The sequence below is a fragment of the Dufourea novaeangliae genome, unplaced genomic scaffold (genome assembly GCF_001272555.1).
Source record: "Dufourea novaeangliae isolate 0120121106 unplaced genomic scaffold, ASM127255v1 scaffold124, whole genome shotgun sequence".
NCBI lineage: Eukaryota > Metazoa > Arthropoda > Insecta > Hymenoptera > Halictidae > Dufourea > Dufourea novaeangliae.
Window position 1 is genome coordinate 1,741,922 of NW_015374010.1, and position 72,089 is coordinate 1,814,010.

Here is a 72,089-nt window from a genome sequence, read left to right on the forward strand (position 1 = left end):
TATACGATATATATTTATTTACTAATAAGATTTATATATAGTATGATTTGTGTAATAATTAATAAGATTTCCACCTTACCTTCAAGCATTACTTTATCGTTAATACTTTCCCAGATACAAAAGGAATTTTATCTATAGGCCAAGTGTAACATTTACTCTAAATCTTAAATATTAATACCAACGAAACAGAATTTCACTTCGACTCGAAGAAAATGAATAGTATACATATTTATTAAATCCACTTTGAAATCGTCATCACGTGTCTGACTCGATGTTATAAGGCAAGGGGTTAAAGATATTTTTATAAAATATTAAAAATTAATTTTCTCAATTAAAGCTGCGTCGCGACATTCTTTGTTTCTTCCCTGACCCTTCTCTTGGAAATTCAACGAGTCAGCCATTTATTCACGAAGTAAACCAATGACGTGTGTGGATTCGTACCACGTACGCGAATACACGCGCGGCGCCGTGTACGTGAAATTCGTCACGGCTGAAACCATCTTTACAACGAAACGCCATCGACTTTCGTTTTGCATAAGTGCTTGCGATGCACTTAACACTGCCTCGCGTATTTCTCGCCTGCGATGGTCAAGTATGAAGAGCAACCGCGTGGGTTCGATGCATCCGACCGGTCGCCCGTCGTTCTACGGACTGAATGCTCGTTTAACGAGCACATTACTGGCATAGACAACACCGTTTTCGATGATTCGTGCCGCTCCAGGCGTCTATCGTCCGCATAGCAGCGAAAATTAATATTTTCGAGCACCTGTATTGAGGTCTTTTGGAAAGTTGGTAGCATTTTCGGGGGCAGAGTTACAATCTGTATTGTATATTCTTCAATTTATATCATATTATTGTTAACTACTTTTCTTTTTTTTTTTTATAATTTCTTCCCACTTTACCAATTAATTCCATTGTACCTTCACGAGCAAACTCGGCTTCTGCTAGGGGAAAAAGCAGTGATGGAGAAGGGCCTTCTATCACTTGGGAATTATTGTAATTTATGTCAAATTAACATTCAATTTAGCATTTAGTTCGGTACTTGAAATAAGTTTACCAAGTGGTAGAAGTCCTTTCTCTTACGCCACTTTTTCCCCTAGCGGAAGCCGAGTTTGCATGTCAATATACCAATGATATGTATGAGTCGTTCAGAGGCCAAACTAACTTCAGACTTTTTGAATTTTTTCAAATTTCAGTGTCGTAGCAATTAGTTGGTGTTTGACTTTGTATGTTTAAAATTAATTTCTTTAATAATTGTTGTGGTCTTAATCACTTTGGCAAATGAACGGGTCATATGCATCGGTGATTATGAAAGTGGCGTAAGTCATGCAGACTGGCACGAAAATCCTATTGTGTATTTTGAAGTTGCTATTGTTCATAGATACACTGCTCCACACATCAGTACGAACAATATCCAACTAATGTCCTCAAATAACGATCGTGAGAAATCAACGATCAAGCATTAAGATTCGTTAGCTCACCTCGAGGATCAAAAAAGGTCATAGGTCGTCCGCCCGGAAACTCTTCCTGTCCAAGTCATAAACGTTTTTCTTTTCTGGCGAAGTTTTTCCTGGAAAAATTCAAGTACGTTACTACGTCTCGGCAGAGGCGGATATTGTCGCTTCCGTTTCGCTATCAGGCATTTTTGCACAATACGTCGATTATATTTACACGCTCGTAATAGATATAATAACTGAACGACGAAAACAACAACGTTGCTCGTCGATGAAAAAAATTAACGCAACATTTCTATTTTTTGAATTCTCTTTCTTGTGTTGCAATGATGAAAGACGATTTCAAAGATTTGCTTAACATTTTTTGAAATTTTTAAAATTCTAAGAAATTGAAGTTTTTATAGCACTATGATAAACCAATTTATTGTTAATCCTCTAACTGCATTTGTCTACCACAGTGGACACCTACTTTATCACTTTAGTGACAATAGAGAGTACATTTATTGACTATTGGCAGTACGAACCTTGTTTAACTCTTTCAGACCTGAATTTTCTTTTAAGAGTATGAAAAATATTTGATTACACATTTTAACTCGGTAGACTGTTCAGGCGATATTTTATTTAAAAAAATGTTTGTTATTCAATTCTGAATTCATCAGACTTACTAAAAACATTTAGAACATGACAAAATTCAAATTCATGAAAAAAAATATGGATTTCCAACACGCTGTACCTAAACGTTCGTTGATCCTAAACGGAAAAGCTGGTCAATCACCTTCATCTGAATTCTTCGAATGTGAAGTAACTCGACGGACGTCGGGAAGGTGGGGGGAAAAAAAAGGGAAATGATAAAAGTATTCACGATACTGTTTTCCATGGACAAAGTTTCACAGTGTGTCTGCGCGAAGTGTAATTGCAGACCGTTAGGAAGTATGTTAAGTGGTCTTTCATAACATCCTGCGGTGTTATGTGTGTTTTAATATGGCCTGAGTCAGATATTGAAGGGCGGTGGGCCGGCTAAAGTTGCACCATTGCCCCCTCCCAAGCCCTCGTGAAGAACTTACGGTTCATTATTACGTTGCAAAAAATGCAAAACTTCTGTCTTTTTGTACCGTAATCGTCAATTGAAGATAACTTTTTGTTGGAAATAAATGACAACGACAATGTTTTTTGTCACCTATTGCAGGATCGTGATCAGACATTGACAACTTAATGGTTAAATAAACGTCTATTCTTTTTATTAATGACTTTGTTAAGTAAAAACAAAAAGAGTTCTCTAACCCTTAGGGGGTTACATATATTTGTGCTGTTAAAAAATTTTCTTGTATATGCAGAATTATTGTTTATTAAAAATACAATATATACATCTTATTACGTTATTTCCTTAGTAACTTTTAAAAAATTGAGCTATATATATCTATCAACAGAAGAAAATGGTTCGTGAATATGTAACTTCTTTTCTCGTAATTTTAAATTACAGCTGTAGGGTTTTTGTTTATCTTTTAATTTAATCATCTCTTAACAATACGTTCTCTTAAATATCCGGTATTGATCGAAACTAATTTTAGCCTCGCGTACGTTTCAGTTATGTACAGGTGATTTGTACGACAAAAAAAAAATTCCACGCGAATTCTGACGCATATTTCGGGAGAGCAATAAACGAATAAATTGAGTATACAAGGGAAAAAAACTTATGGTTCGCTGTGCAGCGCGTAATAATTCATAGGAACAGAGTTATTTCAGTAGAGAATTATTCGGCGTATCCAGGTAACTGTGTATTCAAATTAAATCAATATAAATTTCTTTTGCAAAATTAATTACGACAAAACACACCGTTACGGAATAAAGCGTCGATGCTTGCCATTGAAGCGCGTTTATTTCGCTACAGGGACGTGGAAGTGACAGTGAGAAATTAATAGCTATGTAGTATAATGATACGAATAGACGATTTAAAAATAGCTACTGAATGAAATACAGTAAAAATGAAATATTCTATCGAGGACATTCTAAATTGGTTTTACTAGAAACATGTATTGTTTCATCGTAATTATCTACGATTAAAAATAGAAGATTATTAGATTAAATGATAAACAAGCTCTGCTGTCTTTTAAAATTACGAAAAAAGATGTTTATTTTAATCCTTACATGTTAACCCTTTAGATCCTTAAAACATTATTTCAAAATTATGAGACTGATGCATGTTGTATCTTGTTATTTTGAAGTCAAAAATATCGATATTGAACAGATCGACTTTTTCTCATTTCTTTTCTCTGTATTTCTGGAGGGAAAACTTGAATTTCTCAACTGAAAACGTGAGGATCTATTTCATCCGTGAAACTATGGATCCTTGTAGACAAAAGATAGCTGTGACCAATGACAAAATTTAATGCACTTTTAAAATGAGTGTTGCACCGGTGCAACATTGTGAATCAAAGGGTTAATCGTTGAATGTTTAAACATCTGTAAAATATTTACAGTTTCACCGAGCACAAAAGGATTTCCACTTGAAACAACTAGTTTAATCTCCGTATCTCAGACGTCTCGATCACATCCGCGGTCGTGCTTGGTGGTTAGAAAAATACGAAACAGTGGTTTCCGGTTTCCGTGTGTCGATAGTTGTAAAAAATCAAACTTTGAACACTGTACGACAATGCGTATGTAAATACAATGCCGCGGAGGCGAGACGAGGAAGAAAAGAAAAGAAAAAGATGTGCGCGTATCGGAATGCAAATTGGCAAATAGAATTCGTTCAGTGTTGGTGTCACGTAAAATGGACGTTACGGCGGACAAAATAACGTTTTCTAGCAAGGTCATAAAAATCAAGGGGAATTATCTGCGACGGCTGATCCCCGTGCCGCTAATGCAAATTCACGAACTGGAATCGCGATCTCGTGTAACATATACTTGGAGCATTCATAGCAAGGCGGAAAAGTTTTCAACCCCTCATAAATTTTTTTTTTTTTTACCAGAAACCGTACCTCTGTTTACTCTGTTTTGATTGATTCCAGAGCCACCCACCCCCAGTTGTGGGAATAACACCGTTGCTTGTGACTCATTCATGGAGGAAACACTGTATTTCTCAACAAGAACGGCTGCTAAAAAGCGCTCGTTAATTGCACGATTCGCAAGACCATTCTGTTTCCCGATTACTGTCATTGCTTGAAATTCTCTGCGACGATAAAACTGTCACACGTTCGACGTTAAACTACGAAATTTAATAAATGAAAGAGTTTAAAGTAGAAATCTTTTCTACTCCTCCGAATAATATCGGCGTTAAATTTTAGTGGAAAAAAAAAATATTAGAAGTGTTGCATAGATATCAGTGTTTTTAATTCTGTTGCGACCCAACGCAGACAGGCGATGGTCGATGCGATCATCACGTCTCGAGTCGTCAATACGATCTACAAACCGTCATAAACGGGGATTCTTGGACTTAAAGATAAAGATAAACAATTCGGAGTAACAGGGATATTGAAACTGATAGTACTATGTAGTGATGAAATTGCTTTCACGAGTATCGTGCCAAAAATTATTATTGGCGTTTCAACCCCCGAAAATTTATTATCCGTTGGAACAGTCGTTGAAAAACATTAATTTGTCAGATTGGACATTTTAAGTAAGGAGGACAGTATAGTGAATTACAGAATTGGTTACGTCTAATAGATACTTATAAGGAACTGTGCATTTCCAGAAGCTCAATCGCGCCTTTCATCCAATCACGAGAGGCGCATCTCGGGGATCCACTCGGCCAGAAAAACGACCGACTAATTTCTTTCGGCCAGCCGGTTTACGTAACACCGTGTATTGGGCCGAATACTTTTTGTAGTCATTGTTCGTGGCTACGATTTTTGCATAAACATGTTATTCGCCCGCAGTTAAGGCTGACAAGAGACCAGACTCTCGCCTTGACGGGCGTTACGAAATCATACAGCGAGGTGTCCTTTACCTATCCGTTCTCCTTCAATTATACCGAACGATCCACGATATCAGTCGCGTGTTCGAATAAGTAATAACTTATTAATGAAAACTCTTCCATGGGAGTATACTACCCATGGTAAAAGTCAAGAGGCCAAGAAAAAAAAATCCAATCTTTGTTGGATTTTTGGAATCGCTGCATAGTGGTCCAGAATCCGAAATTTAATTGCTGAAATCGGTCGGAAACGATATGTTTTTAATTTTTTTTTTATTATATTAAGCATGGAAAATTTGTTCTTGTGCGTTATTGTTCTCATCGGATCCTTTCGTATAATCAATCTTAGTTAAAATCGAAAAAAGAATTCATACTTTCATGTAAGACGCTGAGAACTCTGTTCGTGAACGTTCAAATATTTTATTTGTATTATTATACAATCCTGTGTGGAATAAAAATCCATTTTTCAAATTCACTTGATTTTCAATCGTTTTGTGATATATTATTAGACTCCGGCTTATCTCGACCGATTATCCGAATGGATTTCTCTCCCTTTTTGTTCGAACAATCTTCCAGCTGCATCTTTCAACAACAATGTGTCGTTTGGATTAATCGTTCTACTGCATATCATTAACAACAAATGGAAACAGTTGATTTCACTGTCCATAGCCACGTGGCCTTCGAACAAGAACCGCAAGCCTCGCATTTTAAATTATAAAAATCACCGTGCCGCAGATTTATGTACTTTAAATGACATCATCCGCCATCTTTTTCTCTCTCTCTTATCAAAATTTATGGAAATTTTCTCGATTCCGAACGGTGATACCTTTTACAGGAACGAAACGCCTTGACCGTGGACACGGTGGAGGCAGGTCCAACGATTCTGATAGATTACGAATAACAGTTTTGTGTACTATTTCCGTATCCCAATAATTCCTCCTCCACGGGTTAGTTTGTTAATTTTAGCAATTCTAACGTTTCTCGAGTTTGACATTTATAATTCTTTTTTTCCCCTCTACTCTCACCATTGCTCTTTCGATGGTGTTATACGACTATTTTTAAATGGCGAGGCTGCCCGGTAGGACAGATTCTATCTAAACCTGTTTCTCGACGGCCAAATAACGTTTAAACTGTGAAATATACGTCATGAAGGTCTCGATTCGCCTATTGGGAAATAGATTTTTATTTATTTATTTATTTACGGATTAATTCCCAATAGAATACAAGAGAAAAATGTAAACACGTTTAAATAAAATATAAATATAAATCGGACGAATATTAAAACGACATGAAACATATAACTGGTAAATACAAAAGAGTAAAGCCAAATGTTAATTACAAGACTATCGACTTAGTTTTTGAAAGTCTGGATAGAACCAATGAAAAAACTCGAGATCTTTACAGTAGGAATTTGCTATTTCACAAATGCGATAAAGAGAATCGGAGACAGAAAATTTTGAGCTATATCTTTGTAAAATATAGAGCTCCGTCATTTGCGTCGCTTTCGATCTGTATTTCGACGGACATTCGTCATTTCAGAAACCTTTTTTTCGATATTCGTTTCGTGGAATTAACTTCGATGGAAAATAATAGCCGCCCTCGGTACAGGTGCTTTGTAATGTGAAGGAAAAATATATATATAAAAATATGTACAGACGGCTCCTTTCATAGGCGGTTCATTGATCACTGAAAAGCACCACCGAGCAGGTCGACCAAGTATTGGTTTATTAGAGCGTGATCGGAAATAGGGACGGATTCTAAGAGTACAGAAGACAATCAGCGAGCTGTTCGCACACCATTTGCTTCGCCGCTCATTATTTCGTTTGAGCTTCGTTATTTATCGAGATGATTCCGTAACAATCCGTTAAAATTCCTACGATTTCTACTATTTATTTATTTGTTAACGGAATAAATAGCATTTAGTACAAAGTTATCATAATAAGAGAAGAATGCACAAGTGTATCAAAAGCAATTTGATACAATAAGACCTCAATTATAGAACACTGGTGAAAACAGAAAGAAAAAGTCACTATTTATTATATTATTTTTTCGGAGTTCGAATTTACCGGGGAAAAAATGTCGAAAAATAGATATTTAGTATGTGGAGGAGATTATTGTAAATGTTAGAACAGTTCGACGTTGGTTCGTAAAATTCGAATTCTGATGAGTTTTCGTTAGAATATTATTCGAACAAAAGTACCATCGATGATTACGTTTCATGAGATATTATCGAATGTAATTAGCGACAAACAAGAGAAATGGTGTTTAAATAGCGTCGGGGAAATGCGCGATTAAAGTTTCATTTGTGAAAACGACATTTCGTATGCGCCAACCTAATACAATATTCACGTGTGTATACAGTGTTAACGAAAATCCATTTGAATAAGCTTGCAGGACAAACATTCGTATAACTAACACAACGCTTACAGGTTTTGCACTGCAAATACAACTTTTTGCAAATCAAAGTCACCCTTTTGCAGATGAAATTCACCCCTCTGCACATCAACTTCACCTTTTTTGCAAATCAAAAAATTATTTACTTTATTTCTACTATACCGAATTCTACTTAATCGTATATGCTACAAATGCATAAAATTACGCAGTGTACTGATAATTATAGATGCAATATGTACATTTAAAATTAATTATTCTCTCCCAAACGAAACAATGGTCTATATTACCACTACGACCCCTAATCATTTCCACCAATTCATAAACGCATCTGTGCGATCCAAACTGTAGTTGTAACGAATGTTAATACGCGAGTTAACTTGCATAAATTGAATATAAAAGGCTCTGCCAAGAAGATGGACACACAGCTAGGACATCGGTTTATTACCTGCAACGTCGTAAAATAGGATTCTCGAAGAGACATGTGCGACGCACGTGCCCTGTTCACGTACGTCATTCAAACTGTTTCGGCCAGATTATTTCCAGGAATTTCGCCTGGCCACATAAGGGGAAGCCATTATTCGGAACAATCTTTTTATTGGACTGAACTCGAAGTACAGTGGATCGATAGCTAAAGGAAAAAAAAAAATATGTATCGACTGCTAATGCGTGGCCATTTTTACAGCCCCTGGCCATTAAATTAGGACCACTCACAATTTATTCAACGTATTTCATGTTTTTAGTAAAATTAAAAGACCTGAACGAAATTTAACCAGAAAGTATATTAGCTATTAAAATATTCTACACATACATACTAATAATTTATATATTATTGTACAGAATATCTTATTTATTACTATTGAGTATTTATTATGAGAGTTTACAATGACGAGTAAATTTCAATTCTTTATACCCACACGGGGAATTTCGATTTCGTTCGTAAAACCTTTATTTTGTACTAACAAAAAATTTTATTGCAACCATCGAAAAATCTCAGGTATCGTAAAGCTTCGAAACGAATGAGAATCAGTTTCACAGGAGGATAACAGGCTACCAAAAGGCTTCTCCCTCTTTTTGAAAAAAAGGACACAAGAAATCTACAATATGAAAAATACAAGAATTTCTATGACATTGCACTGCTTTCAATGTGGTAATTCTATTCCGTGTCTCTAGTTGACAATTTTTTACGAGGAATATTGATACAACTTTGTATTATCGCAATGTTTCTTGTTCCCATTCAATACAATCGATACAAAATAACTGCGTGGAAATAGTTTTTGTCCACTATTGTATGTACAACACGATATTAGAATACAGCTATTGATATACGTAGTGACCGTTTTAAAAAAAAGACTATAAAAATAATTAAAAAATAACGATTCTGGATGCGTCGAATCCGTTACAACTTTTAAATAAGTAATAATCGTGAAAACGTTTCTGTGTCAACCGATAAAATATTCGAGAATGTATCAAGTGGAAATTCGAATACCTCCAAAGTTGAGTTATACTCGATTAACACGAGCAATGTGTATTATACTAATATAGCATTCCCACCCTCCTAGTTACGTCGCTGGGGACCAACTACGCCAGGGATGTCAGACTCGGCTTTCCTGATCAATGGAGCGGACTTCGTGACACAGGTTCGAAACCAATTTATTCAAGAAAATTAAAGAAATTTATTATTTAACGTGGCACTATTATAAATTTTTCTCGTAGCTCACTGAAAATTCTCCGATATCGGAGAAAGCTATGAAACGAATGCGAAGCAGGTTCAGGGGAGGTTAACAGGGAACAGGTTATACCGAAATATTTATTTCCCCTTTTGAAAAAACACAAGAAAAACACGTTGTCACCAGCTGAAAGGAATACGTACACCACGTGGCTATTCCAGTTTTTTCGTTATACGCTTCAAGGTCGTTTCCAGTTTTTTTCGAAAGAATCTGTCGATCTTGGGGGAGAACAATGTAGGATTTAGATGTGAAGGACACCGAAACCCAAGCGAGACCAGTTACAAAAAGTAATACTGTATTTTGTTTCGTTTAGAATGCAAACGAGCTTTTTTTCCGCAATTCGAACAATCTTACACGCGGATAAGAAATGTCTTTTTTCGTCGTTCTTGTTTCGGAAAAAAACAAAAAAAAAGGAAAATATAAATTTCCTCTGTATCATGATTCTTTAGGTTCATTGGACACGTTTTATTAACGGGCTTTTTCATTTCAACGTGTTATGGTTCCTTTACAAAATTCATAAAAAAAAGTGTACCCATATTTTATAATTCTCCTAATTATCGGTTGATATTTTTTTAACAATTATACGTGCAATCGAATAAGTAGATAAATCGAATTTTTTCTCGTATTTAACGTTACCATCGATTTATATTTCAATATTGTGAGGGGGAACTTCTGCATAATAGCAGTGAAATAAACAATGACATGGAGATGTCATTGTCATAATGAACCGGGACAAGTTTTACGTTCGTTTCGATAGTGGTGTAAGTCATTTGTTCTCTGGAAGCATTGTATTGTAATGTACAATTACCTTCGTTATATGCAACTATGTACAAGGCCTGTGGCAAAGGAAAAATTGGATTTACTACAGTCACTTACCATGGTCTCGCTGCAGCTCTTTTCAGCTCGGTGCCATTTTTGCGTATGTATATTGGAAAGCAACGTTAACGACAGACCGTTCAGCCTAGAACCCCCACCACCCTTCTTAAAATCGGCCAGCTGGTATTTTAAACAGTTAATGTTTTGACGTAAGAAACGAGGCTAAAAGGATAGACGAAACGGAACGAGCTTGAAACTGTTGACTTTCCCAGCGGTCGTTTCGCAAGATCGCGGGGTAGTCCCGTTTCGACGAGGCGATTCCATTCACGGGTCCATTATAATAACGAGGCAAAAAGTTTCCGCGACGCTCGAAATGTTACGCTGATGCACTCGAAGCAATGAATTTTCTCTTTTGTGTTTCAGATGAAACCTCAAATTGTATCGTGTGCGTTTTTGTTTTATTCGTTCGTTCGGGGCCCTACAAAAAGGTATTCGAATGAATTTATTTTTCAGACAATTTTATACATCATTAGACTCCATTATCGAAATTCCTATGACGTTCCGCTATTTTCTATTTGGTAAATCTATTCTGTACCTCTAGTTGAAATATTCTGCAACGAACATTGATATACTTTTCTATTATCTTTCTGTATTTCATTTTTTATCAAATGAATCCTATTATTATCGTATGTACTTTTCAATATAATATCGATATAAAAGAACTGTGTGTGTGTGTGAACGCAGCAGACACTGATATAGGGGACTGTTGAAAATCCATCTTAAGCAGGGCAATTGAAATGTTGGATAACATACATACATCACATCAAAAGAAAAAAAAGATACCGACGAAATAGTGAAAATAACAGCCTGGATGTATCGAATATGTTAGAACTTGTCAGAAGAGCGTTTAGCTTATTCCAGGCACATTTCAACAACTGCAACGGCTCATCGAGGAACACAAATTATTACACACCTTAATTGCATCGAATGAAGCGCCATGATTCACGGAAGCTTTTTATTCCGTATGCAAAATATTTCGTCGACTGGCAGGAAGAAATATTTTTATGTGAATAACACATAAATCATTCCGTTCATCGATAAATGTCAGCGTATTTTATAAATATCATATCAACCAGTTCCCTACTGGCCAATTCGTTAAAAACGTTGAAGTTTTTACAAGTATGTATTTCGCCATCCTTCGTAATGGACTGTCGGTGATGGTAATTGTAGATAAAGATACATAGAGGACGGACAAAGAAGAAAACTTGTGAAAACGTATGAATGTCCCAGTCGAGTAGATTATCGCAACTTCAAACATTATTATTGTGTCATGTACTAACCTTATTAACTACCTCATAATGCAGTCAGTAAATTTTACAAAGAGACAGTAAAAAAGATGTAGTTGGCGAATTTGTGTTTGTACAGTGTCCCCTCCCTCCCATATGATCGCACCTCACGAAGCGAGATCTTATAGAGCTGTTGACACCATTTTACGATCTCCTTCGTTGGCTACCGACTCGCCTCCTGTCTTCGCTGTAGGTATCGCAGACACAAGGTGGTAGAGACAGCAATACGATGATATGGGGACTGACAAATCTCCATCTTATGTGAGGAATACCGTAACATGATTTGTTTTTACAGAAATAGAAATTTATATAATGAATGTAATTTCAGTTTTGATGTAGAAATTGACATCATAAAACAACAGAACAGACATCTTACGAAGGAGAGACTCGATGTATACCTTCAAAATTTTTAGGAATCAGCAGATACGTGGGCTACAGTTCGACAATAAATATTTAGGTTAATGATGGACGATACAGTATCGATATTTTAAATATCGTTACTTTTCAATTCAAATACTGATATTTAATATGAAGATATACATTTCAGTATTGATACTTATCCCAGAAATATCGAAATTTCGGTCGATTATTTTTCCATATTGCTACCTGAGAATCTGCCTTAGTAAATATTTGCGTAAATAATTATTTTCATTTTTGGATTTTATTACTTCTAGTTTAATTGTAACTATCGACACCGGTAATATCGATAGTTCATTCCCGATATATATGTGTATCGTTACTTTGGGTATCAATATGTATGAGTACAAAATATCGATACAATTCAAATGTATTGCCATCACTAATTTAGGTGTGATAACTAGGATTATTTACAATTTGGCATGAAATATGTCAATGAATGAATTTACTATCACGTGTGGATGGGATGCACTGTCATTTAACATTAATTAAACCAATCACATATTAAAACTAATTACGTGCAAATAGAGAAAACATATAAGTCTAAGCCCCTTGAATCGTTGCCTTAGATCTATGTTACCAACAGAGAAGCAACCAAATAAAACGTTCATTAACTACACGTGCAATGTACGTCGATACTGTACCCAGCAGGAACGAATATTTGCCATCGTTTCACCATCACGAGACGTACCCTAGCTCCAGCAAAGTTGGCTCGCGTCGAATGAAAAGGGAGCGTACAAGTAATACCGAAAGAAGTAAAAAGGCCTGCCATCTTTTCCTACCTTATCGCAATAGCAGACTTTTCTTATCTGGCAAGGCAAATACGCATGGAAAGGCACACAACTCCAATGATTCTTACCGTCCCGTAGCTGGGTCGCTAACAGTCTGAGCGGTAAGAATCATTGAGAAGTGGCAACAAAAGGTGAAGCCTAGCCTAGGTGATAATTTCGAACTGGTTCGAATACATACACGTGGAAAAGTTCGAAGAACATATATCGATAACTGTTGGACAAAAGACAACGACCTCCTGCGAAACTTCGAACCCCTTTGAGACTCGGAACTCATGAAACTTTGCCACAAAGTTTCTCGAAATCTTCTCCGTCCCTGCAGAATGGTAGTAATAGTAGAACGATCTGTGCACCGATAGAATTTTCGAAAAAATTATTGAAATATTTAATCGTTATAAAAATTGTCCTAGTAAGTTCGTGTTAAGGTACCAGTGTATTTTCAGCGTTTCGAACGATCTTCCCACGTTTCTGTGATTGTTTGAGCACCAGACTCACGTATTCAAACGTAGTCCCCTTCGTGTACTCGGGAGTGTCGAACGACGATCCTCTACGTCTGGGCGTACGACAGCCACGTAAATACAGGTCACGGCGCAAAAACCGAGTACTCGCTTTAATATTTGCTCGCGAGCGTCTTCTCAGAAGGATCGACGAGTCTAAATTCCTAATTAATATACGAGCGTGACTTCATTAGCCGATGACGTAGGGAGACGCAAGGACGAACGTCATTGACGAAACACGAAAAGGAGGATAGAGACCGTTACGACTAGAGAAAAGATGGAAGGAATTCAGACTTACAAATTAATGTTTTCTTTTTTTTTTTTGTCTTCACAGCGATAAAAGAATAGGACCCGAGACACCGGTGGTAAAAATTGTTTTTATTGCCATCGGGGCTCGTGTCAGGCGGCGTCAACGGGATCGAGTGTAGTCCTTGATTGAAATTCCACCAGGGACGGGAATTGTTTGTCATTGATAATTGTCGAACTTCTTGGAAACTGAATGCATCAAAATACAAGGTTGTTTCTACGAAGTGGAGCTTCTTACGGAACATTCCGTCAAATTAGCATAAATAAATAATTTTTCGGACAGCTTGAGACGTAGCCGACAACACGCGTCAGTAAAGGTCGCACCTTTTTTCGTACGGAAACCGATAACAACGGAAGATGAGTCAAATTGTAATTCATACCTAAACAATAATCCTAAAATTATGTCCGTCAATATATATTTATCTAAAGTGCATCGTAATTACTTATTCATGGTATAAGTACTGTTCACACACGTATATTTAACATAAATGAGTTGAGACGTCCGAGACACGCCAATCTAGGGACCCACAAACTTGAATAGGATTCACAAAAGACAGGAAGATTCAATTCCACAACTGAAGATTTTAACTCTAGCACTTCCATATCCAAAGACTCAAGGCTCAACAACTTTAAGATTTCGTGACCCTGAGACTCAAGTCAGAGAAGCCTGGAACCTAGAGACTCAAGCTAGAGGATTCTAGGACCTAAAAAGCTAGGTCAGACAACCCTATAGCCTCGACACCCAAATCAGAGGACTACCAAATTGATGGCCCTAGCCATGGGACCCTCAGACCCAGGTTCCACAGCCTTGGAACACAAGATCCCCCAGGTTTGGGGGATGTTCATGGACCAAGGGTCTTATGGCTTGGGTCTCTGGGTCTCGAGTCTTCTGACTTGGGTTTCTGGGTCCTAGGGTACTATGGCTTGGGTTTCTGAGTCCTTGTGTCATCTAATTTAGTTCCCTAGATCTATAAATCGCTCGTCTGAGGTATCTATTTCCGGATTTGAGTCTCCGATCTTATATGTACAGATTAAATGGTAGTCTTTTTATTCTGAATCAGTATCATTCGGGTTTTGTAGATCCTGGCTTGCTCTGATTTCCAGCTATAGGTGATCCGATTTAAGTCTCTCGTTCTTAAGCCAATCCAATTGGAAATCCTCGGTCCTGAGTTAGTCTGATTCGAATCTTACAACTGATAGTAAACGTAACTCAAGTCTATTGGTTCAGGATTGGTCTGACCGTACTGTCTTAGTGCTGAGTAGATTGAATTCGAGTCTCTCGGTCTTAAGTTGCTGCGCTTTTAATTACTTCATTGTTAAGTGGTTTCTAGTTAATCACTTTGGTCTCCGTTTAATTCCTTGACTCAATGTTGATCTCATTTTAGCCTGTGTTTGCCGTGTATTGAAACTGTCTGTTTCAAATGATTTGGAAGAATTGGAGAAAATGTATTCGCTAGATATGTATTGGTTGTTTAATGCATTAGTATTGTGCAAATGTATTACTGTGAGGTGAAGTTTATAGTCATCAATTCAATATTTTATTAGGAAAAAAAATAATATACACATTGACTATATGTCCATCGTACGCCTTTCTAACGCTTTCAGCTTGAATAGAACGAAGAAGGGAATTCAAAAGGTTTCACGTTAGTCGAACGTGCAACGGGGGATCCCTGTCGCGAAGGCAACCCTTTTACGCGGAACGGACAAACGCGGAAGTAACTCGCGTCGTATTGATCACGTTCCACGGATTTACCGACTCCGGATAAAGCTTCCGCATGAAGAATCAAATTGAATCTTGCCTACATTTCGTCGAACGTCTTCAATCTCTTTCGAAAAAAACCATCGAAATGTATTATTTATAATAATTGAAGTGTCGTCTGTACGATTCACAAACAAAGTATCTATTTGGATAAACTACTTCGTCCAATAAATAGAAGATAAAGAAACATCTATTCTAATCAATGAAAGGAAGACTTTGCTTGCAACTATACTTCTGTGGGTGTCAACTAGAAATATCGACACTTGCCATTTTATTGAAAAATGATTTTATAATATGACAAATTTTTGCTATAAATTTATTAATTAATAGTAGGAAGAAATGAAACATTGCTTTACAAACCTAGATATTAATTATTCAGAATTAAAAAAAAAAACATTTTATATGCATAACTTTTTAAAAATTATTCACTTTGGTAGTAACCATGATTTAAAGTCATTGAACATTAATTGTTATAATTACGTAACGAAGTCATCCACGAGATTACAAATTTATGAATTAGTTAACAGACACAGTCGTTACAATTGAATAGTAAATTTGCATTAATGCAATTGTAAACGTTATGGAAATAAGATATAGAATGCATATGCAAGTTGCACAAACACTACATTGTTTTTGTTACTTATCTGTGATGAACATTCAGAGATTTTTTAAGGGGAAAAAATTGACGTTTTGCACAAAGAACACAGTAGAATACAGCGTTAGTACTTTTATACACTAACTAAGCTAGATGACACTACCACTGCCAATTAATATGTTCACAAAATAATTAACATATTCATCTATTATGTCTACTGGTATCGGGGAGATCATCAACTGACGAAATTACGTAACCTCCCAAAGACCAGCTAAACGAGATTAAACTTTACCTGGCCTTTGAAAGCACGAACAATCTCGTAAAACATCTTCAACGATTTCAAAGAAACCGAAAAGAAAAAAAGAAACTTACCGGAAAAGCTTTCTTCACGTAAATCCTATTACAGCGTTCGATCTTCCGTGATTGAGAATGGCTGACGTGATACATCCACTTTTCTATTGTCATATTAACCATATTTATTCACTATTCAAACACACCAACGAATGTATGTATATCGTTACGATTTAACCGTTCCGACACCGGTTGAAACACGAAAGAATAATAGCTAGATAGAAATGCATCAACTAGTTTTCGCACCCATACACAGAGCCCTCTAACTTTCCCTTCCGCATATCAAATTAAAAATATCTACACGCTATTTATTCTCCCCCTCGGGGGAACATATTGAACTATAAACAAATAGGTTTCACCACCTGTCACCACACCAAAAACAATGAAAAACTAAACAAAAGTATGTCGACGATTTGTCGCATCCTGACTTGCAAGTGTATTAAATATTAATGTCCAAGGAATTTTTTCATTATTACAACACTGAACCAATACGTCGATAGAACATTTAAACACCGTTCCAACATGAACAACAGTACCTTAGACGCAACTTCACACTTCATAAACGCATTGTCTCAAGTAAAAGCAATCCCACTGTATTACCGACCACGTATGCCTCGGCGAAAACGTTGAATTCCTGACACGAGGAATCCGTATGCATTCGACGAAAATGAACACTGATTCAAGGTGAACGAATTCTAATCATTGAAGAATTGTCAAGTTCCATGCACAGAGGGGGACACGAAACATTGCGTACGATTATGCATGCATGTATCTATAAAGATAGGAAATACCAGGAGAAATCAAGGAGATGCGAGTCACGACTATTTTACACGATGAACCGGCATGCGGGGTCCGTATGCGCACGCCAAGAAACGCGCGCGCACACACAGCCACCCGCGGAGCTTTACGCACCCACACACGTACACACATGGTGAATGTTCCACACTGGGTCGAGACAATGCGTCAAAGGAGGCGGTAATCATCGGCTTTGATGTAGAAATCAGAGGGGTAAAAGTATTCCCAGTGATAAGGCGAAAACAGCCGACGTGTACGGTCGCCCGGGCTCAATTAGAATGGGTCGGGAATGGATCCGTCGGGAACGAAGAGGATACGACAAATTCATTTCGATATCATTCACGGACACCGCGGGAAAATCGCGTAGCTTGTACGGTGTCTAATCGTAGAATTGCGACAGCGATCGATCGACGAAGGTTTACTGTCATCAGATCGAAAAGCAGGAAATACACACAGACATAATTGGTTCTTGAATCCCCATTTAGAATTTCGGATCTCTATGATCTAGTCCCCATTACGTTTAGTAACCATAAAGCTTCACTTGAAAGAATTCAATAGAGATTCCATGGACATCCTGCATAGAAAAGTAACAGTTGAACGGCCAGAGATGGACCATAATTGCGAACCTATTACGAGTTTACTGTAAATTACTGAATGATGAAATAAGATATTTCCCTTCATTCGGTCCAAGTATTCTCTTACGTTGGTCACACTGACCCCATTTCTAGGATCTGCACCCTTGGACATAAGCATAATAGATTAAATTTCTTTGGTAGTGCTAGCTTCTCCCCCTCGGATCAGACACACGGAAGAATATTTTAATAAATGACACAACTCTCGTCTATCTGTTTTATATGTTGCTCGCTATCGATTTCGTTGGAAAAAATGTAATCTGTGTACAGAGGGTATTTCCCGTGTATAAATAAATAAATAAATAAATAATCGGGACGACAAGTCGGCCGTGCCACTCGACCGTTCGATTTTTCGATGCCAACCTCAATATCCCCACTAGGAATTTCCGTGACACGATCGCTACCCTTCTTGTGGAGAATCGTATGTTCCGATAACCATATCTTCGATCCGATAAAATACTGGATTAACTCGTAAAACAGGAGGGCATAGATGTTTCACGCGAAACCCACGACATCGTGAATGCACGGGATAGCGGTAGGCGCGGCTTTTCACCCCGTACAGAAAGAAAACGGTTTCGTGTCACTGATTTCCCACATACCTAAGTTATCCGAGCTTGTCCTCTTCGTCGACGATCCTCGGGCTGTCCACGTGTGAAATTCACGGTACCGTTTTAACACATAATCGTGAACTTCTCGCGTTCTCGGCACTTTTCAGCTCGTGCTTGTCGCACGCCAACCGAGTCCGCCATCTTGGGGCAACCGCCAAATCCCCCCAGGCAAGACAATTGTTTCCCATGAAAAGTCACTAGCCATATCTCACTCGTTTTATTCGCTTTGCCTGCGCTTTTCACCCTTCCGATGGAGCCGACCATGTTTTACTTTATTCTACTGGTTTCTGTGACAAGAAAGACGGTAGGTAGATTTGTTCTCTTACAGGAATATCGATTTTAATTTCAATATCATTTTCATTTTTTATTCACCTTCTCTTTATACAGATGTGTTTTATATTTAGCCCCCAATTCCACTGTGTGCTTATTTGTTTTTAGTGGGGATTCTTAGCAAATATAATTCCGATTAGGTTTGAGTAATAATATCGTTGATGATGAAACAAAGCATAATGCGTAAACTTAAATTCACTAGAATTTTCATATCTTGCGTCCTATCTATGCGGATAACTGCATCCCTATTCTACTTGGCTATTATCACGTTACGAATACTTCGAAGTACATAGATATATCTATACATATGTATAATGCATTGTTTCATATATAAAATATACATTTTACATATGAATCGCTGCTTACAAATATTAAATGATAAATAATTTAAATTTCAATTAATCGGTGTTTCTCTATCAAAAATTGAAAACCTATAGTCGACTGCAAGTATTATTCAATATTCACAGAATATTTGTATTTTGCTAAATTTTGGTTGTACTGTAAAATTGAATACCTTTTTCAAAATAAGGTTAATTTTACAATTTCAGTTGAAATATTCTTATATAACCGATTAAACGAATATTATTGATACATACTACTGAAAAGAGGATATAATCAATTTTAGCGGCTATATGAGTCATGTTTGTATTGAGGATCACATGATACTTCCTGTAGCTTGTGTCTCCAAAATAGATAATTAATTATTCAATCAATAATATTTAAGTCAGTATCTAATTTTTACATAAGAATTTAATTTTTGACTCAGAATACTTTAATTACTTCTTTATTATTCATTCATCCTTGTGCTGCTACGGATCACGAAAAATATATTCTCTTTGCATTTAAAACTTCAATGTCATTCTATGACGAATAGTACGCGATTCTAATTATTATATGCACATAATTATTAGACTGCACTGAGAAGTGAGACATTCCATCAACTTCTACATATTAACATCTAATATTCCTAGTATCACATCGTACGTCCATTACTTCATGATAAATTTTGAAAAAATGTTTGGAATATTAAGTAAATATGTACATAATTTTCAAGAGAAGAACATAGGAACGTATCTTGAGGAACCGGTAAGGTAGGGAGTTGTACGTGGTATCATATGTAAGATCTTAATGAAAAAAGATCTTAAACTAATTTTTAATAATGTGAAAAATATCATGTAAACAATATATGGGATGTGTATAAGGATAGATTTAACAACTCATTAAGAATAGACCTAACATGTAATGTATTGCAGGATTTCATGACCGTAGAAATCTGTAGTACCGACATCTTTAAAGTTCTAATATGTAATTTTAGCGTCCTCTACATTATATGACGGTGCATTAGGGAATTACTCTTACTTCTACAGTATTGCCGAGTCTAAAGCTGCAACGTTGTCAGATTATGTTTATTTAAAAAATGACATAATTTGACAAGTTCATACATACATCCTTTGCAATTAATTGTCAAAAAAATTGGATCATTTAATCTTCCTTAACTTAAAAAATTCTTAGTTTAAATTAACATATTAAATAATCAGTTTATCATTTAATTACTCACAATAACGAAAAGTACTGTAAAAAAGGTTATATGTATATTAAGATTTACCAGTTGCCAGAAGATAATTATATATGTATTATAATTATACATATATTATGTATGATTAAAATGTAATAAAGAAGGTACAAAAAGAAAGAAGGAAAAAACTTGTGTAATGTCTAGATAAGTCTTGTAGATAAATGCAAAGATTAATAATATCGCATGTCATGTTCCATTAATGTCATATTCATTTTTAAACCAAAGCAACGCATATATTTGTTCCATCTACATACATAATCGTATTAAACATACGTAACATAAATGAATTATATAATGTTCCATTCGTGCTAATAAAAACGAGAACTTGTGCTTAATCGGTAACGTTGATGTGACACTACCATGGTAACTGGAACTCCGGAACAGTGGTTCTCAACCGATGATACGCGTACCACTGGTAATATGCGAGAGATGACTGGTGGTACGTGGATAATTTATGCAATATACCTCGCCGATCCGTCGAATTTTTATCAAAGAATTGGAGACAAATTTAGGTTTGTTAAGTCTTCTATAAACTTTCGATTGACAACTTTCTATCAACTTCCTTGGAGCAAATTTAACACTGAAAGATGAATTAATAAAATCAAATATAAGAAGTTATTATATTTAATTCATCAATTATACGTTTAAAATTGAATAAAATCAAAGCAAGTATATATCAAAAAAATTAGTGCCTGTCAAAAATGCACGCAGTCTTGAATTCCTATTTGATTACATGACATATTGTTTTGGTGGTACACATTCATAAAATGGTTGAGAACCGCTGCTCTAGAACCCCCAGAGAAGAGTCACGAAAAACATTGGATGCTAAGTTTATCCTTATATTATGTACCTTGTCTGTGATATAAATTTTTAACAGTGGTAAAGTAGGAGTAATGTGCTATGATTCACCACTTCAGATTACAAATTTTCCATGATATCTTTCAATCGTCATAAATGTAATTATGCTTGACAGTAAAACACGTCATAAACTGTTGTTGTTTAATGTATTAGGGACACTGTAATTAGGTGCACAATCCCAACTGTGATCGTACAATGAAGTGACTACATATTCACATACATATGCAAAAGGATTATTTGCTGACGGTTTGGAATTATCGACACCATAAAATATGTCCTATTCGAGCGCACTCTATTCCTAATCAACGGTAATCCAGTGAACTACTTCTTTGCAACGGGGACACATTAGAGAGCAATGCCTAAGAAAAGTTGGCAGTGTTGTCAGGTCTAAAAAATGAAAAATTGTTGCATCTAAAAGGAGGGTAACCTCATTCTGCGTACCACCAGGGTTGATAGAATTGTAATATGTAATAAGGCAAACAGTAAAATCGCAGTAAAAATGTTTAGTTTTAAAAGTAATTCCATTAAATATTCATATATACTTATGCTTAATTTATTTAAAAACGAGTATTATTTTATATAGTACATAAATAATCGATGAGAAATAAAGAGCGTATTCTGTATTATAATAGCTGTGCCCAACAGATATGTCTCTTCAGACAATGTTTGTAAGTGTGTAGGTATATGGCATGAACTCACTTATGGATAAAAACGGTTTTTGTGGTCAAGGTGAAATGAAAAAATTAATAAATAAATAGAATTTTTACCATAAATATAAGGTAAAATTTTAGTAGTACAGAGGTTACTTTCATTACGGACACAAAACTTTCTGGAATGAAATAGTTTTCAACGAAAAACTTTAATTTATGGCAAACAAGTTTTTCTTCATTTGCGTCAGAATCTGCACAAACTGCATTCCGAATTCTGTACCGATGACAGTACTGTAAACGGACAAACTTTTCAACATAAAATATCCTCTAGTATGTAATTTGTGAGCGATCTATTACTGTTTTTGTTTTACGTTTATCACAAAAATACTGTCGATAAAATTTAGTTCTGCTGATGTTGCCATTCAAATCTAGCAGTGCTAGCGATTTTTTTCGCCGACAAAAGTGTTAAAAACCAGTATTTACTTTTTGCAAGAGATTTTCGCATAAAGTCATTTTAGCCACAGAAGGAGCTATGACGGCAAGAAGGATACGTTCTACATTTACGTAAGAATAATTTTCTGCTAAAATGAGTAATGCAAATGAGAATTGCATACTTCTTGACACTTATCAGTGTTTCTCAGTTCACGGTTTTTTATGCGTACCATATTTTCAACGTATATATATTTATATTTTCAGGATATACTAGTTATCTGGTTTAGTTTATTACAATAAAAATATAACGAAGATTGTTATTTGTATAAAGTCACTTATATAAGATGTTATAAATATATTAAGATATTTGAGAATCACAACGGAACATGTTCTTCTTCGTCTTTCGTCATTATCGTACTTATTTTGCACAGCCACGTCTTCTTTTGAAGATGAATTTACGTACGGACCATGGTACAGTCAAACATTGCGTAATTTTTCTGATGAACTGTGTGGACTCTAGTAAAATGACCTGCTCAAATAATCAGTAAATCACTTCGACGTGTATCTACATCTACGAGTCTGAATAGGACAAAGTTCACCTATCGTTAGATATAGGAACGCTCTTAGAAAATATGGTAATAATTATGAACATATGAAATACTCACATACATAACAATTATTATACACTGACATTATATTATTGTATTAAACTAGTACTTTTGACGATAATAAAAATAAGTAAAATTACTTTTGAAAATTATTTATTACATATAATGCCACGTAAAAATTTCGCTTCGTACAGCATTAGAATAATAAGAATACAGACGTTATCCAACAAAGGTTGTAAATTTTCCACGTTACGGTTATAAGAGTTCTAGCATGATGAAGTTTATATATTTGCATTGGTGGGATTTAAAATTTATCGTATGATTAGCCAATAGGTTTCTATCATATTCCGTAAACTAACCTGTACAATTATTAAATTCTAACAAATTTGTATGTATATATAAGAAATGAATGTATCATGAAACTTCTGAAATGTGTTTCTAAAAAATACGTTGTACAATATCTACATGATTATTTAAAATAAATAATGTAGCAAGATAAAAAATTATTACACGATTCAATTTGAAAGAATTCGTGAAATGCTAGCACTACGACATACTTGAATGAAACGTCCGTCAGATGTTAGGTACTGTTAGTGAAAGTTACCATGCTTTTCCATTAATTGCATTTATTCTGACGTTCTAAGTTTCTCCTCGCGTGCACGACAGCAATTAGCTGTACATACTTACAAGTGTAAGAATGTCAATACATATGACATATCTATCCTTGTCACGTGATAAAAAAAGGTACGGCAATCCTTCCTATAGACTACTATAGAGTATAGAGTATAGAATATAGAATATAGAACATCACTATATTATTTCTTAGATCTAATCACCGACTAATGACAGAGTATCATGTGAATACAGCATATTGTTGTCTTCATTACTGTTCTAAGTCTCTAAGTCAATAATTTTATATTTCCCTCTTTTTATTTACGCGCTTGTTTGTCCCACCAAGAATCTACGGTCGTTCCAGCAGTCTTTACGAACGTCCTTCTCACTGAGAAGTTCTCAGTTCACGACGAACCAGCGAAGTGCGGCATGCGAGTTGGTTGCTTTACCGTATTCCCAATAATAGTACAATATTTGTATTAATAATAAAGGTGTTTTTTTTCGTCACGAAGCTTTAAAGTGAAATCTTTGGTGAGAAGTTTCGAGTAACAAATCAGGATGGTGTCGGATGTAGCAAGTTTCTTCAATGGTAAAACTATTTTTATGACCGGCGGTTCTGGTTTCGTCGGAATATGCCTGATCGAAAAACTATTGCGGTCTTGCCCCGATTTAAAGAATATTTATGTATTATTACGACCGAAAAAGGGGAAGCAGATAGAGGAGCGGCTGGAAGAACTTAAAACTAATTCGGTACGATAGAAAAATGTCTCAAATGCTGTTCTTAGTGTAACTTTAAAAAACTTGGAAGTTGCGATATCCTTCGCATTAATTTGCATCCTTAATGTTTGTTTTGAAGAATGTATGGATTTCGGCACCAATGTTATTATTGATTTTTGACAATATTTTTGCTTTAAATACCCTTCCTAAAATATACCACGATTTTTGTTTTTGTCATTTTTTATCGAGCAAGATATTTGTTAGGTGGTCGTATTTTCAGTTTCAACGAGTACGGACAGAAATAATAATTATTTTAATGTTTTCTTGGCGTGTATTCACTTTACGCTTACTAAAGCGATTAGTAGGGTTTTGCCACGTGAAGAATCTATCATCGGTCAATGACACTTCGATACGAAATGGAATTTCATTTTCGTTAAAAAAAAAATTCATTTACAATTATAAAGTTATTATATCCATGTTATTTTAAGCTGGTTTGAATGTTTACTTGACCTTCTTAATGTTTCAAAGATGCAAATTAACTAAAACACATGTATTTTAAGAGTTGATATTTCATTGTTTGGCTTTACAATTTTAGGTATTTAATAAAATGAAAGAAGAAAACAAATCAGATCTGTTGAAGAAATTAATACCTGTTGCTGGTGATGTGGGAGAAGATAATCTGGGATTGTCGCCTGCAGACAAGTTGACCTTGATCGATACAGTTCAAGTTGTTTTTCATTCTGCAGCATCATTGGATTTTGAAGCAGATTTAAAAATTGCTGCTAATATCAATTTATTGGGTACACGTAGAGTTGCTAAGCTTTGTCAAAAAATAAAAAACCTCAAGGTGAACTACTTTATATACGTTAAAGAATTTTTCCTGGTACATTTAATGAAACCAGTTATGTTAAATAACAGAATTGAAACTGCGGAATAATTCAGTTTTGTTTACAATTTAGGCAATGGTACACGTTTCTAGTGCCTATGTCAGTGCTTACATGATAGAAGTAGAGGAACGCATATATCCTGCTCCATGTGATGTGGAGAATTTGCTCACACTAGTGAATAAATTAGATGGCGCTGCTTTAAATATAGAAGGAGAAAAACTAATGAATAACCATCCAAATTTTTATACATTTACAAAACATTTGGCTGAACATGAAATTAAACATGCATCCATTCCAGCTGCTATTGTGCGTCCTTCAATGAGTATGTACATTACATACAAAAATATATCTATATTGCTCAATGCTTTCTCTCAGACTTAAGGTAACGGTATGCAAATGTATGGTATATCTATTACTCATTATCATAATTTGTACTTACAGTAACAGGAGCATGGAAAGAACCACTCCCTGGATGGACAGTATCAAAAAATGGTCCACACGGATTTTTGATGGGTGCTAGCAAAGGTGTCATACGAAGGTTGCCAATAGAAAAAAATTTAATTTCTGATTATATTCCAGTAGATATTGTTGTAAACTGTCTTATTACTGCAGCCTATGTAGTCAACAGAGATGGGTAAAAAGAACTTTTATCATTGAAATAAAAGTTTAATTAATATTTACTGTCGCAATATATTAATAATATATATGTATATATATTTCTATTATAGTGCAACAGAGCCAAAAGTATTTCATTGTACATCCAGTACAACTAACCCTTTCAAATGGTTACAAGTGGAGTCAAAACTTAATAGTTATTTACATAGATTTCCATTACGAAATGCAGTGTGGTATCCATATTTGAAAATGATGCCTTCGATATTTATGTTCAGACTCTCAGCATTCTTCGTACATTTCATCCCTGGGTACATTTTGGATGGAATTACTAAGTTAGCAGGAGGAAGACCAATGTATGTCGTAAATTAAGATTTAATAGTGTTGCAGGGTTCTGCAATTCACGCACAGAACAAAATTGGCAAAAAATTTATGTTTTCAGATTAATAAAACTGCACACGAATGTCAACAACTCTCTGGATCGTTTGAGACCATTTATCTTTACCGAATGGAAGTTTCACAGTCCTCGTTTGACTGAGTTACATAAATCTCTGTCAGAGGATGATAAACAGATATTCGATCTAGATATTAAGCCATTAGACTGGGAAGAATATTTTGTAAACTTAACACAAGGAGTCAGAACATATCTAAGCAATGAATCTCCAAAAACGTTACAAAAAGCACGTTCCAAAGATAAAATGTGAGTTATTGTGAATATATGTTACTAACAAAATTGCAAACACGTAATTTTGTTATTTATACATTATTATACTTTTCAGGTTAAAGTATGCACATATAGGCTTACAAGCTACACTGTTGGGACTTATTGGGTGGTTGGTGAAATCTCTGTTTGCCACTACTTGGGCCACGACGGGTCTCGTTGTCCTACTTACTTACTTCATTTTCGACCAACTGTAAAAGTTATGAACAGAACATACTAATCTGAAGGCATGGAACATACTGGAAGAGATTTCCATTTCTGAACACGCGTGAAACGTCCAGCATATATTTATATTAATATGGAATGAAATGAAATGAATGCACTGCGGGTGGGATGAAATTTATACATTTTCATACATTTTCATCAAGTACCGTTATATTCTAATGGTGTTGGGACGTAAAATGATTAAAGTATTATGCTAGAACACTTACTATTCTAAATCATTTTAATACCTAACTATTCTTTGTACCAGAAACATATAAATACAACATGTATATAGCCGAAGATAAAGATTGAATAATACATATATATCGTTACTTTTACATCAGATTAACAAACTATGTAACTTTGTACATGAAAAAATGAGATTATTTTATTTTGCAACAAAATAATTATTCTTTTTGCAGATCTGACAATTTCGACATAATTTTTAAATCTTGTTATAATTTGTATACATTTATTTCTACTTCTTTTGTAAATCACATCAAAAACCATTGTAAAAACATTAGTAAACACTTTTTTAAATACATTCCATTTTATTTCTTATAAGTATCTATTGTTTAATTTAATCTTATTGACAATCCTGATAGTAATATATAGCTTGAAGTATGTAAAATTAACTATTGATATTGTAAAGGTAGTTAATTAAAACAAAAGCATCCCATTTGTAGGTTTTAAAATCAGTAAATTTCGAACAGATAAGGAAAAACTGTAGAAAATATTTGAATGTTTACACCAAGAAAAAGTAAACAATATTATTTTCTACTTAATATAGATATAAGATAAATACAATTTATTGTAAATGCATCGTTAATGGACATTTTATTAATGTTACTTTTTACATGTTCTTGTTTTATTCGTTTTTATATCTTGCCTTGCATTTGTATATTTGTAACAGATAAATTCAGAATAGATGTAGCTTCATAAATAGTCTATCAAATCTACCTTTTGGCTGGCGGCTTACAATTTCCCTTGCGGGAATGCCTTACCGTATGAGCCATCTCGTATCCTCAGGATTCTGGGAATCGGGTGACGTCACGGCGTGCGAGCGAGAGCGGTAGAGCGAGCCGTGGTATCGGTGCTCTCCGTTGGTGTTGACACGTGCCGAGGAACTTCAGGGGTCTATGGGGGGAGATGTGCGAGCGAGAGAGTATGGTAGAGTGTGCCGCGGTATCGGTGCTCTCCGTCGGTCCAACGCGCTAGTGGGAGGTCGCAAGGAGAAGGTCGTTCAAGCCGGCAAAAACAATTCAACAGGAACAAACCTGCGTACGCCCAATACATAACGGCGTTAGCTTCCTCACTTTCTCGTGAGCCGTCGCGGAGGGTGGGCGCGTGTCTCAACTCGTCCTTTCTCTTGTTACTAACCTATTGTTTGTTGCAGACATTCGACAACCATCAATTTATTTACTGTGCATATTGTTGTGTCCCCTCTCTTGTTACTAATCCCTTGTATGTTACAGATGTTCGAGAACCATTGGCTTCGATATTTATCTTCTTATGTACTGTGATTCATTTACTGTGATTTATTTACTGTGATTTCTATACTGTGATTTATTTACTGTGCATATTATTAATCTATTTACTGTGCATATTGTTGTGTCCCCTCTCTTGTTACTAATCCCTTGTATGTTACAGATGTTCGAGAACCATTGGCTTCGATATTTATCTTCTTATGTACTGTGATTTATTTACTGTGATTTATTTACTGTGCATATTATGTATTCTATGTGTATTGTATAATGAAAAATATTTTTCCAAACAGTTATTCCATCGAAAGAAGACATCGATCAACGTCTACATCTTCAAAGCGTGCGTCTACCACTGCGTTAAGTTACTGTAAGTTAAACTTAAATCATAATTCGATATTCATTGTTATATTCATATTCATCATCACATCGTTTATTATTAATTTTAGTCTATCTATTAATAGACTTAAATTGTGATCAGCCATTGTGCATACCAAGTTATTATTAATTCATTTTGCTCGTTGATTTCTCTACACAGACTTGGGGTATGGGCAGTGGGTCTGTACCTATTATGGTACGGGCAGTGGGCCTGTGCACTAAGACTGTTTGCCGATCCCTCTGGTTTCTATTGAGAAGCCAGATATCGGACGTGTTTAGTCTTTGCCTGGTAAGTAGGATTTGGAGTAAAGGCTCGTGCGCGCCTGGGTACAACGTACCCGCCTACGGAGTAGTCGGGAGTCTGCTCCGTAAAAGGACTCTGTTTTACAGGGGATCTCGCTTGCACTACCATACTTGGTCATGACCTGTGCTCGGGTCTGGTACGTAGGTGACCAGCCCAAAGGGCCTGGAAAGTGAGAGATGGATTCGGGTTTGCGAGGTTGCGCCCGTCTTTCCTATTTTCTTAAACCAGGTTCTGGCGACAACACTTTCATCGCGATACTTGTTCATACTGTAGTTTAACGTGGTTCATCGTAGAATTAATTTTTGGCTTGGTATATTAGGTGCGTAAACGAAATGATCGATGGAACTTTTTCCATTCCGTCTATCTCTTTCGTTTGAGTATTAGCGACTACATTGCGTTAAATTTGTTATTTCGTATTACTAGCATTAATTCGTATTAATTAGAATATTAAGATAATATTAGTTCTAAGCTGAAGAACGAAGACAACCGACGAGGGAACTTAGTTTTTTATAGGTTTAGGCTCAAGAAAGAAGTCATCCGCCGAGGGATTTTAGTATCGGTAGTATTATATAGTTAAGATTTAAGTAATTTATAAGGTTTATTGTGAAAGGTGGGTAGATGTAGAACTTGTGATTCCATCTACTTGCCTTGGGCCTCCACTCGCAGCAACCTCCTCGTGGTGAGGCCTGGGCAATCTGTATTATCATCGGTTAAGTACTGTAAACTGATGACAATACCGAGCTAATGGCTGCGAACTTCGAATCTATCTCATAAAACCACGTTCTATATTACATCGAACTAGGATTATTTTATCCAGAACTAGATCAGGAAGTTGCAAGTTTAGATCCACTTTCTACTACCAGGTGATTACCATAAAAATAAAACAATGTTTCAAATTATGGTAGCCACCTGGTGACGGAAATTGGAACTAATTCTTAAACTTTTCCAAACAGCACGGGAACTGCAAAATTGATAAGTGGCGCCACCGGGCTGCGGTATCCAAAACTAGATGAAAAAGTTTCAGACTTAGTTCTACTTTCCGCCTCCAGGTGACTATCATAATTTAACACATTTCACGATTTCGCAGTTTTCCCGTGCATTATCAGATTCAAACTTCGCGCGAAATTTAACGATAAATTTCTGTTTGACATGACTTTAACTAAATTCTGCAATTGTTATTATTTACTTTTCAGATTGAAAAAATTACAAGATGTAGAATTTACAATAGTATTTTTATAAATTCAATAACAGTCGGCTTAAATATTATTCAGACTTATAAAATGGTATAATTAATTCATCGCAAATAATTCCCTTCTCTGTAACTTGCAAATCTTCCGTATGATCCCCAAAGCTTCATAAACTTTTCCTAAGTTGTTTACTGAAATTTCCATTTCTGTCGTCATACGATAGATATCTGTAATAAATTGCAGTATTCCTCTGCCACGCAATAACCGCAGCTACAATGGTGATTGCTGCAGATGTATCTTTTAAACAGAAGCATTGGATATTTTTATTTCCATTTATTTGGATATTTTAATACTCCGTTTGTGCTAATAATATTCAAAATTCATGCTTTATTGATAACATCGGGTATTACACTAAAATTGAAAAGGGGCTCTAGAGCCCCCGAAGCATGTGACAGAAAATTACATACATTGGATGTCAGGTCGGTTCTATATCTGGTCTCTAGGGGAACTATTACAGAATGAGGGTAAAGAAGTCCTAAGTTTCACATTTATATAATATTTTAGACTCCACTATAAAATCAATATAGCAATCCTTACGAAAAGATGCATTTATAAAAGCTGGAGAAAAAAGTATGAATTTTTTAATTTAACAATCAAACTACACATCTTCACTTAACGCACTCTAAGGAAGCTAATACCGAAATTTGATCAGTTTCTCCAAATGACTGATACGACTGAAAGTTATAATATTTTAATTACAAAAGAAAATGTTTGAGAGTTCAATATCTATATTTTTAAACGTTCTCCGACGACATTCAGTGATAAATACGTAATACATTCTTACTTTCGAAATGTACCCCAACAGGTTGAACTTCCGAAATGCTAAAGCACGACAAGGACTTACATTCATTCAAGGCCGAACAATGAGATCCCTAGGCATTTGGTTGACCTGGATTCGTATGCATGGAATAAGAACTTTCTTTTATGCGAAACACGTGACTGCATTCATTTCAATATTGAGACAGTAACGAATAAAAATGACTGCACTCATTGAGTCTTAAATTTCTTGGAAAATAGTAGATTATCCTAGAAAATATTGTGCAGCTTTAAGTCACATTGTTTTCTGTTAATATACTTTTGTACAGCACTAAACAAACTCCCGCGTAAAATGACAAGATCATAAATTAGGATACAGTGTACTTTGATGATGGGAATTAATTATTGTTGCTCTTATAACTTAACAGTTTGGCTATCAGAACAGTTTTTGAGGGTTTATTAGTATAATCATATATTCGTTATAGTTCATTCTTGCGTCAAACTTTAACGAAATTTATTCCATTCAACATTTTAATAAAACCATTAATATATAATTTCAAGTCGAAACTTGAATAAACCGTATGAACTAACATCTCGAAACACATAACACTTTCTGAGACCTTTTAATAGCTTCGACAAAGTTCATGCTATTTGTCACGTATCATTTTCGGACGATTTTGTAATCTTGTAACGATTTCGAGGTAGTCACGAAATTAATTAATATTCGTTGCTTATTTTGCGTATTAAGTTTTTTTTTGTTCCGGGGATCGCCCATGATTACGTAGACTCCGAACGGTTTTGCATGTTCGTCTCTTTTTCGAAATATCTTTTTCATCCTTCGACTATTTTCGGTGTCGTTGCAAAACGAAGGTTATACTAATAAGGATCGGGGATCAAAAAATAGAATAAGATTCACCTTGTTCATTGTCGTGCCTTTTGCTTTATTAAGATATGAAACTACGTTAGCAGTCACAAAATGATCGATGAAAATTCTGTGAATGCAGAATAGAAGTTTTATCGTTAATTTTGCTTTTGATTACAACAATTTGAGAATTACTTTGATATAAATCGTTGAAGTTTATTACAATTGATTTTCTCCCATTTAACCCTTGTGTAGGCAACCGGGTATCCGGGTACCCAAGTACCCATTTCTAAATTTCCTTTCACAATTTTTTATGTTCTTGTCTAAAACAGCATTTGGTATATTATAGAAAGGGAAAACTAAGAGTATCGAAAAAGTATGAAAGTAAAATTATCCATGTTTATCAAATCTGTCAGAATACGAGTATTCCGATTGCTCAATATCCGTGAACATTTTGGTTGCCTACACAAGGGTTAACTTGAATTTCGGTTTAATTTAGTGTCAAGGCGCAGTAAAGTTTTCCGAACCGTATCAACGAGGACTAAGTACGAGACATTAATACATTGATCATTCCCACAATCTAACTTCTTCGCCAAAGTATGGAATTAACCCAATAATCTAACCCCAACTTATTAGTTGGGTCTGTACTAACATACAGTCGATACCTAGTTGACATTTAACATTGTAATTATCACTTTTCACAGAGAATAGTAATAAAGTTGAAGTCTGTACGGCAACACATTTACCTTTGCTATAATGTACGATTCAAAAACACGAAAAATTATTGTTTCAATATTTCGTAGAATTTATAAATTTTTTTGACCTTACAATCAGACAGATTTTATTTACGAGTGAAATAGTTGTAATAAATTTATTTGCAAATCAAGATCAAATGGGACCACGTGTTTGCGTCAACTTTTCGTTTTATTACTTTAGCATTGTCAACTCATCACTACTTAGTATTTCGAACTTTAACACTGATTAAACACGTGAAATATGGATCGCACGAATACTTTTACGAGTAACTGTATCAATCTTCGGCACCTGCAAGGTTCTTTTTTGTGTTGTCACGACACAGTGTCCACCGCTACAGGTATATATGGATCCCTGAATTTGGTAATTGTGTATACTGTACTGTAGATTTACGAACCTTCACTTTTGCTACAATTCGTCTGTCTTTTCGTAACGTTACAACACAGGAATATTCTTTTTTTTTTTGTTAATTCTTTTTCTGTTAGCCACAACCCTGACTGCGAATGTACTGATTGGCGCAGGGAAAGTGTCCTCATCGTTTTATAGCTCTATTTTCCTCGGTTATGATTGACTGACATATCATTGAGACGTTCGTGTAATTATTAGAAATTGTTTTTAAAATGCGGATTTCAAGAATATACGACAACGAAGAAATATATTACCCAAAATCTTCCTACAATCAAGATGGACAATTTTTTTTTGACATTATCTACGAATTTTAAAAATTATTAGGTGAAATGGAAAGTTCTTGGGTTTTCTACAAAATGCACTATAACGTCCTATTAAATAATTCAGTTATAATTATATCTTTGTATATTTCATCCGTTCACTATTTTATTTTAAGCTTCCGGGTTTTTTTTATGTATGTAAACATCAGTTGAAAACAGCAGGTAATAAAACGCATATTCGTCAGACTTTCCTTAATGAGTTTGGGAAATCACTGTTGATCGACACTTCTGACACACAAAAAAGTATGGAGATGGTGTCAACAACGTTGGAATTTACATATCCAATGTGATTAAGGACTATCATCTGGAGATTCTAGTTATAGACGCTGCGTCACGTTTTTGGCAATACAAACAATCCGAACATTGTTCGAAATAAATTCTTTCAAATAATCATTTCTTATTTTCATTTGAAATAAAGTTTGCCCAGGTCTTCTTTACAGAACGTCAAGACAATGACCCGCCCTTCGAACGCATCTTGCGTCTTATTGCAGTGTCCCCCCCCCCATCTATTTATACGGTGAAAAATATCCACCTGCTTGTCGATGAACGATAACGAAATGATTCAGAAGAAATTTTATTTTATTTATCAGTCTTTTGATTTCATAAATGTTACCCTTACAATAACATCAGCTCCTTTTAGATCTACCGCATAATTAACACAATGAAAAACCTCAGGTGCAATTACATAACAAGAAAAATTACTGAAAGAAGCCATGTTTTTTAATATAATATCTAACCCAAATACGCTCCTCAGAAATAGTAACATAAAAGACCCTCGGGTGATATTTCATTTTTTTCTTTACACTGCACTTAATTTTATTATTAACTTATTATACTGTATTTCATAAAAAGTTAGTTACATTTCTTAACTTATTCCTTACATTTTTCAATTATTACATATATAAATAGCATTTTTATCTCAAATTACAAGAACCACTTATACCCACAGTATAGGTCAGTGACAGTATTGCCCATAAAATTATAGAAACGAAAATTCTATACTCAATGATATCTTTACATATCGAATAATCATGACAAAATTTTACAATATAAATGTAATTCTTACAAAATAAAAACATGTGCATAAAAAGCACTATGTTATAACTTATTATCACCAGAGTATTTAATGTATTTTATAAGTGAACAGTATTCGGGTGAAATATCACCCAAGGAACTTTTTTGTTACTTTCTTTTTTACAACATTCTTGTTATAATAAAAACGTTAACTACTTGTGTTTTACATACATCAATATCTTAGACAAATTCATCAAGTTATAATATACTTAGAAAGAAATCAAGCATATTACAGTTGGAAATAGAAAATGGGTGAATTTCACCCTAGGAGCGTATAAGGGTTGAACAAACGATCTAAAAAAAAAAAAAAATGATATAGATGGTTCGATTTCTCATTCAAAAACATACAATTTAAAAAAAAAAGAAAAATTGACACAGATCCGATTAGTCCTTTAGAAGAAAATTGAATGTCCAGATGTACCAGTTTGGTCCCACTTTGCGTCGGTATGGTGACAGTAACCGAACACGCAAGAGTGAGTAAGATAGCGACCCAAGCAAGGACAATGACTCCCGGCAGCAGCACATCTTGGTGCCTCGCCGCGAGCGGCGTCGTCGGCCTAGCCGCCATGGACAAGTATAAAAATGACCGGCCACGACGGGGATAAAGTGTTCGCCGTACGCGCATAGACGGTCAGTTCGTGTCTGGGTTACCATCGTTATGGTTCGCTGAAGGGACACGCAACAACAACGCAACACTTTTCAATCGCGGTGCCTGTTGTCCCCACGCTAGCCAGTTCTACGTCCAGTCCGTCCTGAAACCGTGTTGATCACCTTGGCCGGGACGAGAAGAAACGGTGGCGTTGCCCGGTCTCGAAGTCGCTGCAACACCACGTGAAATCCGGTATAATCCCCGTTTTCGCGATCATACACGGATCATCCTTTCAGACGTTTATTTTGCTCGCGGATCGGTGGCCAGAGGGTGTCTAGTACGTTTCTAGCGAAGTGAGATTAGAAGGACGATACTACGTTGGTGGTGTCTTTGGTGGTTGCGCGGGAACGTTTTGTCGAATCGGTTGGGTTGATAGGTATGTATAATTGGAACACGAATTGCTTATTGGTGTTGTAGTTCTATCGTTATCTTGGTTTGTGATCACTAGACTGAGGTGTGTGTGCATTTATAGGAAATTTATGTAGCCAGTAAAATACAGATTTTAATGGGATTTAGTGGTGCAGTAAATCTTTGATGAGTGGTCGAAGGATCTTCGGCATTGAATATTAAATATTTTATAAACTAGTGGCTATATGCGGCTGAAACAAATGTTATTGGCTTGTGAATTATGAGCTCTGTCACTGGGCTAGAGCATAGTAAACGTCGGCGTTATATCTGGGGAGGTCTTCTTGTCAGTGCTTGAGGAGCCTGAGGACAATGATCGAGGAGTTACTGTATTTATATATTACTATCAACGTAAGAAGACACTTAGTGTAGAATAAACTTCTATATGATTTTCATGTTTATCCATTAATGTCTAGAGTTTTGAATTTGTATAAATATCTGTAGTTGAGTGACCGTGATTGAGGTATCAGTGAATGGTGATACGGAAGGGAAAGGGAATGGACTGTTTGAAATGATGGTAATGTTTGTTTATGGTGGACTGTCGGTAAAATGAATGATTTCGGTGCTAGTAATGGACAGTGAACGAAAGTAGAGCGTAATGAAGGGGTGGTGAATTGAACAGGAATATAACAATCGGTGAAAAGAAAAGCATTTTAAAAGAAAAATGATTGTTATATTAATACCAGAGTGTCCGCAACAGTGTACAATAATGTGACAGGTTAACGATATTAGTAACGGGAGATTTTTAATGATTTTTATTAAAGGCACCAGTCGTTTTGACTGCTTTAATAGTTCTAGTGTTAAGTCTATATGTATAATATTTTATACATATACGGTTAATGGTGTTGTTGAGTAACGTTATTCGCGGTACAATCATCGTACAAAGTACAATCGACTAGGAGGTTTGCCTTTACGTGAGAACAAATTGAAAATGTTGAATGAAACTTTTTCATACTTTGCTTCGTTTTCGAGAAGATAAAACCTTGGTTGCCGTGTAGTTTCGTTTATGGTTATTTTTAATTCTGTTGAAGTTTATAGGGGTCACGATGACATAGCAATATTTATTTTTCACAATAACGTTGCATGGATTGTTACTTGAAAAATGGGACCACCAGGAAAAAGAGTGTATTACCTACTGCAAGTGGATACTGTCAGTAATAGTCAGACATAGTCAGACATATTTAAAAGCTGTATCAATGAATTTTTCACATTTGTTTCGTGTGCGACAGGAAGCTCTATAGGAAATAATTGTATTCTATAATTAGGAATTTTTTTTTATCTAGAGATAGTATATCTATTCAGCTGCATAATATCAATAACAATGTATTATGTGTTTAATTAGAGTTTTGTAATGTTTCAAATAAATCTTTGAAGGAAAGATTCTTGTTTCTATTTACGAAATTTGAGTTAAATATAATGTTCTATTTAACATTGATCTCTATGGATAACACGAAAAAGACTTATTTTGAAATTGACGTTGTGACACTTTTCGTGAATGTTTTCGGTACATTGATCTGATTTTTAACCAGTTAACTCGAGGGAAAACGAGTGACTCGTTAATGGTAGTCGATTTCACCTTTTAGTGACTTCACCATTTGCTTATCTTGTTTACCTAATGGACTCTTACATTGGACTGCATTGCAAAATCCGATTTGTTAGAAGCTACTCAGATGCACTATTAAGCTTGAGTGACAAAGGATATAGAAACAAGAACCTAGTTGCCATTTCTATTTTCAACTAACAGTAAGGTGTATAACAGAACGAAATATGTGATACCTGTTGAACGTACATATAAAATCATTCCACCGTGAAAAATGTTTAGTTAGCATATAGCGAATCTGGCGCGTGAGAACGTTAAATATTTTACTTTAAAATACTTCGTCGAGCAACCATTCTTGTACTTTTATGACTTTATTACTGTTGTATGCAGAAACGTGAAAACAATCGATGCACGTAAAAAGGAAGTAGAACTTGACGATGAATATTACATTAACATTTAATATCTTCCATTTGTCATTTCCTTTATATTGTACGTTATTTATATTCGGCCAACATACTTGCAATTAGAATTATTTTATTGAACATTTTTGGCCATTAATGAAACCCAGTAACCGCTACTCAATTTAAAGTATATTATTGAGAATTCAGTATTAATGTAAATATTATTAACTACTTACGAAGATTTTTTTCATACTCATGGTTTAATCGATTTTTATTCTTCATACTTTGATTCAATCGATTGGTTTTCGTAAAAAAAAATAAAACCTTGATCTGGGTTCGGTTGGTTCGCAACGGAGAAGCTAAAATTACTAAATACTGTTATATTTAGTTGTTACTATTAATAGCAGTTCGACAAGATATATTTGTAGATGAAACTTTCGTTTCTAAAATTATCTAAACAACATTTTTTTTTCACCTTGTTTAAAATTCGTCAACGTGATCGCATCGTCTACACTTGATTTAATAGCTTTTTATAATTCGCAATGTTGCACAAGAAAAACATGCAAATTCATGGTAAATCTTGAACTTAACAAGACATCGACTGTTGTGTCCACGGCCATGCATATTTAACTAATCATTTTAGGCGACACTTTACATATATTACGTTATTAAATTTTGACACCTTGTTAACCGAAGACACATTGCAAACAAAACAGACCTGGGCACTTCTCAAATAATATGACTTGAAATATTATTTTAAATAACATGTTATTAAAAAATTGTAATTCTTACAAATAATTGTGAAATTGTTCTTTGCAATTCCATCAGGTGACTAGGTCTGAGTTTCATTTATTGACATTTTTCTGAAGGGTGCAGTGCAAATTGCTGTGAAGATTTTTTAAAGTAAAATCGTATCTTTGCATATTATTTTGAGTATCATTTCTTTTGCCAAATTTGAAATACAAAAATAACAAAATAATTCATTATTTGCAATTGCTATTGTTTCAAATGAATCGTTAATATTTTTATATCCATATAATAGAATTGAAAAGTAAGATCATCTGATAAAGTTCCGGAATAAATTATTTCAAATAATTATTTCTTATTTTCATTACAAATCAAACTTGCCCAGGTCTGCAGTGATGGATGCAAAGGATCTACAAAAAATCGTACCTTTTTTCTCTTGTTCCAATAAGATTGAATAATTCATTGGCTGAACCGTGAATATTTGAACACGAATTTCGATGACGTACGGTTTCGTTGAAAATGTCATTATTCACTGTCATTCTGAAGCTTCCGATTGTCTCTTGGTTGAAAGTTCGCGACGACACTGGCCAAATCCTGATACTTGTCGTTATTCTCTGGTAAACGATCGTTCTTCATAAAATCTATTTTACGTCTCATTGCGTTTATTTATTTCTGTATTCATTCTTCAAACTAAAGCTGATTTCTTCGCCTTCAAGGTCACTTCCAGGTCATGGTGTGTAGGTCGTTGAACTCATCTTGACGCCGACTACCACATCGCATTATAAAAAATACATGTTAATGTGAAAAGAAATACGATGATTTTACTTATTTTCACATTAATGAATCCATTGAATATGAAGGGTCTTTTTTTTAAAATGGAGGAATAGAATTAAGTTGTTATATTTTTTATATGAATTTGAATTCTTTTTTAAATTGAGCATGATTCAAATAATTACGTATTGTGGTGTGAAGATTTTATGAGACATTTGCATTAATGCATTAAATTTTAAGGATGTTTAAAAGAATGAAGGAATAGAATTAAATTGTTACATTTTTTATATGAACTTGAAATTTTTTTAAATTGAATATGATTGAAATAATTATGCATTGTCGTGTGAAGATTTTACGAGACACTTGTAGGAAAGCTTAATTCGTCTTCTGGTTATTCCCGTCGTAGTTATTTAACGAATTCTGTTCACGCACAAGGATCGGTCAGCAACTCGAAAAAAATTTTTGCAACGCGCAATGAATATGTTACCTAAATCGTGAAATTTCTGAGGATATTGTTGTATCGCACGCCTCTTTCGTCTAATGAATAGCAATGCCCTGCGTATATAAATAGACTGTTGAGATTTATATAAACTCTTAATTTTCTCGTCTTGTTTACAAATACAGAAAGTAAATACTCATTACTTACGCAAATGTTCATTAGCACTAGAAACAAGCTAAAATGACTTGTCAGTACACTCTTATAACAATGATTGAAGTACCATAACAATACAATTTTCTGAGATCTTTTGCAACTTTTATTATGACATAACAGTGAAGAAATTAGCTAATTTATAAATGTATTAACTTCCAAATCCGATCGACATAGATATGTATTTATCGTCGGTAGTTTCAGTGTTAATATTATTATCATTTAAATTTCGACATTAATTGTTACAAAATCTCTTAAGTGTTCGTTCATCGATGCATTTACTTTATATGCTACATATTCATAGTAGTATCAAAATTCTATTCAGTCTTGTTCAGTTTCTATATCTGTGCGAATGAGAAATTACTCTATCTACTAGTATCTCCAGGAATTAAAAAAGTTGTTTTTGTCGGTTTCTTAATTTTTTATATGTACAATATTATTGTACGTTCAATCGAAGTTTCTATGAAAGTATATATTTCTTTTCTTGTCCGTTTCAACCATATTTCTGTTACATTTCACGGCCTTCTATGCTTTTTTTCCAGCGTTTCTTGGAAATGGCAGACTCAGAGACTCTGTCTGTCGCGGAGTGGTTCCGTGGCCGAAACATTTTCGTCACTGGCGGCACCGGCTTCATGGGGAAAGTTTTAATTTACAAGCTGCTCCTCAGCTGCCACGATCTTGGTAATGTTTTCGTGCTGGTCAGAAAGAAGAAAGAGGTCGATCCGCACACGAGGCTGCAGCACATGATACAGGTGAGACGTTTGTGGGTGTTACGCATCTGAACCCAGAAGGGAAATACCGTGACTCAACGTTATTCCTTGAAAGTTCAACGGAAACAAAGAAGTACTTGAAATCGCGAAAAATCACCGTCACAGTTTATTGCCAGCCACGAGGTGTGAACATGCTTGTGTCGCAATAATAAATTGTTCCGAGTCCTGCATTTTCAATTTGGTTTAATGCATTTTATTACGTATGAAAGTACAGGAATTATTTTTACACGTACTTGCCAATTACTTTACAACAGGATTACTAATAAAGTTACATACATATGTGAACCTAATAAAAAGAAACAGACCATTCTACTGCGACCTATGCCCAAACCAAACATTTAACGACCGACCAAACAAAAACAGAACCACAAAGGCAAAAATATGATAGAAGAATCGAGAAATGGCGTAAATGTATAGTAAGTGACGCATAATATTTTCAAGACTAGACTGTCTTTTGGTTTTCCGTGAATAAATAATAAATCTATGAAAAGAAGACCACGAATTAATTTGTACACCTAATATTTAAACGAACGATGTAAATTATATCTTTACGTAACCTCACTTTAAACCAAACATTAATAAACAGTATATTTTACATTCTTCGCCATGTATACCCTTTTTTTTTACTAAACAAAATTTAAATAGAAATGCTACATACGCGCCGATCTTCGATATGAATAACGAATGTTAGTTTTTAAAGATAACCACATCTTCGTCGACCATTTTTTTAGCCTCCACCAATCGTAAATAATCACGATCTGATATAATCAGATTTCATTCAGAATAATTTTGTCAGTCCGGCAAATTATTGTTCGGCACATCGATAAATTACATCTATCGTGTACCTCTCTGTCAAGGTTCCGTTGACCAAACAGCCGTGTCCTTCGATCGTTCCCAGCCGACGATTTACGATCGACGTGGAACACACGATACATACCCACTTTTCGCGGAACGAACCGCTGAGAATTTTCTAGTTACGCAAACGCCACGAAATGTTAATTTAATGGTTCTACATAAACGATAGAATTCCCGGGCCAGGTTCAATGAAACTGGCTTTTACTTGGCAGCGCGTAACGACGCGACGACGTCACGCGGGAAGAAACACCGGGTTGCTTAACACGAATATAATCGATTCCCGGATCCAACTCGAACGGCGAACCTTGACGAGCCATCGTACGTCTTCGGTTTATCGTTTTCGACTTGTTCCTGTCGCACAGTACTACATTATGACTTATCTTTTTCTCAAAATCAGTCCACAGTTCCACTCGTTCATATTTCCACAAAAATATTAACATATCGACTGCCACAGCGAAAAAGGCCGTATGTAACCAGACACGCTTAATTTTGTTTTTAACCCCTTGCCTTATATAACATCGAGTCAGACTCGTGTTGACGATTTCAAAATCGATGCAATCGATTTTTTAGTAAACTTGGAGCGTTTTTTTTTTTTAGTTCTTCCTAATGAAATTCTCTTAGTTTTTGGATAGAGTTGGGCAGAATTTTATTCGAATAATACACAGTGAAAAATGGTAGTATCTAAGGGTGTCGTTCTGAGCTTTAAACAGTTAATGAGATTAAATAATTGTTCAATAAATGTCGTTTCGTTCATAAAGAAGTATTATTTTATTATGAAAACTGAAATTTTCACGTTTAAACAATTAAAAATGACGAAATACCTTTTTTTATCCTTTATTCGTTATTCGAAACTTTTTATCTAGATAATGAGTTTGCCTATCTCTGTTTTCGGAGGACTTGACATCTCTTTTTAAATCTAAATAGTGGGGGAATGCTGAGGTTCTGGATTTTGAGTGGTTCACTGAGAAATATTAGAAAGAAATAGCAAGTTCTCCGAAAGTGACCGGTCTTTTTCTAAAGTATACAGGGTATAACGAAAATGTTGGAGGAACAATGTTATCTGAGGCTTTGTTAAGGAGATATTAACGAAAAACCCTGACCAGTTAGAGCGTGAGATTATCGGTCGAGTTCCCGCAGTAGAATTGGCTACGCGCTGCGATTGGTAGAATCGAAACTTCATTGTTGAGAAAATTAGTCAATAGAGGTAATCCCAGGATTACATGTAATCGATTTGTTTGCGATTTACTAAATGAAAAACGTCAACTGATGGAACATAATTAGTGTTACGTGTATACAAAATGTCGTCAATAAGAGATTACCGATTTTCTTAGAGAATGGATATTTCAGGAAATTTCCATTGTTACAAGATTGTTTTGCAAAGACCAGAATCGAACGATAGTTAACCAATTAAAGAGTTTCTTTAAGTGAAAAATAAAATATAACCTGTATTAATCCTTATTGACCCTGCTGATCTCCTCGTTTATTCTTTATTTATTCTTCTTTTTTTAAATTATTTTGAATCTTGAAATAATTTGTTTTTAAGAAGCAGGAAATACAGAAAAAATAAACGTCAAATTTAAGTACATTGGATACTAAAAACAATAATATAATCTCGAGGAGAAGAACAGGGTTAAATTGTTTTTATTTAATAATGTCATCAAGACCGTTTCATTATTTTGAATTTAATCGAATATTTCAATCAAGCAAACATATTTTGGTATTACTTCCAGTTTTGTAGATTAATCTCTGGTAACATCTATTCGTATACTTATCAGCAGTTTGTGTGTATTTGCATACATATTCGCGATCTACCAGTCTCATTGCAAGATGGTGTCCTGGGTTTAGAGATATCCTGTAGGTACACGTGTATGCAGCATAAGTATTATGCTAATGATTGTGTTAACGCTGGAATTCAGTGAAAAAATTCCAGTAATTACAGGTTGTGTATAAAACAATGAATAAGAACTAAACGTAAAACGCAGAAGTAGAATTTGCATACCAATTGGTAATCGCGTCAAAGTACATAATTGTGAGTTTTTAATCGGTGTTCTGCTACATTTTAGTAGAAACATGGGAAACTGGTTTCCAGTCGCGGTGATCCAGTTAACGTAAATTGTGTCCGTCGTTCTAAACGAGTATATTCGAGGTGGTTTCAGTACTACGAAAGAAACTTATAATAAATTTTTTTTGTAGTTTGTATCATGAAAGTCGTAACTTGTTTTTAAAAATGTCTATATTTTGCAACAAATGTTAACTTTTTTCTTACCTCATAACCATTAATAAGCATTTCTGATAGATCTTTATGAACTGAATACGAATCTGTAAACCATTCTATCCTAGCACGTCCAGTTTGTAGAAGAAAGTTGCAAATTTTCCACTTTGACGGTGTGTTGTGTTTTTACGGTACTAATCATTCGTTGTTTTTGACACGAAATAATTCTCTGGACCCTCCTGAACAGAATTCTGTAAATTGTTATTAGACTTCAGAAAAATTGCAATTTTGTTAAAATCGATTTTACCCAAAACTGGACGTGCTAGGGAAAAATGATTTGCAGATTCGTATTCAGCTAATAAAATTCTGTCAGAAACGCTTATTAACGGTCATGAGGTATTTTACGTGTTGAACAGTGTTATTGAAAATTGTAACGAAATTGACAAATGGCGTAAATTGAACTTCTTGCAAAAATTATCAAAATAGTACGAAATTATAGACGAAATTTTGTAATGATTAGTTATTGATTGTAAACAGATCTGGATGAACATTCGTTGTTTACAAAAATTACGACAACGGATGTCCTTCGGTCGCCGACTAAAACGCTCAAACCGTGAATGCGATCTAAATGCCACTCAGGTGACTTCGATGCATGGTTACGGTATATCACCGTCGAGCAAGGGGAACGTTAAGGCGCCATTCTAAAGATGTAATTTTAGTCTTCATGAGAAATAATATTCAATAGGAACTCGATATTCTTACGAAAATAATGAAAAACAATAAATATAGTACTAATAAAATATGTTCAACTTTAATACTCCAACTTTCGTTATTTAGATCATTCTGTGAAAATACTTTTGTTTAAAATACGTTCACTCGAATTTTCGTTATTCGACCGTTTAGATCATTCAGTGGAAATACTTTTTTTTAAAATATGTTCAATCTAATTTTTCGTTATTTAGATCATTCTGTGAAAATACTTTTCTTTAAAATATGTTCACCCTAATTTTCATTATTTAAATCATTCTGCGGAAATATTTTTCTTTTGTTTTAAGGAGATTTTTTTCTATAGACAAATAAGTATCACACTTTCCTACTTGGTATAAATATAAAACGTAAAGTAATATGTTAATAGGCATTACTGAAACAAAAAAGTGAGAACGTAAAACTTCACAAAACAAAAAATCATGGCTTATGGGCGTTAAGGGGAAGACGAAATGAAAATGATGATTATGTTTCGAGTTATTCATTTGAGGAAGTGGATAGAAGGAACTCAAATTTTATATGCACACCTTCACTCGTGTGCAAGCAAGGTCGGCGCAGTGAGTAATTGTATGAGGCTGAGAATAAGGCAGAGAATGACACAGGAAAAAAAGTCGTGTCTGACCTTGCAGCCTACTCAAATTCGACTTGTATTCAAAATAGGCAGACTTTGTTTATCAGAGCAGATCTCTTCCATAAAATAGCTACCAGAATTTTGTTATTTCCTATCTAATAATCTCGAATACAAATAATTCATTAGGTATATTGCCAATTATCTCTGAATTATGATAAAAAACAACACAATATGGCGAATGGTTGTTTATAAAATATGCGAAGTCGCTGTTACCTCAAACATATTAAATAACCTATGACGTAATATATAATTATGTATTTTATTTAAATACAAAATTCATTAAGAAACAGCCAAAACGTGGCCAAGAAATAAAAGTGAATACTAATGGAAGTTAAAATCCTTCAAGGTCGTCATCTGTCGAGGAACCTGAACGTTGTCCACACGCCGCGAATAAACGAACTGTTACTCCACGTGTTGCATAATTAATTAATACACACACATAACCGTACGATTCGTATTCGAGCCTTACTTTCTACCGATCGAATAATCATAACAAACACCAAACCGAACATTGTCCATCGAACAAAGTGATTGTCCCTGCAGAAACTCCGTTGTCCAACTAACTAAACATGAATTCGTTCGATTCTGTAACTATTTATTTCGTGCGCCTCTTACGTGGACATCGCAAGGTCATCGAGTGAAAAAAAAAAAAAAGAAGGGTTCCGCTCATTTCGATCAAGGTCTAGCCCATGTACTCGATTAATTCCCATTCGATGCTGAATAGATCCGAGATTACTAAAGTGTTGTTTTCCTTTTTTTATCTCCGACTTAACATTGCGCAATCAAAGATGACACGTGACTTATTTATATCAAATTTCACAAGTCATCAGTCAATGACGCGCCCACGAACTGAAAGTGAAGGGGACCATAATGACGAAGGTATGCAGTCGATCATTTCACTGTCTTTCGTTCCCAGACTGTTGGTGAATATCACCACTAACGGGGAGAACAGGTGTCGTTCGTTGTTAGAAAAGAGCCACACGTATACGCGTAAATCGTTGAATCCCGTCGCTGGGAAGTGAACAAATCTCCTTTCCGTTCGTTAGACTTAAGGCTGATTTATACCTTTTTCTTCTGGACACGGTGCAGTTACCCAGATCCATTCCACTCAGGAGAAACATTGAATATTCATGTACACGATTGACATGTTGTGTCCATTTCAGTGGTCGATAAGAAAAACAATTGAAATTAGTGACAGCTGCTTTTGACCCCAGTAATTCTTAATGGTTTTCTGACACGTTTGTTTTGAAAGGAATTTTTTCTTTTGTTGCTTCTAATTTATTATAAATTTCATGTAATATTACCTTGCGTTAGATTGTATCATGCATTATGTACATTACTAAATTTTAAAAGTTAACGTAATATATATTCAATGCTCGTAGTTCCATTGCTAAGAATTTCTTTTATTGCATTTGTGTCTCTTGATCACTGTCAAAGTATGTCATTCAAGTTATTTTATACCTTGATCGCCAGCGTCTTCGAGAATGTTTCTAGAATGTCAGCAAGATGCTCTCGGAATGTACAGGAACTGACACACCCGGCTACTGTACATTGTCACCAGTAGACTACGGATTTTATGCATTTATAGAATATTCGATAGTCTGAAATTCAGTAGAAAAAAAAATTTCAGAAAATTGATTTAGATGTTCTCTTTATTTCGAACCTATTAAAACCCTTAAGAGGGTAAATAAAGTTTTCTTTACGTCCAGATTCAAGAAATTAATTCATAAAATTCTATATTTGCATAAACATCCGCAGTCTAGTCATCAGTAAAATACGTTACAAACGAACGTTCATGTTTCGAATCTAAACTAATATGATACTAAAATAAATATAATAATATTGTGACAGCATCATTGAACTCTGAAACGAAGAAAATATAAAAAATAAACGGTGGTCACTGTTACTGTTTCAAAATGAGCGGAAGTTGAACAGCGACCAATACTCTCCATAGATGTTTCTCTATTTTAATATCCTGTGGATATTGTAAAAACGTTTCCAATGTTACATTTTCAGTCGTTCATGAATTACCTTGAATTGCTGTAATTGATACAGTGGGCTTTGATTAATTTACACGGTGGTTTTTCTTTTCCACAGCAAGAACCGTTCAAAGTGATCAAGGAGAAGTATCCAGAAAGACTGAAGAAGATCATACTGGTGCCTGGCGAGACCACGACGAAAGATCTCGCGTTATCGACCGCCGATAAGGAACGATTGCTGCGCGAAGTCAGCGTCGTCTTTCACATGGCGGCAAATGTTAAATTCGATTTGTCGCTGAAAGAGGCGGTGAGAATAAACACACTGGGCACCATGAACGTTCTGAATCTTGTGAAACAGGTCTGTATTAACTCTTGCATTACACGAAATAAATTATTTCTTATTTTCAACTAAAGTTTGCCCAGGTCTGTAACATTTATAATGCTGCAACTATTATTGATCTTCCACAATTCTTGCGGGATAAAAATTGCACATCACTGCAAAATAAATAAATAAAAATACATTTTCAGATAGCCGATCTCGGAGCGTTCATTCACGTTTCGACGGCGTTCTGTCAATGCACGGAGCCAGTGCTCGAGGAGAGAGCCTATCCGACAACGATACGGCCCGAGGTCGTGATAGACACCGTGAACAATCTGACGGACGAGGTGATCGCAGCGATGACGCCGAAAATGTTGGACGGTCAACCGAACACATACGCGTTCAGCAAGTCGCTCAGCGAGGAGCTGGTACAAAAATGCGGTCTACCTGCGGGCGTCGCCAGACCTTCGATAGGTAAACAACTTCCGTTTGCTCGATGAATTTATAAACCTTTGACTGCTCTTCCAGTCGCGTTACGAAACATCCTGAGTATGACGAAAACGACTGTCACTCGTGGTTTACGCGCATTAATAACACCCGACTAAGGCCTACTGTCCACTAAAACGTCTCGTCATAGACAGTGAGGTGACTTCAAACATTCCTCCTTGTCGATTTTTCATTCCTTCTGTCATTTTTCATCATAGCGGACTGCACGTCACCGGAGCACTGTGAATACACCTACAGTGGGTCACAGGCGTATTCGTAGCCTTGCAATTCTTGAATTCGAATGATTAATATTGTTTAACAATATGTATTCTGAAACGTTTATCAGTAGGGATATATTGTGCGATAACTAAGCTTTCGAATGGTATATTATTAATTGAACATGGTAGTGTATGTAAATGGAACTTGAGGATATCGTTGAAAGTTTGATCTAAAAGTATTGTACATAATTGGTAGAATTTAAGGGGCTACAGGAAATTTACAAATATTTTCAAATATTTTGGTTTCACAAGGGTACAATTGCTACGAGTGCGAATACTTTTGTGAGTTTTATTTATATTACTATGAATTTATATACTATTTTACTATATTATTATGAATATACCATATTATTACAAATTCGTTCATTGTTAGCTCTTTACACCAGGCTCCCATTTTAAGGTAACTTAACACTGTCACCTCTCCATCTCAGTCTCTACGTTCCCATCGTAAAATCCCTTTCACCCTCTCGACATAGCACTTTCTCGATCTATTTCGTCGTGTTTATGGTTGTTTGAATCGACATGCTCGAATTTCAGTGATTGCATCAATGAAGGAACCAGTGTCCGGCTGGGTGGAGAACATGAACGGACCAACCGGTTTGATGGTGGGAGCTGGAAAAGGTGTGATCAGGACTGTGCTTTGCAACTACGATTATCTGTTGAACGTGATACCTTGTGATATGGCTATCAACGCTGTAATTGCGTTGGCGTGGAAGGTGGGAATAGAGAAACCACCGAAACCGATCTTTATGAACGTGACCAACGGGACCGAGAATCCTCTTTCTTGGGGCTCTGCTGTGAACACAGGAAAGAAACACGCCACTACGTATCCGTTCACAGGTAATTATAAGTCGTCCAATTATGCTGTTCAATGCATACAAAAATTTAAAACCCGCTCTGATAACCAGTTGTATGCAAGTTTCAAGCAAATTTCCAGCAAACAATGACAAAATTTGTGCAAACAACCATCCAGTCAACCAAACCTGCAAAGCCAAATTTTGTCCAATATCTGTTGTAAAGCAAAGGCTACAAGTTTGATGCAAGTTTTGATATAAACAACTTATTCGCACATTGACAGCAACATAGGTAGCAAATTGGCTTGCGGAAATCTTGCTTCGGTTTTGTCCTCAATTTGAGTCAAATGCGGAAACAGATGACTGGGAATTTTTAGAAAACTTTGGTTATTTATTGCTGGTAATTTGCTCGAAACTTGTACGCAACTAGTATCAGGGCATAGCCATCTGTTTCTGTATTTGACTTGGATTTTACAGGAAAAGCCTGCTGACAAAATGGTAAAGCAAATTGGCAGCAAATTGGCAGCAAGTCTTGCAACACAACCCAGGCTAATTAGTCTAGGTAAATTTATAACCTATATTGCAAGACTTGCTGCTAATCTGCAGCCAATTTCCATGCAAGTTGTTGGTAGCAGATCTTGCATCGAACTTGTAAAGTTTACAGTTTTGGAGTTGGCTAATTAAATTTGTTCAGTGTGAATTATCAAGACCACATTGCCAGACCATATGATTAATATTTTGAGTTCCCTCTTTACATTCACATTCTGAATCAGTAATTCATAAGAATTCATAATCAGTAACAACAGTTCGTAATAGTAATATTGTTAAAGGATCGATTTATGTAACGTAATCTTTTTTTCAGGCGTCCTCTGGTACCCAGGCGGAAGTGCAACCACGTCGAAATTCTACCACTGGATCCGTGTAATTTTCTTTCATTTTCTCCCCGCGTATGTGCTCGATGCTTTGATCGCTTTAACGGGAAACAAACCGTTCCTGGTACGAGTGCAGCACAAAGTCAATGCCGGTATCGAGTTGATACAATACTATACAACGAAACAATGGGACTTCCGGTAATTATAAATATCATGAAATTGTTAATACGCTAAATCCACTATAAATATTTACCAAATACAAATTGCAAAGAATCACTTCCTGGAATCCGTAACAAGGCTTTAGGCTACCCGTTGAAGTGTGCTCTGTTTTGACCCTCATCCGTTCCTCATGTTCCCAATTTAATTTGTCCCTCGGCGTCAAATCAACAGGGTGATAAAAAATTATTGCAACGAAGTGAGAATCACTCAAATTTTCTTTAATATTAAATTCACGGAGCATCGGTTAAGTTTACCCACACATGACAAGAATAATATAATTTCTTAGGAGAAAAATGTCACAAATCGACACAAGGGACTCTTAAACCGTTTTAATTCCCATGAAATTATCGACCACGAAAAATTTATACTAGTTCTCACGAGAGTTTCACTGATTTTCTCGTTTTATTTTCAGGAATGATCGCATGAAAAAACTACAGCTCGAGCTGAACGAGTCCGACCGAGAAGAGTTCTTCATGGACACATCGTCGATCTCCTGGGACGACTATATGCTACGATATGTTCTAGGCATTAGGCAATATTGTTTGAAAGACGATCCATCGACCATACCTCGCGCCCAAAAAGTTTTGAGGTACTTATACTTCGCGGACTGGTTCGTTAAAATCTCATTGACGCTGTTCTTTATGTGGTTCATTTACTCGTGGATAAGTCCAATCAGGGAACTGGCAGCCACGCCATTCGACGTACACGAAATTTAGCGTTTACTGTATGTTGTAATATATAATACTGACTTTACCTCACGGTGATAAATTTTATAGGAATATTTCCTATTAATCTTTGAATCCATACTCCTGTGCGTATAATCAAAAACAAAAACAAAAATATTTGGTTACCTCGACGACATATATGAAAGAAGCAGAATTCATTATTATTCTCAGAGTCACGACCAAAAATGGCGTCTCACGTACAAGTACCGTTCAGAAGTATTCGAACGCCTGGATTGATTTAGGAAGAACACAACGAACTTTCTCTTCATTACACTACCGGTCGTTTCTGTCTTCTTTATGATATTTCACACACTGCTCTTCGATGTGTTTACTTTATTTGTAATGTCACCGATCGAATAACTTTTACCACGAAGATCACTGGAGAACTTTTTTTCACTTGAAATTACTGCAACTTTCGACACTTACAGTACGTTAGAGCGAATATACTTTGTCAAGGGACGAACAAAAAATGATTAACCCTCCGTGGACGGTGCCAGAGTCACGCGCTCGCGAGAGCGATACGCACATAGTGATGGAGCTGACCGTGTATACTGACTACCCGAGCTATAGTGACTTTAGATGTGACCCTCTCAGTGGGTGTGCCATGTGATACCCTTCAGGGTACAAAATACGTCATTACGCTAAATACGTCATTTGCTACTTCTTCAAAATAGTTGCCGTGCCTGGACGTTCAACTTGCCACCGAAACCCTTAAAGGCGTGAAAACTCCAAATCCCTGCTGTTTGTTATGAAGTCACTATTCCCTAAGTAATACACACCGTCGGGTGAGGGCCATAAAATGTATACCTGAGTCTAAACATTGTCGTGAACTCCAAAGGTCGTATCGTTCGAATAATTCTGAGCGATATCTCTATAGAATTACCATAGCATTGAAATACTCAAACATGACCAATGAATAGATTACGGGATGCTTGTGCAAAATTCAAATGTTTATAACCAATTTATAAAAATTCAGAATTAGAGAGAAATTTCATTTGTTTTTTTCTTTCTTTCTATGAAACGCTTTCAGTAGTTATTTAAGAATGAAGTAATCACGTTATGAAATTGTGATTAAAATTTTTATATTATATTGTATTGTTTGGATAGTCGTGTACGGTCGATAAATAAGAAATCTGTAATTCGGTAAATAGGTTTTGTAATATACACTGCGTGTTATACGATTCTTCGTTCGTTATAAGAATATATTGGTCAAAGGTCACCTAAATCTTTTCAACGATTTCTCCATCTAAAATCGCACAAAAAAAAAACGAAACGAACACGGTATGTTTGATTCACGAAGCGAACCGACACCGCGTGTTAATAATTATTACGAAGACACTGATCTTTCTTTCTGCGCGCGACGTAACCTGTGTGATAAATGTTTACTGAGATGCAATAAACAAAACGTTTATTGAATAAGCGTAAGTGAATGCGTTTAAAGCATAGGATATTGTGTCTGTATAGAATGTACTGATTAATAAAGATAATAAGACAGAACGATCGCTTATTTATTTTGTAATTGTACATTGCAGAATTTCAAACTTACTAATCCTTTGATTTTCTATAAATAAATTGCAATTTTCTACTTAGATACAGTATTACCTTTGGTAAGTGTTATGAATATTTACAATATAGTATAACGGTGTTTTTCATTTTCATTACTGGAAACATACCTTTATTATTAACTTTTACTTGATATTACGGTCATAGAGGTGATTGTTGTATAATACTACTTTCTATACGTGGTAGTAACATTTATAATAGAATGCCATAATTGTTCTTTATTCTACGCTATTAGCACCATACACACTGATGCATCAAAGTGGAAGAATTCTTGTTTACCACTTCTTCATTCATTTTCAAACAAAAAATAGTTGTTTTCAAACCTGTTTATTATAATGAATAATTTAAAAATATAAGGAATTCAAAAATTGGTAATTTTTACTTTTGTACATAAATAGAATGTCTGTGAATGTTTTCGACAGGGACAAAGTTATCACTAGCACGAATCAATTCCTGTTTTACCGACCAATCGTACTAAAAGAAATGTTTTAAAATATAATCCTTTGGTTAATGTTTATTAATATTCTATCACTCCTGCTTCTTCTATTCTAAAACATTTTGTACATTAAGTGTTACAACATTGTAGAAACGCCTTCGACATTTATGCATTTCAAACAGCGGTTTTAGGCCAATAGGATGAACGGACAGAAAAAAAAAACCTGGTGAAATTGGCCTGTCACGTAGATCATACTCAAACGAACATGCAAAGCTGTAGTTAAGTGGGCAAATCTCTCGAATAAACATATCCTCGTGCACTGACATTTCGGAATTTCGACATACTCGCTCGTTTACGCGCGCGTACATACGTACGCCTAAACTCTTCCGTGAAATTTCAGGTGTGTTTTCTTAATTCCCGCGATATCCGTGCTAACATTTGACGCGACGTTTTAAACAGTTGAAGAGGGTCGTCCGCCTACGGACACAGGTTACGTCCGCTAATAACAAACTTACTCATTGATTATATAAACTGACTTTAGAACGGCATCGATTTATTTATTAAAGTAATTGTCGTTGAGTAAATGTTACAGTACACGTGGTTCACATAGTATTCAATAAAGACAATTGTATAATTACCTAACACAGCATATTAATAATAAGAAAGCAAAGTCTTTAAGAATAAAAACAAAATAAATTTATTGACTGGATATTAGTAGAGTGGGAATTTATTAGAATTGATGGTACGTATACACAGCCAAGACAAATGTAAAAGAAATATAAATTTAATAAAATCCCACATAATTATCCAATAATATTTTAGTAACGTTAATACATCTCGCCATTCTGTTATTCTAGATTGGTTCATAAAAACGTAGATTGACATTAATTACATATATATAATTGCAACCAGCGAAAGGTTGGAGTCAAAGTCTAACGACTTAAGGAAAACGGGGATTTCCACGTTAAATGACTGAAGTCAAGGACTATCAAAAAGTTCACGTTTTCTCGAGATTTTGACAGTCTCCCATTCGTCATCGCCTGCTCCACTTTCCACCGAAGGAATGAAACGAAACGTAGTCCACGCGATTACATCTATCCCGATCTCGAGTTCGTTGTGTAAAAGCAAAATTTCGTGGCTTGGTGCAAGAACTTACGCAAGAATACACGAAAATAACGCACAAACACGCGTCTCTGGGGAAATCTTTACTTTTTCTTTTTTTTTTAATTACAAAAAATTTACGGTAATGTTCGTGACTCCTATGTTTTCGAAGATATATGAGCCCAACACATTCTACTCTGTTTCACGTGCTGTGCACAGTCTGGGTGAGAACGAAAAGTACAACCGAGTAAGAAGTTATTCTACGTGCAAAAATACGTCGCAAAATATAGAATAAAAATTTTTCGTACAATGCTTCGTTTCCGAGATAATCGAATTTGAAAATCGATAGGCGTGTAAATGATTCGGACTTGGCTGACACGTCTGTTCACTAGAATCTGTTTCTACTTAATGCCAACAGTGGGTAACTGGATACACACACAGATGTTTTCAAATTCGATTATTTCAAAAATGAAGCTTCATAAGAAAAAGTTTTATTCTACATTTTCGACTAATTTTTCCATGTAGAATAACATACATGTTTGCACCACCTTGTCCTGTCCAAATTGTTAATATGGTTAGACAAATAAATTTTCAAATTCGATTTTCTCTAAAATGAATCATCATACAAAAAAGTTTTATTCTACATTTTCGACTTATTTTTCCATACAGAATAACTTCCTGTCCGGTTGCACCACCTTGTCCTGTCCAAATTGTTAATATGGTTAAACAAATAAATTTTCAAATTCGATTTTCTCTAAATTGAATCATCATACAAAAAAATTTTATTCTACATTTTCGACTTATTTTTCCATACAGAATAACCTCCTGCCCTGATCCATCCTGTACAGCATTACAGAAGAGTATTTGGTGTCGAATCATTGTGAACAGGCTGTGAATAGTACGAAAGTCGACGGTTACCATTAAGTTGTACAATTGGTTTTAGCCAATTGAAGCGTGTGCTAATTGGCGAGACCGAAAATCAAATAGTAGAAAAGACCACGGGTTACCGCGCGAGAAACACAGACGTCGTGCGTTGTGTGTTGAAATCACTAAGTTCCTCGCGGTCGGGTATGCGCGTTTCATACGCTCTTTCAGCTGGCATTCTCCTTTTCGGTCTCACTTTCTCGGCTTTGACGCCGACTGTTTAACCCTAGCTCGACTAGCTCGCGTGTACACGGAAACACACGTTCGAAATCAAACGAAAGCTCATCGGGAATAAAATAAAAGCTGCGAAAAATGATAGAATCTTCCGACAAATGTAATCGAAACGAAGAAAAGGAAAATAGGTTAAGAATAGTCAATTCTAAAAAAAAAAAGTTACGTTAAAATTAGTACAATTTCAAGAAAAGTATCGTTTAACCGGCGAGTACATTTTTTTCTATACACTTCTATATACGTCTGTCACATTATTAGAACTCAATAATTATTTGTTGAAATGAAATAAGTTAAAAATTAAAAATACGCGGATATAAGAGCAACGAATAAAAAGTGGTTACGCGTTAAAAAGGTTCGTCAAGCGGACGCAGTAAATCTGAAGTGGAACGAGATCGTTGTCAGTCAGACCAAGAACAAGGATTCAACGATGCGATATGAATCGGGGCCGTGTTTGTACCCCCTCACTAAATTAATTTTCGTAACAACCTGCACATTTTTATCCCAACCGTCCATTCTTATCTCCTTTCGTTACCCTGTCCCCCTATGGGACACGTTTTGTCACGACGGGTACAGGTAGCAGTAGATTCAACATTTCCTCGAAGGACCGGCCAAGAAAGTGGGACTTGCGTCATCACATTGTACAATGTTTATAAAGGCGGTACGACAGGTTTGTCAACGGGTTCACACGTCATTTTCCATGGAATTCCATTTCCGTGTAATTTTTCGTGAAGTTAAACATTTTTATTCCGACCATGATGATCTGTTTACAGATTCGTCAACCGAGTCGTAGTAAAAAGTTCGCGGTGAAAATCGATCTGCCTCGAAGACACCATCTCTCGACGTATAATTCCTGGATCTTTCGTGTTTTCTGAAACGGAAATATTTAGATATGTGGATGTTAAGTTGAATTTCAATACAGATTTCTGTGGAGAGCACATAAACAGAGATGGGATGGAATGATTTTGAAATATATTTAAAGAATTGAATACATGTATTAAATATGTAGATTAATTAACGAATACTCAGGTATTTTGTATTCTATAATGAACAAATACTCGAAGACAGTTGTATTTCGTAATCATTTCAGGTACCGAATACGTTAGAATTTTGTATTCTGTACCCAACAATACGAAGAATACTTTTATTTATATTTATTCTTAGCTGTATGCATGAATGTATTTTTTGAATACAACTACTCGTAGTGTGTAAGAGAGTGTCCTTTTATGGTTCAAACCGAAAACTCAACACCTAACAGGATAATAAAGCGGCAACGGCCAGCTGGTTGTATCCCTCGAATGTTTTTAAGCATAAAAGGACACTGTGGTCCAGATAAACAAGTTTTTTAAAGGGTACAACAATGACATTCCATTAATTCACTTAAAAGTGAATACCATGATCGACCAAAATAACAAAACGGTGCCGACTCCACTAAGAATGTACAAGGTGTTTTAGGTTTTATGTCGCAACCATTACAACGTACACGCTATAAATAACAAAATCGGAAGCTGTTATGTAAAGATAAATCCGTGCAATCTTTAGTGACCAGCTATAGAAAATAAGATAACATGGAATGATAGATTGAATGTAACTGTATTAATTTTAATGAAGTCATTGTAAGAAAATATTGTACTTCGAATGACATAATTTTGACAATACCCTTTATTTTAATATAAGCTCAGTTTAGTATAATAAATTTATATAATGGTTTGTACATAATACATTCAAGAATCAATATGTATATGTGATAAAATTAATAATCGTATTAACATTATAATATAAACAATGTAACACCTACATGTATGCCAACAGTACTGATCTTAAATTGATATTGATAAATTAATCTCGATAAAAATTGATTTCTCCGAATCCAATATATCGATTTCATTGTAATAATATATTCATTATAATTTTCATTTAATTACTTCTGACATCGATATTTATGTAACATTTGTTGTCGAAACATACTTCCGACATTTTTAGCTTATCTCACGAATCGTACAATACGAGAGCAGTTTTCGTCATATAAAATTGTAATCAATCTCGTGTGCATACATAATGAAACATTTTCCTCGGTTATTTATAGATGATTCTCATTTGCCATGAATGGAATTCTTTCGGGTCGACTACACGCTGCTTCGATTCTCGGGTAATTTCGAAATGACCACTGAAAACAATATCGAGCTTTCTTCCGATTCAGCGAAATAGTAACACATTTAATAACAAACCGTATTCCAAGAATTTTAGGAGCTGCGACCGAAATTACAGAAACGACTAAATAAATTCCGATTAATCTACGTTGAAGATTAATCGTCCTTCTTTTCAAGCCAACCTTCCTGCCCTCAATGGCCGTGATTCCTTGAAATTAACACGTTGCGAAAAAATATACATTCACTTTTACACTACAAATCCAACAAGTACAAAAGTTATGTAATTCTAGTATTACCAAAGCATCGTCATTTTTTAACTTCGACATCGATCATTTCATGACATCGATTGCAAGAATAATAAATGGAATATCGAGTTTATATTATATTCCAAAGTGACAAATATCAATTTATTTCTAAATAGAAGTGTTTCGTGTATACGTATCAATTTCTAAAGCTACAGTAGATAGATTGTCTGCTACAAGCGTCAGGTATAACTACCTTGATGCAACTGTATCATTTATGTCAAGTATATTATATATCATTATTGTTTTTATTACGACGTACACGTGCACTTAAATGAACGTGTTAGTACTAACGAAATGAACGTCGGTGTCTCACTCAGCTGCCTCTGGTACAAATCTATAAAATCCAATAACATTTCATAAATCATTAAATATTATTTTTAAGCTAATGGAACTTAAAGGGTCTTTCTGTGTTAATCGAATCAAATCATCGTAAAATAATTGAGAAATTCATTAAATTCACTGAAAATTAATGATCGATGGAATAATCGAAAATCAAGCAGAGTTCTAAAAAAGCAGCAGTAGCTAACAAGGGGAAAAAATAAAAAACACTTCAAAAAATTGGAATTCCCACGTATAAACGATTAAAAATGACGAAGAACTTTTTTTTATCTTTTATTAGTTAATGAATTTGTCCATCTCTGAAATCAAATCACGAGGAATTTCAATTTACAATCCAACAACTGGGATCTAAGTTTGAAAATTTTTAAATTTGGAAAATGTATGTGTATGTCCTACCGTGCCAGTACCCACCTAACCCCAGACATTGACTGATGAGTATCTCGAATGAAAAGGCTCGGAGGGTTTCGTAATGCCGGTCGAAAATACGCGGACATTGTGCGTTGCTAATAACAAATTAGGCAACTCGAGAGAGCGAGAGAAAAAATCTGACAAAAAGAAAAAGTTATGTAATCGAATAAAGGGCGTTTTACTGGTGTCGACAACAGTTCACCGAGACTTTTTTTATGTTGGATATCCTCTACGTGGACTCTGGCACCGTTTTCTACTTGCTCAAGTTTCGTTTTGTCACGCACGCCTCTCCCGGATAACCGATCGCATGTAAACACGTTGCCTTGTTTTATTTTAATTCGAATAATGACGTTTCCATTTTGAAACGTAAACAAACACCTGAGTTGTGTACACAATACATTGGCAGTAAACATGTTATATTGCAATGTATGCAACTCCTAAATGTCAACTTTTTTTACCTCATCAGAGTTAAGACTAGACTTCCTGCCGAGTTTTTCTATCTCAGATGATCTTCGTTTTTATCTGGCAACATTCTAGCATTCGATTCGTGGTAACTTGAACTTGAATCGTTATACCAGTATATTCAACAATTAAAAATCAAGTAAATCAGAGCAGTTTCACTCCATCATGTTGGAATTCTCAAAATTTCGTTGAACAGTGTAGTTTCTCAGAAGCAAAATAGATTCCATGTTCGTTGCGACTGTACGCTTACTTTAAAAACTGAATATCCGAATCAATAATGCTGCTGAAGAATAAATTTTTAAAAATGTAGTATTTCACTTCGATTTAAAAGAAATCGACAAGTGCATATTTGCTGAAGTCCAGTTTAAAATCACCTCGACACTACACAAGACAAAGGGTTAAATCCAACGAAGAATGGAAAAAGTAATAATTAGTATTTATGTACCATATCAAAATCAATATTAACAAAAGCTAATAATGTTCAATGATCCTTCGAAAGTTCGTGGTCTTCTATCGTGGGGTAGGAAAACCTAACCTCCAAATGAGGGTAAAGAAATTTTCCTCGTATGCTTCGTAAAGAATTTCCATTCTATCAAGGAATGGTTTAACCCTTGTGTGGACAACCGAAATATTCTCAGTTATCGAACAATTGTTCTCCTATTCTGACAGATTAGATAAACATAAATAATTTTATTTCCAAAACTCTTAGTTTTCCCTTTTAATAACATACCAAGTGCTGTTCCAAACAAGAACGTAAAAAATTATGAAAAGAAATTTAGAAATGAGTACCTGGGTACCCGGTTGCCTAGACAAGGGTTAAAATACCACAAATCAGTCCATCAAACTCCACCATTCCCGTGACCATTCGTCATATAAACGATTACGAGAGTAAAAGTATAAATACGAATCGAGTCACTGTTTGTATGTTTGCATAAGTTTCTACAAATACACTACACTTAACATTCCTAATTACGGGGCCTGTGCATCGGGGCGACGATGACTGTGTGTGTCCAGGAAAATATTGGGCCAGCTGTTATGCTTTCTCAGTCTGCATCGGGCTCACCACCGGAGTAAGAACGATCATCGGCTCTCCTATACCGGTCACTCGATCTAACGCTCGCGCTCGAGTTCCCTTCGTTCGTCGATTTGTGGCTGACTAGTGGTGTGTATACGGGTTCCGGATAACACGGTGACGTGAATTCTACCTTGCATTCGGCAAACGTAAGTTGTGATCGAAAATTTAACGAATTTGTTTTCAAACGATCGTCTTTTATAAATTACAATTCGGCTGGATTTAACGTGTATTCGCGTGTTACGTATCGATTCGGTGTTCTTTGGGACACTGTTCTCGGGTCCTGGACCATTTTTCTTTGGGAAACAGACACAGACGTCTTTCTTTTAACGAAAAGTTCCCTGGCATGACATGTTCTACGTCTTTTGTACTTAATCGTCGTCATGATAGAATAGAAAAGAGTTTTAAAATCTTTTGGTACAGAAGAGTTGAAATTAATAATTCTAAAATATTTTACTTCTTTTAATTCAGTTTGTTGATTTAGTAATGTTAGATTGAGATTAACATTTTATTATAAGACATTATCGAACTAAAATTCTCAGTTTCAGTAATAAGAATATGACGTAGTTCCTTCCAAGCATTGTCGTATGATACCACATGTGCAAATTTCTATTCGTTCTTGTAACCTCCTTCTTTATATCATATTATACTTTTTTGTGCATAAATTTGCCTATTATTATTTACCAAACCCAGCAAGTACAGTTCGTCACAATAATTCGAACTCATGGGAGTAAACAACGTTCTGCGTTGACTAAAAAATAAAAAATAAACAACGCTACACGTTGATATCTCTGATGACTTATTTGAAAATTTATATTTCGTTAAGTTTTCGTTTGTAGAACATCTTTTTCTTTATTTTACCTCCTTAATTATTTTCTTTAAGGAAACCAGTGAATATAATAGTTCACAACACCCTCTATGTGAGTTTTTAATATGTATTTTGTGGTATACAAGTATTCTATTAGGTTCAATTGCGAGGTGAATTATGTTCGCGGTCGCAGATTCTTCGATACGTATGTACGCATTTCGCGTCAGTGAAATGCAACTATTCAGAGCCAGAGACGCCAAACTTTCTAGATGAAGCAATACATGAACGTAATAGTAACTGGGGAATTTTATGATATGGAATGAAGTGATTCAACCCGTAACCGTTTTTGTTGCTACGGGTTTTGAAACCGTGACCGATATAGTTTAATTGGTCTAAGTAGTATTTCGAGTTCGCAATATCTTCTTGAAATTTTTTTTAACGATTAAATACTGATTGCTTACCGGTTACCGAATACTGAGTAGTGAGCAACAAGGTATTAAGGGTTGAATACCGAACAGGAAATTTCAAAACTGAGAACACCGAATTAAAAGTAGCGAATTATTTTTAGTAACAAGTACAGAATACTCAATGAGTGTTCGAAGACTCCTTGCACTGAACATTCAATATTTCATAAATTAATGGCCATTTGCAGTTGAAACAAATATCATTGGCTTCAAAATTCCAAGCTCTATCACTGTGCGAAACCTTATTAAAATGTCAGCGTTACACCTGAGGACCTCTTGTCAGTTCCGAGGAGCCTTCGAACATTCATCGAGAATTTACTGTATTACGAAACACCGAATAACGAGCAATGATTTGTAAAAGGATTTGTGAAATACTGAATTCCTAGTTTCGAATAGCAAATTTTAAATATCCCATCGAATACTACAGTTTGAATAGTATCATCGAACTATTTCTGAACTCAAAGTTTCGAATACCGAGTGCTGTGTATGCATACCATAGAGTACCAAGCCAAAGAAAAGGAAAGAAACGCGACAGAATAGGGAAAGCTGTGGCGACCACTGTTCTCCGTTGGGAAGAACTTTGTTTTTAACTCTGTCGAATTATGCTTTTGTCGTTCTAGTTTCTTTGTTAACGGAACGCTGCGTCATCGAATTACCATAAAAATCGGTTGCGACACGCACGAAATATTTCGTCGGTCTGGTCGCAATATTTCTTCCGACAATCAGAATTCATTTCGCAAAAAAAAAAAACGTCAGCTCTGTTTACAAATAACTCCAAGTGTCGAAATTACCTCGTTAGCTTCTTAACCTGAATACATTTTCTATTCAGCCGTTAAAGGTGGGTCGATTGCGAAATCTTCTGGATGCATGTGTACAAATCTCTATTGTCTCGAATTTACAAACGATTAGAATCAAATAGAAATTTCTTTATACTGTCAAGGGTTTTATTAGACTCGAAATGAAACAAATATCTAGTGGAAGTGTACTAAACATTGTATAGTGACTACGAAATAATCGTAACAAAAGCATAAAATTCGCAGTTTAACAATATTAATGAATTTAATATGATAAGCTACAAGTTGCTAGATCAACTCATAAATACTGTGTTTCGATTGAAAGACAATTCACTTTTACTGATTTTGGCTGATCCGCCATATTTTCCCAATTCGGTTTCCTTTATCAATTTTATTCCTGTCCCACCTACTAATTAAAATTATTTCATCCAAAAAAATTTCTATTATTTTCTACAGTACAATGAAAATTGACTGCATTCGTTATTACTACACAGATTTGTGTCGAAAAAATCCCATTTTGCCGCCATCTTTTCAATTTAAATCTGCCCGGATGTTTCTACCATAACGCTAAAAGACAAAAAGCATTTTCGTTGCAAATAACGTTGCATCAGGCTGAATTTTTGTTTATCGTTTCAAAAATGACTGACGTGGCCTGCATACTAATATCCGACTGAACAAACGAACACGGAACCGAAAGGAAAATTACCCATCATGGTGCAATGCGCGCTAAATACGCATTCGAGGCGTCTTGAACGAATGCTTCGCGAGGATCGACGACATTCGTTCGCGGCGTTTACGAAAGTATACCGCAACTTCCGTCACGATGATCTTATTTAAATCGTGAAATTTCGCTGGCATTAACACTAAGTTAGTCTACCAAGTAAGTCAAAATGACTTGTCACTACACTCTTACAACGACGATTAAAATGTTATGACAATACATTTTCTCAGATCTTTTGCACCTTTTATTACGATATGAAAGTGAAGAAATTAGTCAATTTCTAAATTTCTAAATTTTCAAAAGTTTTTCATGTTTATCCACCGATCACAGCAAATATGCGTTTGTCGTCGGTGGTTCTAGTGTTAATGTTCGTTGAATGCTAAAAAAAAATGATTTTTCCATAATTTCAGAAGATGGTGTTGAAGACCATGACGGAAACAAGGGTTGAGGAAGAGATCCCCGACAGGATAGCATTGACCTTCAAGGATCAAAATATTTTGATCACCGGCGGTACCGGTTTTCTGGGAAAGGTCATCGTTGAGAAGTTTCTCAGGTGTTTACCGAACACCAAACAAATTTATTTGCTCATCCGACCGAAAAAAGGAAAGGATCCGAAGCATCGTCTGGATGAAATTTTCAACTCGGCGGTAACTGTCTGATTTTCACCAATTTTACGCTACTTGATCCACGATACGATTCTTCGTTTAATGCGTTAACCCTCTTAATGGTAAGGTCTGGATCATATTCGACCCAAGAAATTCTTCTTGTGCTGTTCCCACCCTATTTTTCATTATTTTTTTATTATTCTCGTTGTAAAATATTTTTTATTATTTAGTATACTTTTAATATTTATGTTATTATATGCTACATAATTCAATTAGTATTGCTTATTATATAAATAAACAGAAATATATGATCAAGATAGTAAAAAAATCTCGGGTCGGATCCGACCCCACCTTACCAAGTACGACCATAAAACCTAACTACCATTAATATATGTATATGTACAATGGAAATGATATCTAGTGACCATCTTAGTCCGAATCGGCCTGAATTTCAAAATTAAACCAGGCATCGTAAACAAGTTTCACCTGCATAGTGTGGGCTCGATTTCAAGCTGTTGTCATAGGCCAAGAATCTAACAGAGAATTTCTCGGTTTACTTTCCAGCTGATCGGAACGTGCGATCGGTGTTATGTAACTCTAAGAAAAAGTAAGTCTACTCCTAGAGTTCAAGCAAACGGGTTTCTCGGAGGAACCTTTCGCCTGTTTAGGGGAAATTGTACAATTGGCCTCTTTCTTGTGATCGAGCATTTGAGAAATAAATCTGCACTTTACTATAATCAATTATACGAATAATTTCGTAGCTTATCGGGGAATCTATAATGGCGTAATAAAGACTTGCTTAATTTGCATTTTCGTATAATCGATCTTTGAAAAGTGAATTTTTTTATAAACGTACGAAATTTACATTCCGGATGAATATGGTCGACCCTCTTACAACCGTAGCTGTGCTTTCGTTACAACGTTATGCAACAGAACAAAAGAGCACAGGAATAGAAAATGATTTTATGAAAGTTTCGTTGATAATATTTCTGAAAAAATTACGAGACATTTAATGAGTATGCATGTTCACCATATAAGGCAAGATGGCTCGTAAAACGATGATACTTCACGAAATACACGATGGGAAAGTCTAATTCTGTACACGTTGCATTAGAGAATTATGTGTCGAGTAACTGCTTGCTGGACCACTCTGTGTCAATGTAAAACAAACGTCTCAGGGATATTTATGAAAGAGTGATTTTATAATGAACATTAGAATATTAAATCATTGTGGTATAGATCACTTACTATCCCCTCGTTTGTAGAGAGTGAAATCGTAAATATTGGATCTATTCCTTGAAGTACCTACTTATATTTCCATATTTTCACAAAATTGCCGTGATGATATAAAATATTATCGTATAGGAAATTAAGTTAGAGGACACTCGATGGTCATTCATATTCAAACATTAACAAAATTCTACGGCGAAAGTATATGTATAACGGTATTCCATGATCATGTTAAGTAACAAAAAGTACATGAAACTAAGTCAAGGCCTCTCACCTAGAGTTGATGGACGTTATTACTATTATTACTATCAAGCCTGGTATGCGTCTAGTACTACTTGGGTGAAAGTTCCACGGTGTATGATGGTGTTATGTCACATCTTTCTAAACGGTGACTGCCAGAATCCGTTCGAACATGATTAGACGGCACAATGTCGTAAGGCTATTGTATAGAACATTTTTTTTTGCATATCGTCGGCACACGTGTGCAGTTTGCAGAAAAGTAAATTAATATAATTGCAAATATTAAAAAATCGACTATTTCACGTGCAACAACCGATTATCCGATCGTTTCATAAATATCGCCGTTTCAAGATTAATTAACAGTTTAGATAAATTAATTCTCTCGATGAGTGTCTTTCATCTCTCAATAATTTTCGTATCCTTCAAAGAGTTATTATTAATTAGTTTAAATTAGTAAAGTTATTAGAATGCACATCAGTTGTGGAATTGCCTGCTAGAAGATTACATTGCCGCCATTTTGAAAACTAAGAATTGCTGGAGTTACGTAAATCTGTTTTTTAAATGAAATTTATTGTTATCTAAACTGTAAAAACTGAACTCGATGGTAGAGTTACCACATTTTGCATAATTAATCTTCTAAATCTTTTTTTTTTTACAAAAGATTATGATACTTGAATATCTTGATTTGTTACTTAAATTGGATGGTGGAAACGAAATTTCTGGTTATTTTAATTTTCGATTAGACGTGTGATTGAAACGTAGATGCTATACGGCATGTATGCGTGTCGAAACACCTAATGCAAGGTGCAAATCTCTCCACGAGAAGTGGTCAAATTGCATCACGTGGAAGAAAGCCAGTAGGTCGGTTCACGTGCTCGTGTTTTATGAATCATTTAACGAGGAAAACGGTGTCTCGGAAAAATCCTCGGCTTTTGTAAACTCATTATCACGGCAGTAAATATGCAAATGAAAAAAACAAGCAATTAACCCGCAAACATCGACGCACACAGTTTTCATAATTAGCATATACTACAATTATTATAAATATAGTTAATTGAAAGTTGTTCAGAATTATTGGTATTCATGTATAATTATTATACTGCGGATGTTTATACAGTTATAGCTCATAAAAATCATCAAGGTATAATAAAATAGTCATTTCGATGGAATCCAATATAATTTTAACTTGTGTATAACTAACTGAATATGTCAATTAATTTATGTACGTAATTGCTACGGAGAGAACATAGTTAATCCTGCAAAATATGGAGCATGTGCGTGCGTATTGTTTGCACAAACGCATTATTTAGAATGCCATTATTATAAAAAACAAAAGAATGACATTTAATTAGAGACATAACAGCAGTTAAAAGGAAAGAACATTTGAACATTAGAACATCTTGTTCCGAACGCATTTCTCATTTTTCTCTGCTTTGACGGAGAATAAATACGTACGTCACACTGCAGTTTCGACATCAATATGACGCGATTCTAGTAATTAAGCCGATTCAATATATGTCAAAGTGTCGAAGGAAATTAAAACTCACCTGCACTATCTCGTGACTGAACTGCAATTTTTATGTTTCTTTAACAAAAAAAAAAACATACGTAATGCGATAAAATAAATATTTCAATGGAAGTCTAATGACGTGTTTATTTCACCTTGAATCGCTGCGAACAATCACAGGAAATAATTTCTCTCATTAATTCCCGTTTTCTTATGAACAGTCCAGGACAATCTATCTAGAAACGGTTTTTCGAAACTGATGAGGCTTTTGATATTTTAAAAAATTGTTGGAACAATTATAAAAAGATATTTACATGCACTGAACGAACACACTGTACACATAATGAATTTACATTGATAGGGACTACCGAATATTATTCAGTAACACGAGCTAATAATTCTGGTTACAGCTTTTTGAGAAAGTGAAAAAGCAAAGAGGCTTAACAGAGCTTCATAAAGCTGTAACGGTCGTCAATGGAGATGTATCATTGCTAGATCTTGGACTTTCCGCCGAAGACAAAAAGGTGCTTTGTGAAAATATCAACATTATATATCATGGTGCTGCGACAGTAAGGTAATTGTGGTATAGAACGAAGTAATACGAGGAACTTATATGGTCAAGTATAATTAAAAATATCTACTTAACTATTTCAGGTTCGATGAGCTGTTAAAGAGAGCAGTACTGTTGAACACTCGTGGCACAAAGCAAATGTTGGAGCTAGCCAAGGAGATGAAACAGTTGAAGCTATTCGCTCACATCAGTACAGCATACTGTCACCTGGAAGAAAAAGTATAATTTGTTACTATAGTAAAAACTGCATTCTTTTACAACAATAGACTTACCCCATTAAAAGTGTTTGAATTGTTCTTAATATACAAGATTATATGACACAGATAATTACTTTAAATTTCCACTGTAGGTCTTGAAGGAGATACCTTATCCACCTCCAGCAGATCCTCACAAAATAATCAAATGCGTAGAATGGATGGATGACGATGTTGTCGAAGCTATGACGGATAAGATTCTAGCAGGACTTCCAAACACGTACGCCTTCACAAAAGCCTTGTCAGAAGGACTCGTCGAGGAAGCCATGCCACACATTCCAGCAATTATATTGAGGTACAAACACTCGAATGATTTTCTGCATGTTAATCCGCACGTTATTTAAATGACACTTGAAATCATAGGCCGAGTATAGTCATACCTGTTTGGAAAGAACCGGTACCTGGATGGACGGACAATATCAACGGACCGACAGGCCTGTTAATTGGGGCTGGAAAAGGTGTTATTCGAACAATGTATTGCAATGAAAACGGTTACGCTGACTATCTACCTGTCGATATTGCTGTAAACGGTATTCTGGCCACTACATTTAACTTCGTTTACGTCAAAGACCATAAAAAGAGAGTATACAATCTTACAAGCAGTAGCGACTTCAAGGTAAATTATGTTCTAAAACAATGAAATATTAATGGTCCTAAAAATGTGTCAAAGAATATTTGTGACGGTAAAAATGACCATAACATGGGAACTTTAGGTGTCGTGGGCAGAAATTATCGAACTCGGCCGAAAGATAACAGAGAGAGTACCATTAAATGGCGTTGTTTGGTACCCAGGTGGGAGCATGAAGAAATCAAGACTTTTGCACAATATATGCTTTTTACTTTTCCACATGATACCAGCCTACCTCATAGATACACTTATTTTCCTTGCAGGCTACAAACCAATGTGAGTATAGTTTCAATCCTTTATAGGCTAACTGTCCAATTACATGTGATTTTAATTCAGCACGATTTAATAGTATGAAATTATATATGAAAATGATATTGTACGCAGTATGTGTCGTGTGCAACGTCGTATACAAAAAGGCTTTCAAGTTTTCGAGTATTATGCTAATAATCAATGGGACTTTGAGAACTCGAACATATTCGAAGTGAGAAATCTGTTGAATCCGGTGGAATTCGAAAAGTATCAATTACACGGCGATGACATGAATATGGACGCATACTTCGAATCTTGCATAAGGGCTGCGCGAGTTTTCATTCTAAATGAACCACCGGAAACACTACCGGCTGCTCGAAGACACATGAGAGTGTAAGAACCATTTTTTTCAATGAATATTTTGAATAGTACCTTTGCATTTTATTCAGTCGTCAGTACATATGGTCTTATATCTTTATTACAGCATGTATTGGGTTGATGTATTCACAAAGATAATTTTCTTCGTATTCTTGATCTACATATTGGCGTCTTGGAGTGAAAGCTTTAGGACGTTGTTGACGGGGTGCTGGTCGATTGCCACACAGGCATTGTCGCACTGAATTACGTAGTGATTAGTATGTAACACTTCTAGTACCTTTACATTGTAATATAACCAAATAAACTAAGAATGTTAGTGTTATTATCACTATCCTGTTTGTATTCATTGAGTCTTAATAATAAAATGTTATATATATCATACGAAGATATTTTCAATAACAAATATTTACTGTTAAAATTGTATCTCATTAAATAATCTTAAGACCCACTATTTTCTTTCTAGTTGGAAGACGGAAAAAGGTAAACAAAAAAAAAATTGGAAACTACTTTCGCACTGAACGTGACTTTTATTTATATCAAATATTGAAAGAGAATTACTCCCTTAAACAGATTCTTGTACTGGTGGTTCATAGCCTTCTGGTCTGTCGACCTTTGAGCCACTTTCTCCTCCATCTTCTGTCTTGCTACTTGTACCATCTCCATGAAGTTCTAAAAGCTTGCTCAATTCAAAACGTGGTTTCTTCAATACTTTAACCTGTAAGAAGAGTAAGATTATTATACTGTTATTACTGTAATTGTAACAATGCATAAGCAGGGATATGCGTATACTTACTTTACGAATATAGACATCATGGAGTGGGTAAATTCCCTGAGAGGCCTTCTCAATGTCTTTGGCTGTCGCGTCTGGCAAGAGCTTACTGACAACACCCTTCAGGTCACTCTTTGTAACATCATTGGTGATTGTGTCTACCATCTTTTGTCTAATTTTCTTCACCTGCATACCAAAATGCAACCATGGATAAGCAATTTTAGATACACAATAAATTTGTGATATATAAAGAATTATGTAAATGTTGCAACATCCTATATCACTATTCTCTCTTACAAGAATAATGTGGTAAGCGAGTGCACTATTTCTCTATGCAACATGGTATGTCATAAAAGTAAAATCATACTTTCGTGGATTCAAGTTGCAAATATCTAAAATAAACAATTGTGTGCAGATATGACTACAAACCTGTGCATGCTGAGCATAACATGTCTTCCTGGTGCTCAATTGGTCCTTATTAGTGAAACCAATACAGAAGACTCTGAGAAGGTAGCCATCAGTAGTTTTCACATCAACATTAGCTTCAATAAGAGTTTGCCATTTCTTAACCATGGACCTCAATTTGTCTGTGGTCAAGTCCATGCCATGGAAGTTAGTTAATACGTTACGAAGTTGAACATCTTCTGCGATCAACCTGAATTTACGGAAAGATCTCTCTGCATCTCCATCATTCTGTAAATCAGCCAAAGAAACTTCGAATACTCTGTACTTTAGACCCTCAGAAGCAATCTCTGTAAAGCAAAAAGGAACATTTAATTAACAATAAGAATAATCAATTACAGTTGAAAGTTGTTATTAAATTACTGAATAAAGAACAAAAATGATAAGAACATAAACATTTGTAGCAGCATCTAGTTTTAGTATTTCTTTTTAAACAATACCATTGGCCAGAATCTGCTTTTCTTTTGCAACATAAAACGCCATGCAAAGTATTAAAAGCACTTTCATGGAGCTGGAGTTGCAAAATATTCCAAAATAATTGCAAAAATATCTTACTTGTTCCTTGGGTTCTGTTGACCAGTGTTTTGCCAACATGACGGTTGGTAAACATAGATGGTGCCTTAACATCATACCAATCCTTACGGGTAAAAGGATCAACGCTGTAAAAGAGATATAATTAGATCAGTCTTAGAATGCTAGAATTGTAGTTTAATGCTTTTGCTATCATTTAATCATATGTACAGTATCTAAATAACTTGAATAGTATTAAATAATTTGAAAATGAAAGGATGAAGGTTATAATAATACTTATACATTATTGAACAAATGACGCAAATATAATTTAAATTCAATGTTTAAGGGATGTAAGATATTTCACATATACGATAGTGAATATCTGATTTGTTGGTATTCATAGTTTATTCAATCCCGTATCAATGTGAGTCCCATGTGTTAATTATCTATACAAACATCAGTAATATACATTAGGAATTCTGTTAAATATATCGTTAATTGCGAAAAAAACCATATACAATTTTCTTACATTACTTTTCATTCGAATTAATTAAGATAATTAAGAAATGTATCAAAAGTAAAGTACCTGAACGTGGAATACGTGCAAACATTCAAATGTCAGGTGTACGAAATCTACTTTAATATAAGACATCGCGCCAAGTAGAAGCCAAAATATTACATTTTACAAATATTAATGGACTAAAGCCCGAAATAAATACAATATGATTTACTTACATCTTCTTCTTCACTCCCTTTTTACCTCCTTTTGAAAGCCCCTTGTTTTTACCCACCGCCATGATAAAGGTTACAGACGAAAAGAAGCAAGTTCCCACACCACCGGAAACTGGCAGAGCGATCTATGAATTGCCGGTATACAAGCAAACGTTGATTGGTTAATATCTGCAAGTCGGATATTCAAATTTTAAACAATCGTCTTTTAATAAAGTGGCTAACTTATTGAATATTATATAAAAATTAAACCTTACAATTATCAATAATAACGTATGAATTCTTTCTAATTTTCCATTTATAAAGTTGCTTACAATTTTCATATGTAATATGTAATGAACTTTAGCTTACAATTATATTCAGATAACAGTTTGGAATTTATATCGGCTGTATCACAGACAAGATATAGAATATGTAGACCTAACATCGTATGGAACTTCGTATCACAAGTTCTGAAATACCGACTGAGCAAAAAATGAGAAATTTTGTGCTGCCCTCTGCGTTATGAGAACGGTGCGTTCGGGAATTACATTCAATTCAACTTGAAACTATCCAAAAATCTTTGTAAATAAAAAAAAGTCACCCGGCGTTGCTTAGCACTTTGCATAGGGCATAGAGAGAATCGATGTTCTCTTTCTGAAAAAATTAACAAATATTTAGTTAACAATCGCCACAAGTATTAACACGCAGTCATTGTTTAACACTTTGGAATAAAATAAAATTTATTCCACGTCATTAAGTTCATGAAATGATTCATATCTTACAAATTTCTATATACTTCGATTTCTATTTGTTATAATGAATAACAATTCGCATTGTAAAATGGATGATACAATGTTCAACATCTCCCACCGAAGATGTAATTGTTATAAACATTGCACTGCCGAGAATATTAAAGTTATTGTGAAATAATTTCACGCGAATTGAGTAAAACCAAAAATACGGTTCTTAAAACTGTAACAGTCATTGTCAAGGACAGTATCGATCAAACGTCGATCAAAGAATAAATAATTTCTACGAATTTCATGTATTTCAGCAACTGCTTGAAATGTCGTAGGTGGTATTACGAACAGAATACAAAACAAGAAATGATTGTAGTTTGCAGCTGTTAGCTAGTAAAGAAACTAGCAATAAGAGTCAGTTGAGTAAACTAAACGTGTGCACACGCTTTTGTTTTGACCGTTATGAGCATTGTTATCAATGTATTTTACAACCAGGCATGTGTAAAACATGAGGAGTCATATATTTTATGCAATTTACTTGAACCAATCTTGACGTGTATGAACCAACTATTTATTTGTACAATCCTGTATCTTTACATAATCCTGTACTTGTACACCGTATGTAAATGCCAACGTTTCTCATAACTAATTACGCTTCAAATAAACCCACGCACTTGTTTAACATTTAATTCATTATGACGTCTACCTTGTAAATGTTTAGAGCAAAATATTCGTTCGATGAATTTAGACTTAGAACAGTGGAATTCAATTCATAAAAATATAGACAGTAGTGGCGCCAATGTCGATAAAAGTGAAACACTTTGCGACTGATGGGCTACTTACAAACGTGGACATCCGCGATAAAAGTGACAACGAACCATGTCCGAAGCAACTGACAGTGAGTATTTTATGCATTTAGAGTTTACACGTGTCGATATGTATATGGGCATTCCACGCGAAGTCAGACACTTTTTGGAGTAACATTTTGGATATGTTGTAATTTTTAGTGATCTATAAACGTATTTCGAAGGATTTTTGAAAATTGTAAAAATTCAAAACGAGCTTTTTAGGTGCTTACTTTTTAAGTGGAAACTTAAGAGTACTTTATGAAAATTATTTCAGTTAGAAGAATATGTTTTATTAACCATTTATTTTGCAATTCTTTTAAAGAAATGCAATTTTTTAATAGCGAGGCACTATTGAAA

At 35.1% G+C, this 72,089-nt stretch overlaps 5 protein-coding genes across 5 annotated transcripts in view; 3 read left to right on the forward strand and 2 right to left on the reverse strand.

Moving 5' to 3' along the window:
* LOC107188487 (putative fatty acyl-CoA reductase CG5065) overlaps nucleotides 1–1,570 on the reverse strand; it is a 37,275-nt gene extending 35,705 nt beyond the window's left edge. Inside the window, exon 1 of the mRNA XM_015576780.1 lies at nucleotides 1,482–1,570. The gene's annotated coding sequence lies outside the window, so the exon portion shown is untranslated. The remainder of the gene's footprint in view (nucleotides 1–1,481) is intronic.
* A 22,308-nt stretch (nucleotides 1,571–23,878) lies between these two features.
* On the forward strand, nucleotides 23,879–26,897 carry LOC107188374 (putative fatty acyl-CoA reductase CG8306). The gene is made up of 7 exons (XM_015576652.1): nucleotides 23,879–24,211; nucleotides 24,774–25,025; nucleotides 25,138–25,387; nucleotides 25,507–25,699; nucleotides 25,794–26,033; nucleotides 26,120–26,377; nucleotides 26,457–26,897. Exons 1-7 carry the CDS (start codon nucleotides 24,020–24,022, stop codon nucleotides 26,593–26,595), a joined length of 1,524 nt encoding a protein of 507 aa, XP_015432138.1. The 5' UTR covers nucleotides 23,879–24,019; the 3' UTR covers nucleotides 26,596–26,897.
* Nucleotides 26,898–39,901: 13,004 nt separating this feature from the next.
* LOC107188324 (putative fatty acyl-CoA reductase CG5065) lies at nucleotides 39,902–50,243 on the forward strand. Its single transcript, XM_015576599.1, has 6 exons — nucleotides 39,902–40,099; nucleotides 46,678–46,917; nucleotides 47,088–47,352; nucleotides 48,180–48,482; nucleotides 49,299–49,506; nucleotides 49,940–50,243. The coding sequence occupies exons 1-6, from the start codon at nucleotides 39,902–39,904 to the stop codon at nucleotides 50,241–50,243; spliced, it is 1,518 nt and encodes a 505-aa protein (XP_015432085.1).
* A 9,116-nt stretch (nucleotides 50,244–59,359) lies between these two features.
* LOC107188387 (putative fatty acyl-CoA reductase CG5065) lies at nucleotides 59,360–68,093 on the forward strand. Its single transcript, XM_015576667.1, has 9 exons — nucleotides 59,360–59,389; nucleotides 62,438–62,674; nucleotides 66,020–66,183; nucleotides 66,264–66,399; nucleotides 66,530–66,729; nucleotides 66,798–67,050; nucleotides 67,148–67,338; nucleotides 67,447–67,704; nucleotides 67,796–68,093. The coding sequence occupies exons 2-9, from the start codon at nucleotides 62,441–62,443 to the stop codon at nucleotides 67,929–67,931; spliced, it is 1,572 nt and encodes a 523-aa protein (XP_015432153.1). The 5' UTR covers nucleotides 59,360–59,389; nucleotides 62,438–62,440; the 3' UTR covers nucleotides 67,932–68,093.
* Nucleotides 68,094–68,196: 103 nt separating this feature from the next.
* On the reverse strand, nucleotides 68,197–70,282 carry LOC107188364 (40S ribosomal protein S3a). Its single transcript, XM_015576640.1, has 5 exons — nucleotides 70,169–70,282; nucleotides 69,476–69,579; nucleotides 68,888–69,210; nucleotides 68,483–68,644; nucleotides 68,197–68,404 (listed from the first exon to the last, which is right to left on the reverse strand). The coding sequence occupies exons 1-5, from the start codon at nucleotides 70,228–70,230 to the stop codon at nucleotides 68,252–68,254; spliced, it is 804 nt and encodes a 267-aa protein (XP_015432126.1). The 5' UTR covers nucleotides 70,231–70,282; the 3' UTR covers nucleotides 68,197–68,251.
* Nucleotides 70,283–72,089: the final 1,807 nt, after the last annotated feature.

Excerpts from the sequence above, each read along its gene's own strand:
- LOC107188324 (XM_015576599.1), top strand. The coding sequence starts at position 39,902 with ATGGCAGACTCAGAGACTCTGTCTGTCGCGGAGTGGTTCCGTGGCCGA. Across the intron at positions 47,353-48,179 it reads CGTCGCCAGACCTTCGATAG|TGATTGCATCAATGAAGGAA; the intron begins GTAAACAACTTC and ends CTCGAATTTCAG. Across the intron at positions 48,483-49,298 it reads CACTACGTATCCGTTCACAG|GCGTCCTCTGGTACCCAGGC; the intron begins GTAATTATAAGT and ends TCTTTTTTTCAG.
- LOC107188364 (XM_015576640.1), bottom strand. The coding sequence starts at position 70,230 with ATGGCGGTGGGTAAAAACAAGGGGCTTTCAAAAGGAGGTAAAAAGGGA. Across the intron at positions 68,645-68,887 it reads GTTATGCTCAGCATGCACAG|GTGAAGAAAATTAGACAAAA; the intron begins GTTTGTAGTCAT and ends TTTGGTATGCAG. Across the intron at positions 68,405-68,482 it reads ATGATGTCTATATTCGTAAA|GTTAAAGTATTGAAGAAACC; the intron begins GTAAGTATACGC and ends CTCTTCTTACAG.
- LOC107188387 (XM_015576667.1), top strand. The coding sequence starts at position 62,441 with ATGGTGTTGAAGACCATGACGGAAACAAGGGTTGAGGAAGAGATCCCC. Across the intron at positions 66,400-66,529 it reads ACTGTCACCTGGAAGAAAAA|GTCTTGAAGGAGATACCTTA; the intron begins GTATAATTTGTT and ends TTTCCACTGTAG. Across the intron at positions 66,730-66,797 it reads ATTCCAGCAATTATATTGAG|GCCGAGTATAGTCATACCTG; the intron begins GTACAAACACTC and ends TTGAAATCATAG.
- LOC107188374 (XM_015576652.1), top strand. The coding sequence starts at position 24,020 with ATGGTGTCGGATGTAGCAAGTTTCTTCAATGGTAAAACTATTTTTATG. Across the intron at positions 25,026-25,137 it reads AAAAAATAAAAAACCTCAAG|GCAATGGTACACGTTTCTAG; the intron begins GTGAACTACTTT and ends TTTACAATTTAG. Across the intron at positions 25,700-25,793 it reads TATGTAGTCAACAGAGATGG|TGCAACAGAGCCAAAAGTAT; the intron begins GTAAAAAGAACT and ends TTTCTATTATAG.